The sequence below is a fragment of the Neomonachus schauinslandi genome, chromosome 12, assembly GCF_002201575.2.
Source record: "Neomonachus schauinslandi chromosome 12, ASM220157v2, whole genome shotgun sequence".
Lineage (NCBI taxonomy): Eukaryota > Metazoa > Chordata > Mammalia > Carnivora > Phocidae > Neomonachus > Neomonachus schauinslandi.
Genome location: NC_058414.1, coordinates 93,266,957 through 93,339,045, shown reverse-complemented (window position 1 = coordinate 93,339,045; position 72,089 = coordinate 93,266,957). Strand labels below are relative to the sequence as shown.

Below are 72,089 nucleotides of genomic sequence, written 5' to 3'. Positions count from 1 at the left end.
ACACATCAGCAAAATAGTAAAAATGTTTGACAATACCCAATGTGGGAAAATGCTTATAAATTGCTGGAAGATGTGCAAAAGTGAACATTTGCATCCTCTATTATCCAGCAATTCCACTCCTAATTATATACTCTAGAGTTATATACCAAGAGATATGGTTGCAGGTACACATCAATATGTATATAAACCAACACATGTATTTAGGGAGTCTTGGAGCCTTGGAACAGAGTGGACAGATCCCCATCACTTACGGTAAGAAGCAGTGTGCTGCCGTCAAGACCCACTGAGGGGCAATCAAAGTCCCCACACAGGACTGATAACTGGAATTCAGGTAAAATAAGTAGAAAAGATTATTTAACCCTTCCATGTCTTCACTAACATATGAAACAACACCTGGAACAAAGAGAGAAGAGAATCAAGGGATATAACCTAGCTGACTAAAGAGAACTCAGGTTGCTTATGGAGATTTCAGGATGCCAATATCAGATAACATCAATATTTACCACTCATTAATCACTTAGCCCCTAACTCCATGGTACTAGAGAACCATACTGTACAAACACTGTACTAAACACTTGAGGTGCTTTTTAAATTTTTTTATTCTTAAAAGAAAAAAAAACTATGGTGTGGAAAAATTTTATATTTTACAGATTAAGAATTTATTGGAGAGGGGCGCCTAGGTGGCTCAGTTATTAAACGTCTGCATTCGGCTCAGGTCATGGTCCCAGGGCCCTGGGATCAAGCCCCGCATTGGGCTCCCTGCTCCGTGGGAAGGCTGCTTCTCCCTCTCCCACTCCCTCTGCTTGTGTTCCCTCTCTCGCTATATCTCTCTCTGTCAAATAAGTAAAAAAAAAAATCTTTTTTTTAAAAAAAGAATTTATTGGAGAGACTGTCTTTTCCACATTGTATATTCTAGTCTCCCTTGTCATAGATGAATTGACCATATAATTGTGGGTTTATTTGTGGGTTCTCTATTCTGTTCCATCGATCTGTGTGTTTGTTTTTGTGCCAGTACCATACTGTTTTGATGACTACAGCTTTGTAGTGTATCTTGAAACCCAGAATTGTGATGCCTCCAGCTTTGTTTTTCTTTCTCAAGATAGACAATACAATGGAATATTATGCAGCCATAATAAAGATTTGATAGTGCCATTTGCAACAATATGGATGGACCTAGAGGATATTATACTAAGTGAAATAAGTCAGACTGAGAAAGACAAATACCATATGATTTCAATCATATGTAAAATCTAAAAAAAAAAAAAAATGAATAAACAAACAAAAAGCAAAAACAGACCAAAAATAGAGAGAACAACCTGATGGTTACCAGAAGGCAAGGGGATTAGGGAATGGACAAAATGGATGAAGGGGAGTGGGAGATACAGGCTTCCAGTCATGGAAGTCAGTAATATTCTAATAGCACTGTATGGTGACAGATGGTAGCTACACTTATAGCAAACATAGTATAATACATAAACTTAGCGAATCTCTACATTGTACACCTGATATTAATGTAACACTGTGTGTCAACTGTACTCAAATTTTTTTTTAAATTTTAAATAATTTAACATTAGGACACTTGAGGCCATACAACTAGTGAATGATGATTGGTTCAAGGATTCAGACTTCATGATCCCAGCGTCCTGGATTGAGCCCTACATTGGGCTCCCTGCTCAGCGGGAAGCCTGCTTCTCCCTCTCCCACTCCCCCTGCTTGTGTTCCTGCTCTCACTATCTCTCTCTCTCTCTGTCAAATAAATAAATAAAATATTTTTTTAAAAAAAGGATTCAGACTTCAGTCCATCTGATTCCAAATCCCATTTATGCACTTCTCTTCTACAGGACTCCCTGCTTCTCCTCACCCTTTTTGCTGCTTTCCAGAGTGGCTTAGCTCATTTCTAATCTTCCAAAGACCTAAGGATTCTTGGCTCTATCCACAGTCAAGCAATGCAGTCTTTCCTACCACTCCCTGACTTTTCCTACTAGTCAAATGCAGGTATGTTCTGAAAGTAGTCATTACGACTCCAGCAGAAAAAAAGTTAATTAATTAAAATTGAAACTTTAATTCTGGCCTAAGAATATAGGGAAAGATACTTTGTACAGATACTTAAATATAGTACACTACTTATCCTCTGGAAAAAGGTGTCTCAATTTGAATTCTGGCTGTATCCTTACTAGCAGTATGAACTTGAACAAATTATATAAATCTCTATATCTTAATTTCCTTACTTGTACACTGAGATCATAACAACTTCTTTCCTAGGGTTGTTGTGAGAATTACATGTGTTAATATATGTAAATTGCTTGGAAGAATGTTTGGTCTGTAATGGGTGTTCAGTAAATGTTATTTCTTACTAATGCAGTTTGAAGTACATTTTTATTTTGAGAAAGTGCAAAACAATGCTCAGAAAGAGACACAGAAAAGCCTTTTCATGACCCCCAAAAGGATCAACATCAGATATTAACTAATATCTCCTTTCTTTACATTATTGCTATTTCTTTACCTGTGACATCTCTATTTTAATCCTCCACCTCCTAAATAAAACTTTTGAGATACCCTGTTCTGAACTGATCCCATTTCTCTAACTCCATCTTCAGAATTATCCAGCACAAGCTCAAACCCTGTAAGACACCCTTCCCAACTCCCCCTTACTGGGGCACTTCCAAGGTTCTCTGGAGTATGTTCTCCCCACTGCATAAAGCAAAAAACCCTCACTGTTTTCATTATTGCTATGTTCTTGGTGGCAATTGGATGGTGGGTTCAACAAAGCAGATTAAATCCTGCTTTCTGGGGTGCCTGTGTGGCTCAGTCAGTTAAGCATCTGCCTTTGGCTCAGGTCATGATTCCAGGGTCCTAGGATCCAACCCCACATCAGGCTCACTGCTCAGCAGGGAGTCTGCTTCTCCCCCCCCCCTCCCCCCCCCCCCCCCCCGCTCTCACTCTCCCTTTCTCTGTCTCTCTCAAATAAATAAATAAAATCTTTTAAAAAATACAAATAGCAAAAATGAACTTTTGGGACTTCATCAAGATAAAAAGTTTCTGCACAGCAAAGGAGATAGTCAACAAAACTAAGAGGCAACCCATGGAATGGGAGAAGATATTTTCAAATGACATTACAGATAAAGGGCTGGCATCCGAGATCTATAAAGAACTTCTCAAACTCAACACCCAAAATACAAATAATCCAGTCAAGAAATGCGCAGAAGACATGAACAGACACTTCTCCAAAGAAGACATACAAATGGCTAACAGACACATGAGAAAATGTTCATCATCATTAGCCATCAGGGAAATTCAAATCAAAACCACAATGAGATACCAGTTAGAATGGCAAAAATTAAAAAGGTAGGAAACAACAAATGTTGGCAAGGATATGGAGAAAGGGGAACCCTCTTACACTGTTGGTGGGAATGCAAGATGGTACAGCCACTCTGGAAAACAGTATGGAGTTTCCTCAAAAAGTTAAATATAAAGCTACCCTATGACCCAGCAATTGCACTACTAGGTATTTACCCCAAAGATAGAGATGTAGTGAAAAGAAGGGGCACATGCACCCCAAAATGTTCACAGCAGCAATGTCCACAATAGCCAAACTGTGGAAGGAACTGAGATGCCCTTCAACAGATGAATGGATAAAGAAGATGTGGTACATAAATACAATGGAATACTACTCAGCCATCAGAAAGGATGAATACCCACCATTTGCATCGACATGGATGGAACTGGAGGGGATTATGCTAAGTGAAATAAGTCAAGCAGAGAAAGACAATTATCATATGGTTTCATCATATGTGGAATATAAGGAATAGCATGGAGGACCATAGGGGAAGGGAGGGAAAACTGAAGGGGAAGAAATCAGAGAAGGAGACAAACCATGAGAGACTCTGGACTCCGAGAAACAAACTGAGGGTTGCAGAAGGGAAGAGGATGGGGGATGTGGTGACTAGGGGATGGGTATTAAGGAGGGCACATGTTGTGATGAGCACTGGGTGTTTTACACAACTAATGAATCACTGAACACTACATCAAAAACTAATGATGTACTATGTGGTGGCTAACTAAACATAATACAAAAGAAAAGAAAATCTTAAAAAAATAAAAAGACAAAAATAAATAAAAATTAGGATTCACAAAAAATAAAATAAAATAAAAAATAAAACTGCAACCTACATATATATAAATGTATATGTATATATATATATATATATCCTACTTTCTCCAATTTAGGAAAGGAGGCAGGAAAATATAAAATTATTTTTTAAGTTTTTATTTTAATTCCAGTTAGTTAACATACAGTGTTCTATTAGTTTCAGGTGTACAATATAGTGATTCAACACTTCCATACATCACCTGGTGCTCATCACAAGAGCTCTCCTTAATCCCCATCACCTACTTCACCAATTCCCCCACCCATCTTCCCTCTGGTAACCATCAGTTTGTTCTCTTTAGTTAGGAGTCTGTTTCTTGGTTTTCCACTCTCTCTCTTTTTTTTCCCTTTGCTTATTTGTTTTGTTTCTTAAATTCCACATATGAGTGAAATATGGTCTTTGTCTTTCTCTGACTGACCTATTTCATTTGGCATAATACTGTCTAGCTCCATACAAGTCATTGCAAATGGCAAGATTTCATTCTTTTTGATGGCTGAGTCATATTCCATTGTGTATAAATATACCACCTCTTCTTTATCCATTCATCAGTCAATGGACACTTGGGCTGCTTCCATAGTTTGGCTATTACAGATAATGCTGCTATAAATATTGGGGTGCATGTATCCCTTTGAATTAGTATATTTGTATTCTTTGGGTAAATACCTAGTAGTACAATTGCTGGATCATAGGGTAGTTCTGTTTTTAACTTCTTGAGGAACTTCCATGATGTTTTCCACAGTGGCTGCACCAGTTTGCATTTCCACAAAAAGTGCAAGAGGGCTGCTTTTTCTCCACATCCTCACCAACACCCACATCCTCACCAACACTTGTTGTTTCTTATGTTTTTGATTTTGGCTATTCTGACAGGTATGAGATGATGTTATATTGTAATTTTGATATGCATTTCCCTGATAAGTGATGTTGAGCAGGTTCTCATGTGTCTATTGGCCATCTGTATGTCTTCTTTGGAAAAATGTTCATGTCTTCTACCCACTTTTAATTGGATTATTCATTTTTTGGGTGTTGAGTTTTATAAGTTCTTTATATATTTTGGATACTAACCCATTATCAGATATATCATCTGCAAATATCTTCTCCCATTCCATAGGTTGTCTTTTAGTTTTGTTGATTGTTTCCTTTGCTGTGCAGAAGCCTTTTATTTTGATGTACTCCCAATAGTTTTTGTTTCCTTTTTGTTTCCCTTGCCTCAGGAGACATATCTAGAAAGAAGTTGCTACGGCCGATGTAAAGAGGTTACTGCCTGTGTTCTCCTCTAGGATTTTTATGGTTTCAGGTCTCACATATAGGTCTTTAATCCATTTTGAATTTATTCTTGTGCATGGTGTAAGAAAGTGGTCCAGTTTCGTTCTTCTGCATGTGGCTGTCCAATTTTCCCAAACCATTTGTTAAAGAGACTTGTCTTTTTCCCATTAGACATTCTTTCCTGCTTTGTCAAAAATTAATTCACCATATAGGTGTGAGTTCATTTCTGGGTTGCTATTCTGTTCCATTGATCTATGTCTATTCTTGTGCCGGTACCATACTGTTTTGAATACTATAGCTTTGTAATACTACTCAAAGTCTGGAGTTGTGATGCCTTCAGCTTTGTTTTTTGTGTTTGTTTGTTTTTCCTTTTCTTTTCTTTTTTTTCCCCCCAAGGCTGCTTTGGCTATTTGGATTCTTTGATCTAGTTCTGTGAAAAATGCTGTTGGTATTTTGATAGAGATTGCATTAAAAGTGTAGATTGCCTTGGGTAGTACAGACATTTTAACAATATTTGTTCTTCCAAACCTTGAGCATGGAATATCTTTCCATTTCTTTGTGTCCTCTTCAATTTCTTTCATAAGTGTCCTATAGTTTTCAGAGTACAGGTCTTTCATCTCTTTGGTTAGTTTTATCCTAGGTATCTTATGGTTTTTGGTGCAATTGTAAATGGGATTGATTCCTTGATTTCTCTTTCTGCTGCTTCATTATTGGTGTATAGAAATGCAACAGATTTCTGTATGGTGATTTTATAGCCTGTGACTTTGCTGAATTCGTGTATCAGTTCTAGTAATTTTCTGGTGGAGTCTTTCAGGTTTTCTATATAGAGCATCATGTCATCTGCAAATAGTGAAAGTTTGACTTCTTCCTTGCCAGTTTGGATGCCTTTTATTTCTTTTTATTGTCTGATTGCTGTGGTTGGGACTTCCAGTACTATGTTAAATAACAGTGATGAGAGTGGACATCGCTGTCTTGCTCCTGACTATAGAGGCAAAGCTCTCAGTTTTTACTCATTGAGGATGATATTAGCTGTGGGTTTTTCATATATGGCCTTTATGATGTTGAGGAATGTTCCCTCCAACCATACTTTGTTGAGAGTTTTTATCACAAATGGATGTTGTACTTTGTCAAATGCTTTTTCTGCATCTATTGAAAGTCATATGATTTGCAGATATCGAGCCACCCTTGCAGCTCAGAAATAAATCTCACTTGATTGTTGTGAATGATTCTTTTAATAGATTCAATTTGCAAGTATTTTATTGAGAACTTTTGCATCCATGTTCATCAGGGATATTGGCCTATAGTTCTCTTTTTTAGTGGTGTCTTCATCTAGTTTTGATATCAGGGTAATGCTGGCTTCATATAATGAGTTTGGAAGTTTTCCTTCTATTTTTCGTTTTTGGAATAGTTTGAGAAGAACAGGTATTGACTCTTCTTTAAATGTTTGGTAGAATTGTCCCTGGACTTCTGTTTGTTGGGAGTTTTTTGATTACTGATTCAATTTCTTTGGTGGTTATCAGTATGTTCAAGTTTTCTATCTTCTTCTGTTTCACTTTTGATAGTTTATATGTTTCTAGGAATTTATCCGTTTCTTCTAGCTTATCCAATTTGTTCACATACAGTTTTTCATAATATTCTCTTATATTTATTTGTATTTCTGTGGTATTAGCTGTTATTTCTCCTCTCTCATTAGTGGTTTTATTAATTTGGGTCCTTTCTCTTTTCTTTTTGATAAGTCTGGCTAGAGGTTAATCAAGTTTACTAATTTTTTCAAAGAACCAGCTCCTGGTTTCATTGATCTGTTCTACTGTATTTTTTTTTAGTTTCTATATAATTTATTTCTGTTCTAATCTTTATTATTTTCTTCCTTCTGTTGGCTTTAGGCTTCATTTGTTCTTCTTTTGTAGTTCCTTTAGGTGTAAGGTTAGAGTGTTTGAGATTTTTTCTTACTGCTTGAGGTAGGCCTGTATTGCTATATACTTCCCTCTTTGGACTGCTTTTGCTGCATCCCATAGGTTTTGGACTGTTTTGTTTTCATTTTCATTTGTTTCCATGTATTTTTTTATTTCTTCTTTGATTTCCTCGTTGACCCATTTATTTTTAATAGCATGTTGTTTAACCTCTATGTATTTGTGGTCTTTCTAAATTTTTTCTTGTGGATAATTTCTAGTCTCATAGCATTGTGATCAGAAAAGGTGCATGGTATGATTTCAATCTTTTTGTATTTGTTGAAGCCTGTTTTGTGACCTAAAATGCAACCTATTCTGGAGAATGTTCCATGTGCACTTGAAAAGGATGTGTATTCTGCTGTTCTAGGATGGAATGTTCTGCATTTATCTGTTAAGTCCATCTGGTCCAGTGTGTCATTCAAAGCCATTGTTTCCATGTTTATTTTCTGTTTAGATGATCTGTTCATTAATGTAAGTGGGATATTAAAGTCCCCTACTATTATTGTGTTATTATCAATTAGTTCCTTTATGTTTAATAATTGTTTTATGTATCTGGATGCTCCCATGTTGGGTATATAAATATTTACAATTGTTATATCTTCTTGTTGGAGTGTCCCCTTTATTATTATATAATGCCCTTCTTCATCTCTTGCTATAATCTGGGATAAAATCTAGTTTGTTTAAGTATTGCTACTCTGGCTTTCTTTTGACATCCATTTGTGTGATAAATGTTTCTCCACCTCCTCACTTTCAATCTGTAGGTGTCTTTAGATCTAAAATGAGTCTCTTGTAGGCATATAGATGTGTCCTGTTTTTTTTAATCCATTCTGCCACCCTGTGTCTTTTGACTGGAGCATTTAGTCCATTCACTTTCAAAGTAGTTATTGATATGTATTTATTGCCATTTTATTACTTGTTTTGTTGTTGTTTCTAGAGATTTTCGATCCCTTCTTTTTGTTGTCACTTTTTTTCCAATTTGGGCTTCTCTTGCTTTGTCAATTTATGTTTCTGGGTCCATGGGGTTTTACCTGTAGACGATAAGTAATGAAGGAACAATAACTTACACAATATCCCCCACTAACTATGACAGTGTCTGGCAGGAACTCAATATGTATGTATTATACAAATGAATTAGTGGGTTGGAATAAAATTTACTTTGTGTGCAGGGGTCCACTGGGAGGCTCTGAAATTAATGAAATGGTTTTCTGAATCCATATGTGAAGCAAGTATCATCAGAAGACTAAGAGTTAATGTTATGTATATGTGTGTGTACTTTTTTTCCAAATTCATATATGCATACATTTATTTTAAAAAGTATTTCCTGAATACTTGCTATGTGCCAGGCAACATATTGGATGTTAAATATAAAAAGGTATCCAAGATAGAAGTAGATTTTGCCTCCATGAAATGAGGGAGATAGACAACAAGCAAATAAGTACATAAATGGATAGTTATAAATTGTGATGAGAAAGTAACAGTGTTCCATGAGAAAGCATAATAAGAAAGAGTAAATGAAGAATCTAATTTAGTTTGGGTGTGCAAAGAAGTACTTGCTAGGTAAATGACAGGTAATCTGAGACAGAAAGATGAGAAAAACCAGCCATGGGAAGAGCAGAAGAAAGAGATCTTCAGGAGAGGAACTGCACATACAAAGGCTCAAAGAGGAGTTAGGACTAGGAATGCTCAGGAATCTGAAGAGAGCCAAGGAGACCGAAGCATAGAGGCTGAGGAAAAGACTGGCCCACAATGAGCCTTGACAGGAGGCAGGGAGCTCATCAAGCAGGGCTTGAAAGCCATGCTCAGGAGTTTAGATTTTATTCTGAGTGTAATAAAAATCTATTAAAGAATTTGAATATACAAATGTTATGTGATCCAATTATTTTTTTAAAAAATCACTGGATTTTGATTAGAAATGGACTGGAGGGGCATCTGGGTGGCTCAGTCTGCCTTCGGTTCAGATCATGTTCTCAGGGTCCTGGGATCCAGCCCTGCGTTGGGCTCCCTGCTCGGCAGGGAGTCTGCTTCTCCATTTCCCTCTGCCCCTCCCCCTGCTCATGCTTGCTCTCACGTGCGCTCTCTCTCTCTCATAAATAAATAATCTTAAGAAAAAAAAGAAATGGATTGGAAAAGGGCAAGAGAAGAGACAGGCTTGCTATAGTAGTGATGTGACTTGCACTAGAGTGGCAGCGGTGGAGATGAAGAGCACGCAAGTGGGTGGATGGACACAAGATCTACTTCAAAGGTAAAGCTGACAGGAAATCCAGTTAAACAGTATTTTAATAAGATACATATTGCTTTAACAAAGATAGTGAATTCACCTTTTTGTCATTACATAAGTACTCGATCAATAATTATCATTCAAAGAGTCAAAATATTTTAAGACTAAAAGAGATTCTCATGCTCAAAAAGTTTGGAGAACGCAGATAATCTTCACATTCCTTCTTACTCCAAAATAATCCAGTGCATAAATTAAGTCTTATTTAACCCACGATCTATTCCTGACTCCAGACCATCTCTCATTAGCTTTAAGAAGTCTGCACTACTACTAGCTCCATCTTACCTGCAGCAACAAGACAGAGCTCCTTCAAGCCACTGGGACTTCCAAGGAAAGCTGAGGAACAGGTTTCTCCTAATCAAAACTGAGTTATATGCCAGGCTGAGGCCCCAACTAAATATTGGTCATTTACTCTAAAAATGCTCAGATTTCTTTCCACCAAAGCCCTGATGCCCTAACTCACTTTTGACCAAGCTTTACAGTCACTGATTCTAAGAACGCATTAGAAACTTACACGTTGCGTCCTTACCGCTGCGTTCCAGTCAGTCCCTGCCTGTTTTACCTTCTCTCTCTACCTGAGTTAGATTCCTTTATTCATCATTTTAATTATGTTCTTATTACTCCTCAGAGATCCCTTGTCCTAATGTCCTTGAGTTATATTTTAACTGGGCAAATTTTAACTCCATATTAATGCAACTACCTGCCTTCACTGTGTCTGCAGTTTTAACTTCCTTAATTTGTCACAGGCAGAGAACACATTAACAACTTCCTCCTCCTAGAAACAGACTCCTCTGACTGGTATAAATTACATTTTTAATTTCTCCTGCCTCATAAGGTACATTACCAGGCTCTCATCTTCTAGCAGTCCCTAAAGCATTAGAGCTCAATTTTACATTTGATCCAAGAAGGAGTAGCCACATTCCCCACCCCCAGCTCTTCACTTTTATAACTAAAAACCCCACACAACAAACACAACAAGCATAGGAAGACTCTGAATAATGGAAAGAAGAAAGTGGACTGCCTAAGGAACCTGGGGACTTAAGGAACAACATAATACTAACTTCCCTGGGTATCCTCCTTACATCTCATAGATCCAAGATAGGGCACTGGAGCAGAGTAGCCTATAATCCAGAACCACCAAAAAGCAAAGACAAAAAACAAAAAACAAACAAAAAAAAATTTTTAACTCCAAGAAAAACCTGCTCCCCTTAGCCAAAGGAAAGGGGAACGAGTGGTCTAACACAAAGGAACTCTTTTTGACAACACCCACCCTACTCTAACCAAACAACAGTGGAAAAATGCCCACCTGCCATGGTTTCACCAAGGCTGAGTAGGGGGCTAATATTCCACCCTCACTCTCAGTGGAAGCAGGCAATACTCCAGTTCCTCAACCAGGGTAATATGAAGGGGGCCCTGGGGAAAGCTAAGCCTCTGCACAGTGACCAGGAGGCTAATGGAGGCAGTCTGAGGCAAACGTAACAGTACTCTGCTTCCTTCCCTCCACCACACATGGCCCTATGTCCCCAGGACTCAGCAGGTTGCCAAGCTTTCACCATCATTTGACAACTAGATTGAACAAGACTATGTAAGGCAGAGCTACTCAGAACCTTGTTTCCTCCATCCCCTGGTAAATGGAGCACAGTAGGGAGGTGAGTTTCAATTCCCACCCTTCAACATGGAAATGTGCTGGTAAATACAAAACTTCAATTCACTTCACCCCTTCTTGGTGTGAGCAGAGCCCAACAGGGAGCTAAGCTTCCACCCCTATTTAGTGGCAATAAGTGATATGTGATAGAGCTCCACTTCCACCCAAAAGATGTCAAGTAGTTGAGGGGGAAGGCTAACTTCCAACCCACTCATATTCAATGAGGTAATGAGGCAGCACTCCACTTCTGCTGGCATGGTGTAAGCAGCTTCAGAAAGAGGCTAAACACTGACCTTCACCAAGACCTGCACACTACAACTGAATGGAGGTAACTGCCTGCTAAAAAAGAAGATTAAATAGGACCCGGAGTTTCATAGTGTAATATCCAAACTAGGAAAATCGAGGATCATCCATCATACCAAGAACCAAGAAAATCACAACTTGAATGAGAAAAATCTTATGACTAAGTTATATGACTTATATGACTAAGATGACAGAATTGCTGACAATGATTTCAAAGCACCAATCATAAGTATAGTTCAAAAACAAAACAAAACAAAAAAAACCTAATGCATCTGTTAGCCATTTGTATGTGTTCTTTGGAGAAATGTCTGTTCATGTCTTTTGCCCATTTCTTGACTGGATTTTTTGGTTTTTTGGGTGTTGAGTTTGATAAGTTCTTTATAGATTTTGGATACTAACCCTTTATCAGACAAGTCATTTACAAATATCTTCTCCCATTCCATAGATTGCTTTTAGTATTGTTGACTATTTCCTTTGCTGTGCAAAAGCTTTTTATCCTGATGAATTCCCAATAGTTCATTTTTGCTTTTGTCTCCCTTGCCTCGGGAGATGTGTCTAGCAAGAAGTTTCTGCAGCCAAGGTCAAAGAGGTTGCTGCCTGTGTTCTCCTCTAGGATTTTGATGGATCCCTGTCTCGCATTTAGGTCTTTCATCCATTTTGAGTTTATTTTTGTGTATGGTGTAAGAAAGTAGTCCAGTTTCATTCTTCTGCATATGGCTGTCCATAGAATGAAGAATGCCTTTGATGGGCTTACTAGTAGATTGGACATGGCTGACAAAAGAATCTTTGAGCTTACAAATATATCAATAGAAACCTCCAAAACTAAAAAGAAAGGAAAGAGAGAAAGATAGAGGGAGTGAGAACAAAGACTTAAAAAGACAGAATAGGATATCCAAGGACTGTGAACAACTTAAAAAAAAAAAATGTGTAACATATGCACAAAGGAAATGCCAGAAGGAGAAGAAAGAGAGAAAGAAATGGAAAAATATTTGAAACAGTAGGACTGAAAATTTCCTCCAAATAAATGACATATATCAAAACACAGATCCAGGAAGCTCAGAGAGCACTAAGTAGGATAAATGCAAAAAAACAAAACAAAACAAAACAAACAAACAAAAAAACACCACCACCAACAACAACAACAAGCAAAAAACTGGACCAAGGCATATTACTTAAGATAGAAAATCAAAGATAAAGAAAAAAGTCCTAAAAGAAACCCAAGAAGAAAACACCTTACCTGTGGAGGAACAAAGATAAGAATTACATCCAACTTCTCCTCAGAAACCATGCAAACAAGAAGAAAGTGCAGAAAAATACTTGAAGTATTGAGAGACAAAAAGCACCAACCTAGAATTCTGTACCCTGTGAAATTATCCTTCAAAAGTGAGGGAAAAATAAAAACTTTCTCAGATAAACAAAAATTGAGGGAATCTGTTGCCAGTAGACCTGCTTTGTAAGAAATATTAAATAAGACCTTTAAGAGACGGAAAATAATATAAGTCACAAATTCGGTTTTTCATAAGGAAGGGAAGAGCTTCAAAGAGAATAAGTGAAAGTAAAAAACTTATTTTTTATTCTTAATTGATATAATAACAACAGTTTGCTCAAAATAGTAATAGCAGCAATGTATTCAATGATGTATGCTTACACGTATACATGCTCATATACAAGTGAAATGAATGACAGCAATGATGTAAGGGAAAGGAGAGAGAAATCAGAATTATTTTGTTATCATAAGTTACTCATACTATCCATGCACTGGCATAGTGTTTTTGAAAGTGGACGAGGATTAATTGTAAATTTATATTACAAACTTTAGGCAACCATATAAAAAATTTTTTTCTCTGTTTTTTCTTTTTTTTTATTATGTTAATCACCATACATTACATCATTAGTTTTTGATGTAGCGTTCCGTGATTCATTGTTTGCATATAACACCCAGTGCTCCATGCAGAACGTGCCCTCTTTAATACCCATAAAAAAGAAGTATAATGGATATGCTAAGAAAGGAGAGAGAATAAAATAATATAAAACACTCCATTAAAATCACAAGTGGCAGACCAAAAAAAAAGTGAAAGACAAAAATAGGAACATAAAACAATAGCAAATATGGTGGATATTAATCCAACTATATCAATAATCACTATGAATGTCAGTAGTTTAAATACATCAATTAAAACACAGAGATTGTCAGAATGAATCAAAATATAAGATCTAACTGTACGTTGTCTACAATAAACCCAATTTAAATTTTTTTTAAGTTTTATTTATTTAAGTAATCTCTATAGCCAACATGGGGCTTCCCTAAGATCAAGTCGCATGCTCCTCTGACTGAGCCAGCCAGGCACCCCTAAACCCACTTTAAATATAAAGACATATAGACCAAAAGTAAATGGATGGAGAAAGATATACCCTACTAACACTAATCAAAAGAAAGCAGGAGTAGCTATATTAATTTCAAACAGAACAGACTTCAAAGAAAGTTATCAGAGATAGACAGGCATTACTACATTATAATAAAGGGATCAATGATCCAAGAAGACATAACAATCTTTAGTATGCGGGTGCATAATCACAGAGAATCAAATTATGTGAGGTAAAAGCTGATAGAACTACAGAGAAGAATAGATAAATCTATCCTCCTACTTGGAGACTTCAATACCCCTCTACCAGGAATGGACAGTTCCAGAAGGCAGAAGGCAGAAGTCAGGATATCATTTAAGTCCACAGCACCTTCAACCAACTGGATGTAATTGACAATTATAGACTGCTTTTGTAAAAACAACAGAATACACATTCTTCTCAGGCTCACATGGAACATTCACCAAGATAGACCACATTCTGGACCACACAACACACCTTAACAAACTTAAAAGAATAGGGAATCACACAATTTCTGATCTTAAGCCACAATGGAATTAAACTAGAAATGAATAACAGAAAGATAACTGGAAAATTCCAAAGTACATGGAGTTTAAACATACTTCTGAATAACCTATGGCTCAAATGATAAAGTGGACCTCATCAGAATTAAAAACAATTGCTTTATAAAAGACTCTCTTAATAGAGTTTAAAGACAAGTTATAGACTGGGAAAAGTATGTGCAAACCTCCTAGCTGACAAAGGACTTATATCTAGACTGGATACATACTCTCAGACTCAACAGTTAATAAAACAAATAATCTAATTAGAAAATAGGCAAAAGACAAGAACAAACACTTCACTAAAAAGAATATCCATATGGTAAACAGGCACATGAAAAGATATTTGACATCATTAGTCACTAGGAAAATGAACATTAAAATTTAAATAAGGTATTACTATATACCTAACAGAACAGCTAATATGAAAAATAGTGAACTTTGGTGACAACACTAAAGGCTGACAGAAATAGAGAAAATAGTTCACTCACACATTGTTGGTGGGAATCTAAAATGGTACAGCCAATCTGGAAAACAATTTGGCAGTATGGTATAAAACTAAACATGCAATTATAATACCACCAGAAATTGCATTCTTGGACATGTATCCCAGACAAACAAAAACTTACTATCACACAAAAGCGTAGCAGCTTTATTTGTAAAAGCCAAAACCTGAAAACCACCCAAATGTGCTTCAGGGGGTGAATGGTTAAACAAACCAGAGTGCATCCATATCCCAGAGTAACAGTATAAAAAGAATAAACTGTTGATATACACACAACTTGGACAAATCCCAAGGGAATTATGCTGAGTGAAAAAGCCAATCCTAAAATATAACATATTGTATATTCCATTTCTGTAACATTCTTGCAACAACAACATTACAGGAATGGAGAACACATTAGTAGTTGCCATGGCTTAGGGAAGGGGCAAAGTGTGGAGGAGGGAGAATGTAATGGTGTGTCCATAGAAGGGCAACAGGAGGGACTTTGCAGTGATGGACTGTTCTGTGTCTTCAAAGTAGTGATGGATGCATAGACCTACACGTGTGAAATTGCATAGATTTAAATACACACACATGTAAAAATGAGGAAAGCCAAATAAACCGGATCGTAACAATGTCAGTTTCATGGTTTGCTATCTTTTCGTGCCATAGTTATGCAAGACGTTACCACGGTGGAAACCAGATGAAGGGTACGTGGTACTCTACACATTTCTTGCAACTTCCTATATATGTATAATTATTTCAAAATAAGAATTTTAAACAAAAAAAGGCAGTTAGAATTCTTCATAGTTCTGTCTTTTACACATTTCCATAAACACTTTTCAAATAATCTTTTCTACTCATTCCCATGAATTCAAATCCTGTCAAAATTCCCAAAGTCCAAAATCTGCATCCCAGCTCAGACTCGGGTCATGAGTTCCTGACCTTTATATTCACGTGGACATCTCCATTTGATGTCTCAAAAGTACTTCCAACTCAGTAAGCCAAAAAAGTAACCTGTCTCCTTCCCCAAATACCTCCTTGTCCAGTGTCCCTGATTTCCGTAAATTGTACTACCATTCACCCAACCAGAAATCTGGGTAACAGCCTTTACTTTTTCCTACCCCTCATTCCTCACATTCAACTGATCTCACTATTACCTCTGGTATCCTTTTCCTTTATTTCAGACTCACTGCCACCATCCTAGTCCACTCTGTTGCCCGGAGAGTTGCAACAGTCTCTTAAATTTCTCTCCAGATCTTTCCCACCCATAACCCATATCTCTACCCAAAATCAGTCTCCCTACTAAAGTCATGTAAAGGTTTCTAAATCCAAAGTGTGGTAATATAACTCGGATATTTAAAACTCTTTAAAGGATTCCTATTACATCCAGGATCATTTCTAAAATTAAGGCTATTAGACCCTCTACTATGTGACTCTTAATCGACCTCCTTCCTCTGTGCTCCAGCCACACAGATGGTCTTTTAGTTAACATGTCACACCTCATGACCTTCACACTTACTGAAACAACCTGCACCTCTGTCTGAAACGACCTACCCACCCCCACCCCCCACCCCCACTTAACTTGGTTAACTCCACTCAGTCTAATATAGGTTTAGGAAGCATTGATGTCCTTAAAAGACAGACATTTTTCTCATGTTGCACATATGGATACTGAGGCTCAGAGAGGTTAGGGTATTTGTCCCAGGCCATATAACTGGGTAGAAGAGCATAATTGCCTAATTACAGAGCCATACCAACTTCATTATGGGCAAGTTACTTAATTACTCTGTCTTAGTTTCCTCACCAGAAAAAATGAGGACAATAATAATACTTATCTCACAAAGTTGTTATAAGAATCAAATGAGTTGGGGCGCCTGGGTGGCTCAGTTGGTTAAGCGACTGCCTTCGGCTCAGGTCATGATCCTGGAGTCCCTGGATCGAGTCCCGCATCAGGCTCCCTGCTCGGCAGGGAGTCTGCTTCTCCCTCTGACCCTCCCCCCTCTCATGTACTCGCTCTCTCTCATTCTCTCTCTCTCAAATAAATAAATAAAATCTTTATTTAAAAAAAAAGAATCAAATGAGTTAATATGAAGAGAGCAGTGTGTGTTATAAAAGCACTATATAGTTATGTGCTTTCATGGTGGCAGTGGTGATGGTGATTATTCTTATTATTGCACATTACATTTTAAAGCCCAAGAGCAAAATAAACCCTTTCCTTTTGACCCTTACAGCAGAACACCTGCTTTTTTGTTTTCTATGTCTTTAATACATTCCTATGCCCCCTTCCAGGCTCCTATCTCCATCCTCCCTTCTGGCACACCTCCACGTTTGAGTCCAAGAACTTTATAAGACATTGGGAGGAGGTTTGAGCCCACAATAGAAAGTTTTAGTTAGGTCCTACCAATGACTGAGCCTGTATAGAAAATGAGTAATGTATCACCCATTTCCCAAACTTTGACATCCTTCATCCACAGGCTCTCTCTCCCCAACACAGTGCCACAGCCTCACCCCCCAACAGAGTCCTAATAAACTTGACAAAGAGTTACCTTCAGTCACTCACCAGTCACCATCAGCAAGGTTAATAGAATACAATTCATGTTGATGCCTGAATCCTGTGCTGAGGATAAGGATGTAGTGGAAATTAACAGGCACAAAGAAAGCACAGAATTTATATCCTGCTTGGGGTTTCTGGACAGCAGACGGTACAGGTGGAAGAACTGAGGATAAGGATTCTACAAAAGTCTGTCATCTAGCGGTATCTCCTTCCACTCTCTATCCTCGGTGTGAAAGCGGTTCACCAGTCACAGCCGCCCACCTGTCAGTAGGCACGGAGATCTTCTCAGTCTAACTGAAGCCTGCCCTATGGGAAGATGAGGTCCATGGGTCTGAACTTTATCTACCTCCTCTAGGGAAAAGAATTCCAAAGCAGGAGTCAAGTAAACCTTCTGTGGAGTTAAAAGTCATCCCAAGTTCCTCCCCTAGCCTCTCAGTTCTTTTCACCAGTTCCTTCCCCACAATGTGTGACTAGCACCCCTCCCTCTACATGTCCCATTGACCCCCTTCCTTTCTGGGCTACTCTATGAAGCAGAGCTGTGTCCCACCCTCCTGTGTGACACTGCCCCCTCCCTTTTATGCAGGTAGTGCCTAGCCCACCCGTCCTCAGAACTGCTTCATGTACAGGTCCTGTCTCACAACTACAAATACCATTTGAACAAAAGTTCCCAACCAATACCAACATGAGTGGCTCTTGTCAGAGCTCCAAATCTGTTCTTACTACACTGCCCTCCTGTATGCAGTTCTCTCTCTCTCTCTCTCTCTCATTCTATCCTTTCTCTGTAGCTGCTTTTTTCAAAGTGATTTTTGGTGGCAGAATATAACAAGAATATTACCTAAATAGAAAAGCAGTTAGATGACAGAATGAACCAATAATAGAATTAGAGTCTCTATAAACCTGATGGTTTGTGGAATGAGGCTGGAAGCAGATGTGTCTCCGTGTGTACAAGGAATCTGAAATAATACTAATAAAGAACTTAATAACGAAAAAATTACAAACATGAGGAAATGTTGAGGATCAAACACACACACACACACACACTCACACACACACACTCACACACATCCATCCATAGAATTCTAAAGCTGTTTTTTCAAACAGAAAAGAACAGCTTTAAGAATGATGTCCATATCAGATATCAGTATCCTAAAAGGAAACAACTGGAGCACCTGGGTGGCTCAGTTGGTTAAAGCATCCGACTCTTGATTTCGGCTCAGGTCATGATCTCAGGGTCGTAGGATGGAGCCCTGAGATGGGCTCCGTGCTCAGCAGGGGAGTCTGCTTTGGGATTCTCTCTCTCCCTCTGCCCCTCCCCCTGCTCTCTCTCTCTCTGTCTTTCTCTCAAATAAATCTCTTTTTTTAAAAAAAAGATTTTATTTATTTATTTGAAAGAGAGAGAGCACAGAGGGAGAGGGAGAAGCAGACTCCCTGCTGAGCAGGGAGCCCGACATGGGGCTCAATCCCAGGAGCCTGAGATCATGACCTGAGCTGAAGGCAGCTGCTTAACTGACTGAGCCACCCAGGCACCCTTCAAATAAATAAATCTTTAAGAAAAAAAGGAAAAAATAAATGGGATTGGCAAACTACAGGAATCACTCAAAAGCTAAGGTAATATAAAAAGGTATTAGTATTAAAACAAGAAACCCCACACTTGAAAGTAGTTTGCTAGGCCTGAAAAAAAGTGTGTGGGGCAGGGTGGGGGGGGGGAAAGAAGCTGAGGAGAGAGGGTTATGAGGACAAGATGGGATGAGGATCAACGGAGGCCCCTAAAGCATGCTAGGGGTTTACTCTACAGGCAATTGGGAACTACTGAAGAGTTTTTAAAAGGACACTGACATGATTTCATAAGCATTTTAGAAGGAAAAATAACAATTCTAAATAAAAAGGAGAATGTCAAGTTGAGCAACACCAGATGGGCACATATATTAGTTCAAGCATGACAAGATTATGGCCTGGATTAGGATGACAGCAGTGAGAATGGAAAGATAAGGATGGATTTAAGACAGTTCTGGAAGTAGGATGGTTTGAGGTTGAGTGGTGAGAAAAAGAGAGAAATCAAACAAGTGGTAGGTAGAGTTATCTCCTAAAATAAGAAAAACAGGCAAAAGAATGCATTTGAAAAGCTGGAGGAAGAAAGAGTAAAATTCTGACATGCTAAATTTCAGGAACCTAAAGCAGATGCAAAAAAATGGTTTCTAGGAGGGGGCGCCTGGGTGGCTCAGGATCAAGCGTCTGCCTTCCACTCAGGCCTGGGATCGAGCCCCGCTTCGGGTTCCCTTCTCAGTAGGAAGCCTGCTTCTCCCTGTCCCACTTCCCCTGCCTGTGTTCTCTCTCTCTGTCAAATAAATAAATAAAATCTTTATTTAAAAAATGGTGTCTAGGAGGCAGTTGTATACGTGGGACAGGAGGTCTGGGCTGGAGATACTAATTTGAAACTCATAGACAGGTAGTAGTCCCCAGTACCAGCCTCCTCCAGAAAATCTGTTGTCTTTGGAAAGGCCTCAAACTCCCCTCCTGGTCCATAAGCTTTTCAAAGAAATCTAGGCCCAACAACCTCAGAGTAAAGAATATCTCTCTCTCAAGTTTCACCTCTGTTAACTAATCCTACCCTCACCACAGAAAACCTTCCACAGCTCCATCCTGTCTTTGAACCTCAAACACATTTCATAAGCCAGCCCTACTCCCCAGTGGACCTCTGTGTTGACTGCGAGGGACAGGAAAGTATGCACCATGTCTCTTTTTCTTTTCACACTTCAGGGAATATGTGTGAGGAAATGTATTTTTGCAAGATCTAGGAATGCCAGTTGATCAGCTGAAGCCTGGAGGACATGGTTGAAAAGCTATGTGTCTCCAATAATAAGACCTAGATTCTATTTCTAGTCTTCCCAATCATGTGTGATTTTGAAACAGTGATGTAAATTCTGTTTCAGTTCTGTTATCTACAGATCAATGAAAAAAATGATACCAGCCTTATCTCCTCTTTGTAGGCTTGTTGTGCCATTGGAATGAGATTATGGGCTTAAGAGACTTTGAAGGGCTAGAGTGATACAAAGTATAATTAATTTTACATTTCAACTGACCCGATATAAAATCACCACTGGCAGCATCTATAAAGAATTTAGCTCAGTGCCTGGGATTTGGTTAAGTGCTATTAGTAAAAGTGTTCTTGTTAGAGTGTGCTCTGAATTATCCAAGGATGACCCTAGCAGTTTATTACTGGCTGACAAATCTTTTCATTAGGTAAAAAGCCCTGACAGGTCCTGCCTTCTAAATTGTCACCAATACACAGTAGGTCCTAAATTTAATATAACCTAGAATATAGACCATTCTCCAACTGTCAAAATAACTGTTCTATGAGTGCTTTTCATTTCCATGTGTCCTTAGCTCAAAGCTGGTCATCAGGACAACAGAACAAGTTGGTGATGATGGCTCAGTGATGAAACAAACAGTGATCACAGGGAAAGATGAAGGAAGTGTAATAAAGATGGGAGGGGCTAAGGAAAAGGATAAGTATGAGGGGGTTCAGAGCAAACCCGGGGACCCCACTTGAGCTAAGGTGGCGAGTCTTATTCCCCACAGCCCTGGCCTCAGAAACTCTATATGGAAGATAAGTCCTGAGCCTAGAGCTCCCTTTCCCACAGATAGCTGATTGAGGCAGATGGGCTTTTAGGGACAGCAGGTAGAGGGACCTGGATCTGGAAGTCTAAGAAACTAGGCTTTTTTTCCTTCCCTGAAAGACCCAAGAGAGGCACAATCTATCTTTCCTGGAGCAGAAGGGCCTTCATCTGTCTGCCTGGAGCCCTCTTCCTCCCCCGTTTTTGCCCAGAGCTGTTTTCCAATCCCATTTCATGTCCCCATACCTAACCACATCCACTGATTCTACCAGGCGTTCCTGAGGAGAACACTGTCCTGAGAGTTTCATACTCTGCTGATCTTCTGCATCTCGCAGGGAAAAATCTGGACTGCTATGAAATTTATCTTCTATTTGGGTGTCCTTGCTGGTATGTATTCATGACCTTCTACTCTGTCCTATAAGGCACAGGTTAATGTAGGCTGGAGTAAGGCAGACTGGGGTGTGCAGAGGGTACAAAAGAAGAGCCTAAGAAAACCAGTCATGGACAGAACTAGGTATCTCCCCTCCTAGACCCCACACAAAGGCTCTCAGGAGGCTGAGCCCACTCTTCCAGTGCTAAGCTACTGAGCAGGTGATGGTGCTCATTTGCCTTGGAGAATGCTCGACAATGAGTGTTCCCTGTGGTGATTCCAAAATGTGGGCCTCACCCACAGAGCAGGTCCCAGTGGAGTCACAGGGACAGAGAACTCATTTTGAAGTCTGATATCCCCCCTGTTCCAAAAGTTAAGAGACTCCGAATGCAGGGAATGAGGAAGGTAGAAATAAGATCAAACACAAAGACCTCCCTCCCTCACTCCCTGACTTCCAGGAAGTCCTTCTGATGGCAGAATGTGCTGGTGAGGCATTTCCCACCACTTCCTGACTGCCTGCGTTGCATCACTATTAGCTGTGTGGGCTTGGACAAATTAATTAAGCCATCTGTGCTTCAGTTTCTTCTGTCAAAATGGGGATATTACTCCCTATATTATAGAGATGTTGTGAAAATGTTAAATAAACCCATGGAAAGCACTTAGAACAAGAGCTCAGTGCCTCTTGTCCTTACTAACAGGCCACTTTTTTCCCCTTGGGATTGCTGTGTGATCATAAAAGGTTGTGGGGAGGTATAGGCCAGGGCTTGGGAAGGATTAATGGAAGAACCAAAGACAGCCGAGGCAAGAACAGTACTTTATTTCTGACGCTACAAGCAGCCTTCCTCCCTATCTTCTCACGTGTTTTTTTTTAATAATTCACTACATGTTCATATTAAAAATTTGGAAATATTAAAAAGTAGAAAAAAAGAAACATTGTTCATAATCCCACCTCTCAGTCAACACATGCTAACACTTAAAATTTACTCCCAGGCTTTATTTTATTTACTTTTGCATTTAAATGGTTTATTTTTTCCTTTGCTTGTTTTTAGACAATTGGATTACTGGATTAATGTACATATTTATTATTATTATTAACTTAATGAATGTTTACCAGTATTTCCTTTGTTGTTTAATATTCTTTATAAATATAATTTTAATATATGTGATGTTCCATATGTTGATGTACTTTTTCATTTCAGTGCCCTACATTACTATACTGGACATTTATATTTTTAATGTTTAGCTATTATAAATAGTGCTAAAATGAGCACACATTCATAATTTTTGTCTACACTTAAATATTTCTTTAGAATGGATTCTTGGGGTTGAAATTATTAGGTCATAGGTGATGCACTATTTACACTCTTGATGCCTATTTCTAAATGTTTTTCAAACAGACAGAATTAATTCATGTCCCTACATGCAGTGAAAGAGAGTCTCTTCCATTGTACTTTCTTAGATTTTAATAGTATCAACATTAAACCAAAAAGTATTATTATAAATATTAGATAAAATGCTATGTCATTTTTATTAGAAAAAGAGGGTCACACATTTTCACATTTCCTGGCCAGTCGATTACTTCTTTAAAATTGCTCATATTCCTTTTCAACTAGGAAACTGCTGATTGTCTTATTTGTCTTAAGACATGTCTTACCTACTATTAAGAATGTTTTATATATTAAGAATACTGATTATTTTCCCAGGGACACTTTTCTCTGCTCACTCGTCTGTGCAGAAAGAAGACCATGCTCCCTATCTGGTATACCTCAAGTCTCACTTCAACCCCTGCGTGGGTGTCCTCATCAAAAACAACTGGGTGCTAGCCCCAGCTCACTGCTACTTACCGTGAGTGCTGGGAACCCTCCCCCCCACCCCTGGAAGCAGCTGTGATTCATTCTACATCAGTGGTTCTCAAATGGAGGCAACTTTCCCTTTCAGGGTACATGTGGCAAAGTCTGAAGATAGTTTCGGTTTGTCACAATGCACTGAGGGGGTGCTGTGCTCTTGGCATCTATCTAGCAAATAGAGGCCACAGCAAGGAGGCCACTGAACATCCTACAGTGCGCAGGCCAGCCCCCACAACAATCACCCAGCTCCAAATGTCAGTAGTGAGGAAACCCGCTCCACAGAGCATGCCTCCTCAGTTCTTTCAAGTTTTTTACTGACAGTATGAATGTGTCTTATCACTTAAGGGACCAGCAGGTAACTGAGGGTGCATTCGAATTGGACAAACTGAGAATAGTTCAGTGCCCCCAGGATTAGTATTGGAAAGGTACAGTTACTACCCCTAGGCCTAAGGGGGCAAGAGGAGAGAATGGTTACAAGAAGGGGGGTGTGGAAGGGTGGGGAGGAGAGAGAGAGAGGAAGGGAGGAAGCACTGTGTGGAGGGATGGCCTGATAGGAAGCCTGGTGTGGCAACCCTGTGGGAAGGTAACTGGGAGGATAAATACTCCAACCTCATTCTCCCTCCCATTACTGCCTGGGGCTTGCTATCAACAAAACCTAATCAGAGAACAGAGGACAGGAGAATCCATTGATTTAATCTACATATATCACCTCCCAAAGGTAGAGAGCAGGATGAAGTGGGGTTGTGAGTGGATCTGATGAAGTAAACAGAGCTCCAACACTCCAGTCATCCCAATCTTTTACAGCCACCAGAATGCAAATGCCCAGTTGGATAGGCTGGAGCTGGAGCGGAGGGAAAGTAATATTTCTCTGCCACGCACAATTGTCCTCTCTACTACATTAAGGATACTACATGAAAACACAGTGGTTAAAGGCTCCCCCTTCACCGTGTGACCGTGGGTGAATTACTACTATGCGCCTCTATTACTTCACCTGTAAAATGGATTAAAAATAGAATCCATTTCATAGTTTTGTGGTGAGTAGTGAATGAGGTAATCCAGACTCCAGATAAAGCAACTGGCACAGTACCTGACACATTGTAACATTCAATATCATCTTTGACGACACAATGATAATGATGACAATGATCATGATGATGACGGTGATGGTGACAGTGATTACTTCCAACCCCTTCTCCCTCCAGAAACCTGAAAGTGATGCTGGGAAATTTCAGGATCAGAGTCAGAGATGGCACAGAGCAGGCAATTAACCCCATCAAGATTATCCGCTACTGGAACTTCAGCCATAGCAACCCCCAGGATGACCTCATGCTCATTAAGCTGGAGAAACCTGCCAGACTCAATAACAAAGTCCAGCCCCTTCCCCTCGCCACCAGCAACGTCCGGCCAGGCACCGTCTGTCTACTCTCAGGTTTGGACTGGAGCCAAGACAACAACGGTGAGTGTACCCCCCACAGCAAATTAGTGGAGGAGCACCATGTCCACATAGCTGAGAAGAGAGGAGAGGAGAATGGGCAGAGACCACGAGTGGTCTAGCAAGAAGAGACCCACCCACAAGTCCAAAGCTCCTCCCTTCCCAGGAAGTTGACACACCACTACCTCCTTGAGGCTTCAGCTGCTGGAGTCACCAGGCCGTCTGACTCTGAACAGAGGCCACACTGTTCCTGTCAGAGGCAGGATTCCCACTGAAGAGGCTGTGCTCCTCCCTTGCATATGGCTCATTTTGCATGTAGAAGAACCTCAGAGACCTGAGTCAGGTCACCTCTTATTCCTCCAAGACTGGACACAGAGTAGAAAGGAAACTCTGTTTCCTAAAGAGACATAAAGGCTATTTTTAAATCCTCTAGATTAACTCTCATAGCGATGCACAAGATCATTCCCTTTTCTCATTCCTTTTCTCTTCAGACATACACCAGTGGAAATAGAGGGTAGTGGTTGGAGGGGCTACTTAACAATGGCGAACAGGAAGGCTTCTTCTATCCTGTCTTCCCTCAGGCAGACACCCTGATTTAAGGCAGAACCTGGAGGCCCCTGTGATGTCTGATAAAGAGTGTCAGAAAACCCAACAAGGAAAAAGCCACCGGAACGCCTTATGTGTTAAATTTGTGAAAGCCTTCAGCCGAATTTTTGGGGTAATCTTTTTCTCTATATTCAGTTTTCATTTGCTTGTATGTGTCTAGTTAACCAATCATGACAGTAAAAAAAAAAAAAAAAAAAAAAAATTAAAACACCCGCATCCTCTCACAGTTTTTTTGAGAATTTGATAAGTCTGCAGCAAAGCCCCCATTGTCCTTCAGTAATGGGCCCTCCTTACAGATGTCCTTATTCATTAAAGCGTGTCATGCAGCACCTGCACTTTGCTAGATTTATTATTTATTCTTATAGCTGCAGGTCAAAATGGGCTTAAAAAAATTCAAACTTCACAATGGAAACTGGCTTCACCAGTCCAGATAAAAATGGGGTTTGACTCATTTTACATGTGAGGTCTAGAGAGGTTTTTCTCTGACTTTCTCAAGATGAAACAAGGCTAGAACTCATCTAGATCCAAAGCTAGCCAGCTTCCTGTCTCCTGATCCGGTGCTCTTTTCATGACCCAGCATGCTACCCTTGGGCAGAGCTCATCCATGTTGGGGACAAGAGGGCTCCTATGACAAGATCTGATCATCTCTCTCTCTATGTCTCCCTCTCTCTGCATGATCTCTGGTAGGAAGTGGCCGTCGCTACCGTGATCTGCAAAAACAAGCTCCAGGGGATCGAGGTTGGACACTTCATGGGAGGAGATGTCGGAATCTACACCAATGTTCACAAATATATACCCTGGATTGAAAGCATCACTAAAGAAAAATGACACCTTACTACTCCCTCTGCATCCCACTGGCTTTGTCATTGACTCTACAAGCCACTACTTTCTCCAAACTCAAAATAAAATTTCCAAGTGGAAATGCATTACACCAGTAGCCTATGTTTTCTTGGTTGTGTCTCTGCCCATATCCCACCATGATGTGAAGAACCAAGAACAAAACATGAAATGAGCACTTATCACACTGTACTAGGATTACATCCATTATCTCATTTAATGCTCATAACAAATCCTTGAGGTTATCTTTCATTCCCACCTTACAAATGAGAAAGTTGAGAATAAAAAGAGCACTTAACATTATCTAAAGCTGATAGACATCACAGCCTGGAATGGAACCCCCAAATTCAGATTCTCAATCCCATGCTCTTAGCCTCAAAATTATAGGGCGGTCCATGGCATCACAACAGATTTTGGCTTCTATTTTCCTGCTACTTCTCTTATTCAAAGACTCCGAAGCTTTCACTTGTGGCTAAGATTGTTGGTACTGGAATAATCTCTCCTAAGAACAGCCACGCTTTCTCTCACTGCTGCGCTGACGGCAGCACGCTGCAGTGAGACAGCTAGTAAATGGGTAAGAAGTAAAAAGGAGAACTTCAGGACAGGGTCAACTGACATAAATCAAAGGAAGCCTGGCAGCTCCAGAACAAGGTGAAAAACTCATCTAGATCCAAAGAGAGTATAACCTCAGGGCAGTAGAAGATTCCAGAGGCAGATATGGCTGAGAGGAGGTGAAGGAAGGGCAAAAATTGGGCTTAGCCACAGACCATGGGATTAACAAAGTCAAGAAAGTGGGCACCAGTCCTCCGGTTGAGAACTTGGTATAGAACTTGAGAACTGAGAACTCCAGGTGTCTCAAATCTGGAAATGATAGAGAAATTCTGTATATCCAAGACATTGGGGAATACAGGACAAGGATGGGTAAAGTAATCTCCTAGCAGACGTAGACTGAGGAAAGAACCACACACTATCGTTGGACAATATTTTCTATTTCCTAAGTTTAAAATACAATCTATACTTTAGAGACTTTTGTGTTAGGGAGAATAATGGCTCCCTAAAAATGTCCACACCCTAGTCCCCAGAACCCATAAATATGTTATTTTACATGAAAAAGGCAGCTTTGCAGTTGTGATTATGTTTATGCATCTTGGGATGGGAAAATTATCCTGGATTATATGGGTGGGACCAATGTAATCACCTGGGCCCTTAAAAGTAGAAGAGGAAGACAATATTTGGCCAGAGAGACGTGACAACAGAAGAGGCAGTAGAGATTCAAAGAATGAGAAGGACCTGACCGGCTATTGCAGGTTTTGAAGATGGAAGAAGGGGATTACAGGGCAAGAAATATGAGTAGTCTCTAGAAACTGAGAATGAAACTCAGCTTCCGACTAGCAAAGAACTGGGAACTTTAGTGCTATAATTGCAAGGAACTGAATTCCAACAACAACCAAAATGGGCAAGGAAATGGATTTTCCCCAATAAGAAACACAACCTGGACAACACCTTGATTTTAGCCCATTGAAATTTGTCAAACTTCTGACCTATGGTACTGTTAACATAATAAATTTGCATCAGTTTAAGGCATTTGTGGTAATTTATTACAGCAGCCATAGAAAACTAACACAACTTTCAAAACACATTCCCTAAAAGAACTGCTTTCCATAATGTTTGTCAATTGACCTGAAAATAAACTCTAAACTCATCAAAATGGCATCCAAACCTCCTAGAGACCTCCCACCCTGAAAGTGATGCACCTCCCATCCCTGAAAGGGATGGGGTGGCTGGGTGATGGACACTGGGGAGGGTATGTGCTATGGTGAGCACTGTGAATTGTGTAAGACTGATGAATCACAGACCTGTACCTCTGAAACAAATAATACATTATATGTTTTAAAAAAAAGAAGATAGTAGGAAGGGTAAAATGAAGGGGGGGAAATTGGAGGGGGAGACGAACCATGAGAGACTATGGACTCTGAGAAACAAACTGAGGGTTTTAGAGGGGAGGGAGGTGGGGGGATGGGTTAGCCCATTGATGGGTATTAAGGAGGGCACGTATTGCATGGAGCACTGGGTGTTATACGCGAACAATGAGTCATGGAACACTACATCAAAAACTAATGATGTAATGTATGGTGACTAACATAACATAATAAAATAAAAAAAAACTTAAAAAAAAACTCAATACCCAAAAAACAAATAATCCAATTAAAAAATGGGCAGAAGACATGAACAGACATTTCTCCGAAGACATTCAGATGGCCAACAGATACATGAAAAGATGCTCAACATCACTCAACATCAGGGATATGCAAATCAAAATTACCATGAGATATCACCTCACACCTGACAGAATGGCTAAAATCGAAAACACGAGAAACAAAAAGTGTTGGCGAGGATGTAGAGAAAAAGGAACCCTCATGCACTGTTGGTGGGAATGCAAACTGGTGCAGCCACTATGGAAAACAGTATGGAGGTTCCTCAAAAAACTAAAGATTGAATTACCATATGACCCAATAATTCCACTACTAGGTATTAACCCCCCAAAAATACAAAAACACTAATTCAAGGGTACACATGCACCCCCATGTTTATTGCAGCATTATTTACAAGAGCCAAACTATGGAAGCAGCCCGAGTGTCCATCAATATATGAATGGATAAAGAAGATGTAGTATATATATACAACGGAATATTATTCAGCCATAAAAAATGAAATCTTGCCATTTGCAACAACATAGCCGGGTCTACAGAGTATAATGCTAAGTGAAATAAATCAGAGAAAGACAAATACCATACGATTTCATTCATATGTGGAATTTAAGAAACAAAACAGATGAGCAAAGGGAAAAAGAGAGAGACAAACCAAGACAAACCAATAGACTCTTAACTATAGAGAACAAACTGATGGTTACCAGAGGGGAAGTGGGTGGGGGGGATGGGTGAAATAGGTGATGGCGATTAAGGAGAACACTTACCATGATGAAAACATAAAATAATAAAAATTTAAAATTGATATACACACACACACACACACACACACATACATATACACACACATCTCACCTAAATTTCAGGGTTAAAAGCCCACTATCTATCTACATGATATAATGACATTTATTTCACCTAAGGAAACTAAGCACCTATAAGATTTTTATACCTCCACCCATAAAATATTATTATATTATACAACATTAATATTATTATATTATAAAATATTAATTATATATACATATACATAGGCACATGTACACACACACACACGTGTGTGTGTGTCTATATATGTATATATTAGCAGCCTGGGGTGGGTTTTTCAGGCTGGACATACAGTGCTTCGGACACCCTTTTGAATATTTTCTTCTTTTTTTTAGAAGATTTTATTTATTTATTTGAGAGAGAGAGAGCATGAGCACGGGAGTGTGTGAGGGAGAAGGAGAAGCAGACTTCCTGCTGAGCACGGAGCCAATGCAGGGCTTGATCCCAGGACCCAGAGGTCATGACCTGAGCCAAAGGCAGACGCTTAACTGACTGAGCCACCCAGGTGCCCCTTGAATATTTTCTTCTTGTCTTAGAAGATAAAGCTTTATAATTGGGCATGATCCTACACTGTCCCAGTCTTTCCACCCACCTTGTGATACAGTTAAAAAAAAAGACTGGATTTTAGAGTCAGAAGACAAATTGGAGCCTTGGATCCACCTTTTCCTAGTTTATGAGTCATTTATACCTGTTTGTGCCTCAATTTTTTCATCTGTATGATGGGTAATACCAACATTTTCTATGAAGTTGTGAGGAACCAATAAAACTGCATGTGAAAATGTAGCTCAGACAATATTGGGCTTTAGCAGGAAGGGAAGAATGAAGGGGGGGGAAATCGGAGGGGCAGAGGAACCAGGAGAGACTATGGACTCCGAGAAACAAACTGACAGTTTTAGAGGGGAGGGGGAGGGGGGATTGGTTAGCCCAGTGATGGGTATTAAGGAGGGCACATATTGCATGGAGCACCGGGTGCTATACGCAAACAATGAATCATGGATCACTACATCAAAAACTAACGATGTAATGGATGGTAACTAACATAATAATAAAATAAAATAAAATAAAATTTTTAAAAATTAAAAAATAAAGTTAAATGGCAATGTGCTCAAGCTATAGCTACCACACTGTGTGTTTCATACACAGACACTGCCCTGGCACCCACCCTTCATTTCAGAGAGTTCCTCTTCTTAACAAAGAGTTTTAAACATCCCTCCCTTTCGTGGATAGGCAGAGAATATAGGGAGGTGCAGGATATTGCTTATTAGAGAGCCTATAAGTAATCATATCTTGAAGAAATAAACTCTAAAAGTTTAAATTCTTGGTTAATAAGTATTTAGTGGCAGAGCATATTGGAAGCAGCAAAACTCCAAACCCACAACATTGCTAAAAACTCTGCCCAAAGAGGACTATGGGCAAGTGCCCAAACAAAGGAATATGGTATAGCATAAGTTTGTTGAGTAAGGCAATAGAGACACAAAACTACAGTGTCTGAAAGAATGGAGATGTTTATTTCCCATGAACAGTCCTGCAGTTAAGGTGTAAACAGTTCAGAGCTGGTGTGGCAGCTCCACGGTGTCAGGAACTGTGAAGCCAACTAGGATGGATGATTTCTCCACTATCCCCAGGCAGGCACTTCATCTGCTGGTCCAAGATGGCCAATCATTCATCACACCCGGCATTCCAGAGCACAGGAAGAAGAGGGAAAAGGGGAAGGGAGGGCACACCTGTTCTAGGGGCACTACCTAGAAATTATACACATCACTTCTCCTCATACTCCATTGGCAGAACTTGATCACGTGGGACACCTACTTATAAGAGAAAGCTGTAAAATGTAATTCACTGCCAAAATTCTAGGTAGCTAAAAATTCTATTACTATGGAAGAGAAAGGAAAGAGAACAGATCCAGAGGGACCATGAGGCTTTCTGCTACTTGTTTAGAGTTCTTATGTCATGGTGCACATTTAACCGTCCTCACTAATCCTTCTTTCTCATAATCTTAAGATCCTAACATGATAAAAAACTTTTTTTTTTAGCATAAAATATTGACTTGGGTAATCCTTACTGAATAATGAATGCAGTCAAGATTCTGGTGTCCAGAATGGGAAAAATCAGGTAATTTGTAAAATTTGGAGATTTCTCATTTTTTTCTATTTTAATAAAGAGATTGTTATTTTAATAAGATTATTTACTTTGAGATGTGTAAATGTTACATAAGTATTTTATAAATACAAAAACTGTATAAATATAAATTATTATCTCCAATTCCCATTCAAAAACTGATCAATATTCCATCTTCAGATTTCTGTTCCTGCTGTCTCACCTCCCCTTCCCTCAAAAAAAAGTGTTCCCCTGAAGAACTGTGCAGTGCCCATACAACTTAGTACATAAATTCATAAGCAGATGACACATATTCACCAAAAGTCTGATGCTCCCACTACCAAGCTACTGGACTGGTAAACTCTTGGCTTTCCCCTGAATTCCATATCACATGACAGGGTATAATCTTTTGTAAGGTTGTGTTCAGATTGTGTTAATTTCACTATTTGGCACTTGCCTTTTTTTTTTTTTAAGACTTTATTTATTTGAGAGAGAGCAAGACAGAGAGCATGCACAGAGGGAAAGGAAGAGGAAGAAGCAGACTCTGCTGAACACAGAGCCTGATGTGGGGCTCAATCCCAGGACCCTGAGATCATGTCCTGAGCTGAAGGCAGATGCTTAACCAACTGAGCTGCCCAGGTGCCCCACACACTTGCTTTTGACCTCAGGCTAGCTCCCTGGATTTTGAGATCCTTGGAACTCTCCTGGATTGGGCTTCTGTTAAACTAATCACTTCCTTCTACCCATTAACCCTGGCCCTTCCCTTCTTTCCAGAACAAACCTAGAAATTTAGTCCTAGAGTTTCTTGGTAATAATAGCTCAGTGACTGTGACCCAGCAAGGTGAGGGTTCTTTTTCTGTACATCTGCCACAATATATACCTGTTCCCTTTCATTCTTTCTCTTTCTTCCCTTTTCTAAAACTTTTTCTTTTCTTCCATTGCTCTTTGCATCCTCTTACTATGTTTTAAGCCAGTCGACTCCCTGCTGATGACAATTCACCCATTGCTAAGCCCTTACCCAGGGCTCCTCAGCTAAACCTCAAAAATTTAACTAATGATGTGAACTATAATGTATTGCTTAATTTGGGGGAACTCCCCCTTATACTTCAGTAGCCCATGGAACAACGTGGTGACTTCCACTAGCCAGGGATGCAACACCCATGCAAACTACATGATAAGTAATGTCTTAAACAAGTTCTTTAGGGAAAAAAATGCCTAATATTTTAAATTTTTTTAATTGCAGAATAAACTAAAATACAGACACTCAAAGGCCGAGGAGGTCAGATCAGCAATTACAAAAATGAATTCCATAGACCGCTAGGAAAACTGCTAACAGAGAAAACCCTGCTCCCAAACCATGAGATGACTCCAGCCACTATTTACTATTGAAATTCTACTACTTGTTGAAACAAAGAATCTCCTTTGCTTTTGTTTTCAGTTTAGGATGTGTGAGAATAATGAGAACAGAATGTCCTGGAGGGTAAATGGTGGAAATAACCATGCAGATGGATCTGGCTCCCAAATCCATCCCAACAAAAGGGAAATAATGTAGCAGAGTAGCAACTGAATAGGAATATACAGGATGAGGAAATAGATCAGGAGCTTCATAGCACCCACGTGAGCTTCAGTCTGGGGATTCCAAAAAATAGTGGCATTTTTCTGCATCTTCTGTATATGTGTCCTCAAGGAATGTATTAACAAGGAAGCAGAAGTCACATTAATGAAGAACTGGAGAAATGAGCACAAGACCAAAGAGATCACCAAAGACAAGACGCTCTTATTGATGTCACATCCTGTACCATTTCTCCCAGGCACAAATTCAGGAAAGCATGATGTCTGTCTGAGCACAACATACGGGAGAGTGGTGAAGGCAGAAATCAGCCCACAGGCTAGCAGCAGCCTGGGGATCTTTGGGGAAAGATTTCATTTCAGCAGGAGAAATACTGCGTGTTGGAAGTCCGTAATCTTGATGCAGTACAAGGCATTGAGCAAGGTGACAAGCCAGAGACTAATTTAGAGTCCAAAAACATCCAACACAACAGGAAAAAAGTAGATAAGTGCACTGACCTTTCCACATTTGGAGAGATGAAGAAGTAGATGATGTTGAGTAGAAACAGTCCCAGCATAAGAAACCTGGTGATGCCCAAGCTGAAGAGGATCCTATTAGAAGAGGAGATTCTGGGGCTTTTGAGCCAAGTCTGATAATTGGCCACTGCGATAAACAGATTCACAACGAGTCCTGCAAAATTCAAAACTGCTGAGACAATAATGGCAGAGAAAAAGAATATCTGAAGCATCTTTCCTCACTAAGAACTTTGCAGCCATGGTTCGGACACTGGTAACAGGAGAAATACTGAGATGCGCAAGTAGGTGCCAGGACCCAGCCAGGAAGGACATTCCTTTTCTAATTGTCTCCAGTGTGGCAAATGAGCCATTAATGGTCTAAAAGCCAGCTGCTTTTCCTGAGATGCGAATCTTCCCAGGATTGCATTACTATTTCTTCATTCATATCCTGTTTTCCTTAGAAATGCCTTATTAAAATGGCCCCAGTGAACCTGGGAGTCCCCTCTGCCAAGAGAAGGACAGCTGGAGGGAAGAGTTATAGAATGCTCCATAGGACTTCAAATCCAAGTGACAGAACTCCAGTCCAGCAATGTCTCTGTGCCTGTTTCACAGGGAATGAAGCTTTTCTTTTCACACCAGAAGATGGGGGAATTCCCAGGCTTCACTCCTACCCACCCACCCTCATCCACACATCCGTAGATTACTGAAATCCAGCTTCTCTCTCCCCTGTAACCTGTTGATATGTTGCAGCCCTATTTTCTTCATCTCTCATCTGGCCTTGCCAATGTTACTCTTTCATCCCTGAGCACACACAGTGATTCACAGTTGCAAACAGACCAAGTTCAAGGACTTCACACTTCCTCAAGAAAGCCTTTTCTCAATTAATTCCATCAGGATGATTCCTTTACTTTGCATTCCCTCACCAGTCACATACATTTGTGCTATAATCATTTGCTGTGATATGCTTTGCTTGGAAAAAATATCAGCCTCAGTGTCCTTGTCTCTTCAGGCTTCCAGGGAGAGGTCCTTGTTCCTTGGTTGCTGCTTGCCCCGCCTACATTCAGGACTGAGTCAGTGCCTGTGTTTTGCTCCCACTGACCACAACCTGGGAGCTTTTAAGCAGTCCTCAAAGAGAGGGGAAATCTGGACTCTCACCTGCCCTCCCTGTAATCCCTTTTCAGTCTCCCTCTTCCCCCTCCCACCATCCCCTGGGGACCAGAAGGAGCAGGCTTTCGCTTAGATCATGTCCTCTTACACCACCAGCAACACTGTCATAAGACTAGAACTCCATGAGGCACATTCTCCGGGCTCAACCCCGATAAGCTAAAATGCCAGTAGCTGATATTTATTGTGTAGTTACTAAGCTTTAGTTGCTAAAATACTTTACATACATTGTCTTACTTAATCCACACACCAATCCTATGAGGTATTTTATAAAATTACCTATTTTATAGTGAAGGGAACTGAAGTCCAAGGAGGTTTAGTAACTTGCCAAAGATCATGCCTCTATTAAGTGATGAGGTCAGGATTTGAATCCAATGTGTTAGGCTCCAGAAATAATGCTCTTAGTCCCTATACTATACATTTTTCTAGCCCAGCAAAATGTAGAAACACCAGAAAATAACATAAAATGTCATCAGCAGTTGTTGGGAGTTTTTGAGGTCATTTTTGCTTTCTTAAAACTTTTTTCAGAATATCAACAGAATATCAGACTTTGTCTTCCACCCATCCCAAGGCAAGAAAATCACAAACACAACTCTAAGATCTAGACAGCTCTGTTCAACTTGGTAAATTTCAGGGACATTATTTAAGGCAAAGGGCATTGGTAGACACTGAAACTGTTTAGAAATGTTGGAATGTATTTTGGGTTTGTTTTTTTTTTTTTTAGTTTTGTTGTTTATTTATTTTCATTTATGATCTTTCTACACCCAAACTGCAGCTCAATCTCATTAAGGATCAGGATCTGTGAACTCGGCCCAAGAGTTCAGAGAACACTAAAAATGAGAAGTAGGGGCCTCTGATGGAAAATTGGAAGGTCTCATGAGCTATTGTCATAAGTTGCTATTGATTCACGTGTTAATACACCAAAAGCAATATACCGCGATGCACTGAAGAAAACATATGTTTGAGAGAGGTGGCCTTGGGAACACAAGTGCTGGCATGCAATTGCACTCCAAATGCATGGACAATTCTCATGCCCATACTTTGACCTAAGGAACCTGCTCACAGTGTGGGAAAGCCATGCTCTGGCCCCTTGCTCATGAAACAACTAGATTTGAGAGTCTTAAGGGATTTTAGTAACTAAAACTAATCTACTGAAGTAAAACAAAACAAACAAGATGGCCTCTTAGGATTTCTCAAAACAGGGCCTGAGGTATTAGGTAATTCTTCCCCAGGTACTGGGGACTCATTGAAGAGCTGCCAGGGGGTGCCTGGGTGGCTCAGTCAGTTAAGCCTCTGTCTTCAGCCCAGGTCATGATTCTGGGGTCCTAGGATTGAGCCTCATGTTGTTGTAGGGCTCCCTGTTCAGCAGGGAGCCTGCTTCTCCCTCTCCCTCTGCCCCTCGCCCTGCTCGTACTTTCTTTTTCTCTTTCTCAAATAAATAAATAAAATCTTTAAAAAAAAAAAAAAGAGTTGGCAGATTAGGTATTCCTCCTCTATTTAGCAGACCAGATCCTCTCCAAAATAGCCAAAACTTCCCAGCATCATGCCTCTAGCAACAGATGAGACTCCTTTCCTCAGCAACTCACCCACTACCCAGACTCATGTCCCCACTCTCACCCCTAACTTTGATTAATGGCAGTCCACATGTGACTGATGTCATATACCAGAGTCCGATATTTTCCAGGAGCCACCTCCAAACTTCTCTGAAAGAAGAAACAGGAGCAGCTGGGGATACCACACAGATGAATCTGATTTCCTTTACTCTCAGCGAACGGAACTGTGCACTCAGCCAATTGGACTACCACAACACACTCCCACTCTCTGTTTCTATCCACACTCCAGTGAAGTGACTAACAGTCCTAACTTCAGCCTGTTCATTGCACCGTATCTGAATCTGTTAGGTTAGGGTAGGATTTAATGGAGCTACAGTGGGAACAGAAGGGAGGGATTCTTCAGAAGTTAGCCAAAGACACCAAGAACCAAAAAGCAGCTAAGCCAAAATCTCCAGTAAGATGTTACATTCAATTAAAAGAGAGAATTGAGGGGCGCCTGGGTGGCTCAGTTGGTTAAGCCACTGCCTTCGGCTCAGATCATGATCCTGGAGTCCCGGGATCGAGTCCCGCATCGGGCTCCCTGCTCAGCGGGGAGTCTGCTTCTCCCTCTGACCCTCCTCCCTCTCATGCTGCTGTCTCTCATTCTCTCTCTCTCAAATAAATAAATAAAAATAAATAAATAAATAAATAAATAAATAAATAAAAGAGAGAATTGAATGTTACATTCAGTTAAAAGAGAGAAAAACCCCCACACCTAAACTAGAAGGCAGAATCAGGAAGTCAGATTAAGAACTAAAGGACCAGAAGGTCAGAGCTAAGCAGAGAAGTCGTCCAAGTGACAGAAAGTAGGAGCAAGTGCTCAAGAGTGGGTGACAATGAATTCAAGAGTGGGGATCTGGGTTAACAAAGCAGGTGCCAATCAAGACAGCATGGATTTCCATAGTTACACTTCCCTGTGCTAGAAAGCAGCACAGATTTTTACTAATTACAAAAGTACCCTTTGCAGAATCCCTATATTGTAGTGAATTATGAATGAATATTAAACAATTATTTTAAGTTTCAACAGATACCTTTCTGAAAGAGAATTTTATGTCAGAATTAGGAATTTTCCTTTTTTTTATTATGTTCAATTAGCCAACATATAGCACATTAGTCTTTGATGCCACAGCTTCAAGAAGCAAGTATTAATTTGAAAACAAACAGTGCAGACCAAAAGACATTTATTCCTGTAACTTTAGAAATGAATACATAAATCCCAGAACAATCTCCAAATTAATTTCTGGTTACATATGACCAAATGCCAAGTAGTATGGGGATCCTTAATGCTATGTCAAAATATCACTCATTCCACAAAATAATAATAATAGCAATAATAGTTATTGTTTACTCCACCTGGGACTCTCAGCACTTTTCATCTGGTAACTCACTCGCTCCTTCCAGCAACCCTATCAACAACATACTATTACTATTCCCACTTTACAAATGAAGAAGGTGAAATAGAGAGAAGAGAAAAAACTTCCCCAAAGTCACCCAGTTCACAGGGGCCGGGGCTAGAACCCAGGTATCTGCCTTCAAGGCCCAGATTCATAGCCACAATGCTCTACACCTGACAGCCCATTAAGGACAGAAAGCTGGATTCAGATTTGCCACAGGACCTAACTGTATACATTCATGAGTCTGAGAATTCTTCGTGATCGTAAGTAATAACATTCTCACTGACTTCTGACACTGTTCAGTGATAGGATATAAATCAATGCCTGTGTAACTGTATTAAAAGAAAATATATTGAACTTATAAAAACTGCTTATATTATTCTTTCATAAAACTCTCAAGTTTTCAAAGCTCATATGCATCTTGGTTAGGTTAAAAAACAAAAAACTGCTTGGACTTCTGCCCGATCTAAAAAATAAAAAATTACTTGGCAATTTACTTCAGCCAAACGATAAAGGAATGCCAGGACTCCTGAAGTAAAATGACCACCACCAGACTGGACTGGAGCCTAACAGCCAAGGGTCTTGATTCTCATTCCCCTGCTTTTGTCCTCATACGGTGGATGTGTGGAAGCTCATCTCCTGTGTGAACTGCTCCGGCTACACAATTCACTGATAGTCAGATACCAGCTTCATGGAGCGAGGGCTCTATAGAGTATGCTGGGGCACGTTGCCTCCTGAATCTCTAGTACCTTGTGAAGTCAGTGTCACCATCCGCATTTTAAAATGAGGGAAGAGAGGGGCACCTGGGTGGCTCAGATGTTAAGCGTCTGCCTTCGGCTCAGGTCATGGTCCCAGGGTCCTGGGATCGATCCCCACATCGGGCTCCCTGCTCCTTGGGAGCCTGCTTCTCCGTCTGCCTCTCTCTCTCAAATAAATAAATAAAATCTTTTTTTTTTTTAAAGATGGCTTTATAAGTAGTAGTCCAGGGAGAAAGGATAATAGTTTAGAGTAATGACAGTAAACAAAATAACACACAAAATTATGATCTCATAAAACCATTACAATAGCCTTGTGAAGTATGAGCAGAATAAGATTTGGAATAAACATATCCAAGCTCATCTAGTAAATAGTGGTATAAGGAATTTAAACCATGGATGTTGACCATTTGGCTTTTGTCTCTAAAACAAAAGTCAGGGGTGCTGGGTGGCTTAGTTGTTAAGCGTCTGCCTTTGGCTCAGGTCATGGTCCCAGGGTCCTGGGATCGAGCCCCGCATCGGGCTCCCTGCTCCGCGGGAAGCCTGCTTCTCCCTCTCCCACTCCCCCTGCTTGTGTTCCCTCTCTCGCTGTGTCTTTCTCTGTCAAATAAATAAATAAAATCTTAAAAAAAAAAAATGCAACCTTTAAAAAAATAAAATAAAATGAGGGAAGAGAGGATCAGAGAGAAAATGAAAGTAACTCACCAAAGGCCAAAAGTCTTGGAAATGGACAGAACCAGAATTCAAACCCAAGTCTGTGGAACTGCAAAGCTTTTGCTCTTTCCCTCGGGCCCATTACACTGTTTTATTTACATCAGCTCATCACTGTCCCTACAAACTTGAAGTTAAAGCTAGGAATCAGCTCATTACATTGATAGCTATTAAAATACAACTCCACGTCTATACAGTGAGAGTGTTCTTACTCTATTGACATTTTCCAGAGACTGTTTCACTCTCTCCAAAACCACCATACAAAGAGAAGCCATGAGACGTGTCCCCAGTGGGCCAAGGCAATGCAGTCGTGTCTCTCTCCTCCTGATGTCACAGAATGGGTGCCACGGAAGGGTCAGGAAAAGCCCTTAGCCTTGAGCCAGACCGAAGGACTCCCAGGCTCCCACCTGTGCCCTCGGTCACTCTATGGGGCAAAAGGTCCCTTGAATCCAGGCTTCCGATGGCCAGGCTCACACCACAGCATCTCCACAAACGTCTGCTTCAGCTTGTTGTTTCCCAGAATGAGAATGAATGAGTGGCTAGCAGGATAAAACACTGTAACTACTTTTCCGATTATATTAACCATCTCAGATCCTGGTATGAAATAACTGGATGATGTAATCAAAAAGGCCAGAAAGTAAAGCAGGAAGAGAAAGAAGAAAGAGATGATGATTTTGATGGCTCTCTGGTGGGCCTCAGTGCTTGGATCTCTGGAGCTGACGCCACCTTGCTGCAGCTGCTGCATGTGTCTCCCCAGAGACAGGATGAGCAGAAAGTAGGTGGCCAGAGACACAATTAGAGGAGGGAGGTTCCACAGAGTCACAAGAACATGGATCACTTTGTATTCATTTCTCTTCTTTCTAAAGTGCTCGGTCACATTCCCTGTGCCTTCGATCCCACTGAGAACAGAATAGATCTTAAGTTCCTGGATCAGAGATATGGCACGGACACACGGTAAGAACAGGGCACCCAAAATCATGTGTACGACCACCCTGGAAACTCTCCACTTGAGCCAGAGGCATGTAGGATGGGAGACACTGGCAATTTTCAGGCAGTAGAGGACACTGAGACAGGTGGCAAGCCAAATGCTCAGGTGCTTTGTAGATGTCCAGAAAATATCAATAATCTGCATCACTATCCCTTCATCATGTATTTTGGACGAGAACACCATTAAAACACCATCAACCAAGAGAATCCACAGCAGAACGATCCTAGAGAGAGCCAGGTTAGTGACGATGAAGTCAGACAAAGAGACCGTCTTGTTCTTGAACCAGCTGCTGCCATTGCCCAGTACTATGAAACAATTCCCCAGCATCCCCAGAATGAACTCAGTGGCAAACAGAACCAGGAACATCCATTTCTCCAGCCCTGACATATCAGCTACCAGGTAGACCTGACCTTGTTCTTTCTGTTGATGGACAATCTCCTTGCTGACTTGAAATTTCTCTCTGTGAATCTGTCACTTCTACCTGTTGCTTCGCTGTACCTGTCTCTTATCTCTGCCCAATTTAGTCTGTTGTAGAGCACAGTTTAGGGAACCCTCTCTGGATCTTTCCGATTAGTCTGTCCTCTTCACAGATGGCATGGACTGTCACATTCCATTTATGATCTAAACTCAGTAGCTCTTTGCCAAAATGCAAATGGAGTAGTATTCAATGTCACACAAAGAAGGAAGAGATCTGACTCACAAAGAAGGTGAGGATTTTCACCCAATTCCAAAGGGAGGGGGGTTCCGAGCCACCCAGGACAGAAAGGTGCATGACCAGAAGAGTCATACAGAATCACTCTGAAGAGTAAGAAGTCTTCTTCCTGGGAGGAGAATCAGGGACACACACAGAAAGGGGGAGATCAGAATTCCACAAGAAGGCACTATCAAAGTCACTCTGGAGGGAGGTTTAAGTGCATGAAACAGAGAAAGTTCAATGCCACTGGTGCTGGGTTAGAATTAAAAGGTGTGCCTCTTAGAGTATGCCTTACATGAGGGGGCTCCAAGTTCTACCCTAGTGAGCCACATCATGAGAAATTCTTAACTATTTGAGTATTTAAATGATAACAATAATGAATTATAGCCTATAAGCTCTTGTAGATTTTCAGAGTGCATGACCACTGTATCAATACGTCAACAGTAGTTCAGGCTGATAGAAATCACACACAGACAATCTCTTCAACCAAAGAAGCCTTATTTATGTAAAACAGTGCCTTACAAATTTTGACCATGGCCAACAGTAATACTTTTTATATGGTTTTATATATATCACCTATATATACATGTTATGCTGGGAACACAAAGCATTCACAAAACAATTATTTCCCTTTTCTAGATGTGTGGCAGTCTGATATTTTCTATCCTGTTCTATTTCTTCCAATGCTGCTTGTATATTACAAACTTCATTTTACAACTTACGAATGAGTTGTGATAAATACTGTTTGAAAACACTGATCTGAAGGATGGTGAGAGAAATCAATGCCATCAAGATACAAAGCAGAGAGTTTAGCAACACTATCCAAATAATGGAGGGATATATTTTCAGGTCCCCTCAAAAGGACCTCACACAGTAGCGGATGACAAATCTCCACAAACAATACATAGTCTCTGCTGGATACACGCCAAGAAGCCAGGTGAACCTCATCAGTCTTGGCATTATGTGGTATACAATATGATTACAGAGCACTACCAAGAATACTTGGACATAAACACAGTCCTCCTTAATAATCACCCTCAGCTTTCTTGGGCTAACTTTACAACCTGGCCAAATGCTCCTGAACTCTGTGCTACAGAATTAGAATAAGGCAGTTCCCAACTGTCTCTGGCATTCTTTTAACAGGACCTTAGCCCAGGTGTAGGGCTGATCCCACAACCTACCACCGCCGCTGTTCAGTTTTTTTTTCACGGCCTCGGTTCTATAGATGTACATTTTTGTTCTTCTGATACCTTTTACATCCCCTCATAAGAAGAAATACACTAAAAAGATTCCTCTACCCAAGTATAGAATTATCCAATGAGAAGAAACTTTAGAATACATAACATATGAGAATTCATTTCATGTACCACTTATTTCTGATCATACAGTTTTACAAGTCCTATTATTTTTACCCCTTCCAAAATTAGAATGTTTACCTTTTTATAAGTCATTACTGAGCAATTTAGGGTTAACAATAATTTTTCTTTCTCAGTTTTTATTCTTTCCCAGGACAGTGTTTCCATGCATACCACATTAGCTGGTGACCAGAGTTCAATTTCAGAGTTTAAAAGACATCGTTGGAAGAAAAAGAAAAGAAAAGACATTGTTGGATATCAGCATTATCACTGCTATTACACTGATATGAATTATGAGCCCATAGTTATACCATTCCCCCTTCTTAATAAACACTACAACTATCATACTATGACTAATATCATAGCATTAGTAATGGCTGCTTCCAAAATGTACATTCACCATCCTCCACTGAAACAGCCACATATATTCAAGTCCAACTCTACAAAATGTGCATCTTTAAACATGGTTTGTTAGGGATCAATGCCAGAGCCATGGTACCTGATCCTTGGATCTTTCATCCCAGGCTGCAGACATCTAGAAAGACTACTGCTCTCAACCATTCTTCTGAGTAAAAGAACAAAGGAAGTGTATCAGTCAGGGCATCCACAGGAAGCAACTGGCACAAACTGGGTAATTCCAGAAGGGTGTTAAAGCGGAATTATTTACAAAAGTGTGGACAGAGGATGGGAAAACCATAAACAGCTAGCACAGTGCCCCAGGGCTCAGAACAGTGGGGCACCACATCACTATACCACTCTGAGAAACAGAGGGCTATGTGGAGGGGACCTCCTGACAGTCGCTGAGATTTTTCAGTTGGGAGACCCCAAAGAGAGTGTGCTGAGAGAATAAACCTCAAAACACAGGCCAGCAGACCAACAAGACACTGCACTATCATCTTCCTCCCCTTCATTATTCTGGCACTTTCTCCACAGGCATCACATTCCAGGGCTTGGCATCATTCCTGCTCTAATACTAGCATGATAACTGTGTTGAAAAGCATCAGCCGGACACTCAGACTGACAGCAAGACAAGTCACAAATAATATCCCTTTCTATCAACTGAGGTTCACTGATCTGCAGAATACAGAAGGAAATCAGCATAGCCGGATATATACAGCAGAGAGATTGACCTACAATGATAAGTGGAGTGCAGGCTTCTGGGTCCCTTAAAATCCTCACCTGGAGAGTGCACAATGGCAAGTTGTAAGTCTAAGTAGGCATTTCATCAGAGTCCTGAGGGCCCACCCTCAAGCCATATATGCATGTATACATTCTCTATGGCTAATTTGGATGTGTGCATCTTACCAACCTTAGTCTTACACCACATACAACCCCACTACAGGACACCGTAGCATATGGCCCACTCCAAATGAATATAGGCCTCATTTATCACCTTCAGCTCCATCCCCCAAACTGATAAAACTGTTTTATAAAAAGAGAACAAGAGTCTATTATCCAGATGCTTTCAATACCAAGCTACCATGCTAACACACCAGCTTCAGGCCCTATCCTGTCATAATGTTACCCAAAAATGTTCATCCAGTCTTTTCCTACCAAACACTGGGGACAGGGACATTCCTCCAGGATTTCTCTATCCTGCACACACCTTGCTGAGTGTGCTAAGTATCCAAGGCCCTGACCACCCTTGACCGGGGCCATTTCGTGACGCGAGCAACCAGAAAGGAGGAGGTAATGTGCCCCTCCAGGACAAGAAGCAGGCTTGTTTACTGCTAGCTATAAAAGCTGCATGTTCTCCAGGCTCAGTGTATCTCTCCATGATGAAATCCATCTGGGCCCTGTGCATTGCCCCTAGGGACTCTCAGGACAAAGGGAACTGATGCAAACATGCTGGTGTTCATGCTGCTTGCTGTGCGGCCAAGAATATGATCACTTTTCTCTGATCCAGAGGTTTCATGTCTTCTGCCAGCTTCCACGAAACAGTAACAGGCTAACTCACTAGCTTGTCAACAGGGTAAAATCAAAACCCAAATCCACCGCCAACCTCAATTTGATCACCACGGCTCTCAATAGCCTATTCTAGTTATTATTTTCTCCCTCAAACCCATAACCCCCGCCTATACTCTGCTCTATACTGTGGGGTCTGGAACTCTAGAAACCATTTCCCAGACACCCTCTCCAGATGCTTTGCTGTTGGTAGCTGCCAATATGAAAACTGGCAGATGAGCAGGAAGGAGAAAGAAAAATCCTGCTTCTCACTCCAACAGGGTGTCACTTGGTGGCAGTTCCTTTGACTAGGGAAAGATTGATGATTGCAGACTCCGGGAACCTGGATAAAACCATCTATACCGTGTTTCCACCCTGGCCAGGTAAAGCCTCTTTAGCACACCAGAAACACCTAAAATCACTTCCCTAGTAATCCAGCAACAGGTGCACACTCAGAGGCTCCAGCCCAGGGATGTTATCAGTTTCTGTTCTCTGGGTATAACCCATTCCTTTTTTGCTCTGGCAGTACCCTTCTCTCTCTTCCCACACTTTTGTAAACAATCCCTTCCATTAAATTCCCTCTGTCTGAAATAGCTATTCTGGATCCCGCTTTCCTGACTGGACTCTGAACGACACACAGTCCTTCCACCTACTTTTGGTTTGAAGTTTTAGTTGTTTCCTAATTTCAAAAAAGATATAAGACACATCTCTGTTTCGCATTCTCCTTGGGGTTCTGGGGTTATTTTCAAGAGGAAAAAGAAACTCATTTAACTTATAATGCCATTTTCATATTGCAACTCCTGCCAGTAAGTTTTTTTTTTTTTATTTTTATTTATTTATTTGACAGAGAGAGACACAGCGAAAGAGGGAACACAAGCAGGGGGAGAGGGAGAGGGAGAAGCAGACTCCCAGCTGAGCAGGGAGCCCGATGTGGGGCTCGATCCCAGGACCCTGGGATCATGACCCGAGCCGAAGGCAGACGCTTAATGACTGAGCCACCCAGGTGCCCCCAGTAAGTTTTTAATACATATTATTTTCATTATTTTAAATCATCCTGTGTTGATAAGTCCAAAATGCACACCTTCATGCCATACCACTCTTCTGAGCTCTATACTCCCATATCCACCTACCTACCTAACTTCTTTACTTGGCTCTATCACAGACATCCCAAATTTAACATGTCCAAAATAAAACTCTCAATTTATTCTCATTTTAAAAGAACTCTCTCTTACCCCCAATCTTCCCTATTTCAGCAAATGGCAACATCACCCATCCAGTTGCTCAAATCAAGCACCACCTAAGAATTAACTTGATTCTTTCCTATAACCCCACATCAACTTATCAATGACTTCTCCATTTTAATCACAAAACATATCCTGAACTTTCCATTTTCACTGCCTTCATCCTGGTCCAAGTTACCATGATCTCTCATCTGAACTACTCAGTGGCCCCCTAACTCATTCTCTACTTCTAATCTTTTTTTGCCTGTAACAGATTCTCCATAGAGCCACAAGAATGACCTTAAAATGTATATTAGATCATATCACTCCAGTACTTAAAACACTTCAATGGCCTTGCAGTGCAACTACAAAATGTAAACTCTTTATACTATATACTAAGAATCTCTTCTGCATGTCCTCTTGCATGCACCAGGATTCAAGATAAATTTTATCTCACATGATCTGAGTTAAGAACAGGCTTTATTGGAGTAAGAGAAAACTCACATCAACAACAGAAATAAAAGCATGGCTCCCCTTCATCCTCCTTCATCCACACACAGGTTAACCAGAGCACTGTTGGGTGAGCAGTGCACTTCTGTATGCCAGTGGAAGTGCCTCACCCTCCCTAGTGCTCTCACTTGTGAAAGCAACTTCGTCAGTACTAAAACAGTCTTAGGTGCCAGAAAATCTGAATTATTATAGGAGTTATCTGAGAAGACCAGATGACCAATACCTGGGGACCTTGGAACCCACAGGATGTTATATAGTTCACACTGGTATTAGAGTCAACAGTTCTGTGGTAACTGAGCTTATGTAAGCACTTACTGGTGGGAGAAGTGAAAGAAACCCTCTTTTCCCAGCTAGTTTATTCTCCGGACAACCTAGTTTGAACTGGGGTTATTTTCAGACTTTTCTCATTGCAATATAAATTTCCTACTAAAAGAATGATCAGGGGCACCTGGGTGGCTCAGTCAGTTAAGCGTCTGCCTTCGGCTCAGGTCATGATCTCAGGGTCCTGGGATCGAGCCCCACATCGAGCCCCGCATCGGGCTCCCTGCTCAGCCTGTCATGCCAAGTAATTATTAATAATGCCCCTTTTCGGCGTTTTACTCACTAAACACTCAGGCCCTAGGCTCAGACCTTAGCACGTAACAGAACCTCAATAAATACATACTGAATAAACAAATTTCCTTTTTTAAAAAAGATTTATTTGAGAGAATACGCACATGGGGGGGGGAAGGGCAGAGGGAGAGAGAATCTCAAGCAGACTCCCAGCTGAGCGTGGAGCCCAAGACAAGGTGGGGCTCCATCTCACAACCCAGAGATCAAGACCTGAGCCAAAATCAAGAGACACTTAGTGGACTGAGCTACCCAGATGCCCCGAATAAACAAATTTTCTAAAGGAAGCTTGATTTTTGTTTTTAGCTCAAGTTTCAGATTCATTTTTTAACTGATACTGACTCAATATTATGTTTCTAAGAATTATTGTTTCTGGAATAGTTGTAATCCATTTACACATCTGTATGCCACGGTGTGAACATTTATTTACCCATTCTGTTGATGAACCTTTGGGTAGTTTCCTTTGGGTTCTTGGTTGTACTATTATTACATCATTGCTAAGAACACTCTTGGACCTGTTTCTTAGGCCATATGGGCAAGAGCTTCCTATTGGCTGTACCTTAAAAATGGAATAACTAGGGCGCCTGGGTGGCTCAGTTGGTTAAGCGACTGCCTTTGGCTCAGGTCATGATCCTGGAGTCCCGGGATCGAGTCCCGCATCGGACTCCCTGCTCGGCAGGGAGTCTGCTTCTCCCTCTGACCCTCCTCCCTCTCATGCTGTCTCTCATTCTCTCTGTCTCAAATAAATAAATAAAATCTTTAAAAAAAAAAAAAAGATGGAATAACTAGATGAAATTTCAACATCACTGGTTAATGCCAAAACATTTTCTCAAAAGGAGGTGCCAATTTACACTCTCCCCACCAGTGCGTAAGTTTCCACTGGTATACAACATCCTCCTTCACACTTTGTTCATCAAATGTGTTGAAATTTGCTAGTGTGGAGGGCTTAAAATGAAATCTCATTGCAGTTTCTGGTTTGCATTTCCTTATTATTTATGAAGTCAACCACTTTTTCATAGATCAATGGATTATTTGTATTTCACAGCCTCTATGTCTTTGCCCATTTTTCTACTAAGCTGTTGTTTGCTTTTTGCTTTGTAGGCCTTCAGATATTCTAGATGGTATTTTTATTGCTTTGTAATCCTTTATATATTCTAGACTGTATTTCAGTTATACTATTGCAAATATCTTCTCTCCCAGTTTGTGACTTGTCATTTTGCTTTTTTTATGGTGACTTTCGATAAACAAAGGTTATTTTTAAGTTAAATGTATCCCTCCTTTCTATCTTTACATTTGTTTTAAAAAGAAACTTCCATGCCACCAGATCATACAGACACTCATATTTTCTTCCAAAATTTTTAACGTTTTGCCTTTCACAAGTCTTTAAATAACCAAGAACTGATCTTGGCATAAGTTGTAAGGTAGAGATCTGATCTCATTTTTTTTTCTGTATGAATAACAAATCTCCCTAGCATACTTCATTGAAAAAATCTATACCCACTGATCTATGCCACTTTCATCGTTTATCATATCCACCTACACATGGTTTGCTTCTGGGTTCTCTATTCTATACCATTGTTCTGTTTATTCCTGCATCCATAGTACAGTTCTGTTATCACTATAGCTTTAATAAAAAGTCTTGCCAACTGGCAAAGTCAGTCCCCCATCTCCTCTTTAGGAGTTGTCATCAGATCTTAGACCTTTGCTTACCAACGCATTTTTAGAATCAACTTGTCCAGTTGCCCAAAAAAACTTCTGGGAATTTTTATTTGATCTGTAATACCAATTTGGGGAGATGGTTTACCAATACATTCAGTCTTTTAATGTATTTCAATAAGGTTTTATGTTCTCCATAGAGACCATGCACTTGGAAGACTCCTTTCATTTTCTGACACTCTTGTATACGGCATCTTTGCTGTTGTTTGCAATTGACTTTTGTATACTGACCTTATTTCCAGCAACTTTTAATTATTCATCTACAGATTCTTTTCTGGTTTCTATGTAATCACAGCATGTGTAACTTTCTTCCTTTCCATCTTAATAATTCTTTTTCTTTCCTTCCCAACTATGCTTGCTAAAGCCTCAGTGCAAGCAAGTAAGTTGTCAAAGAGAAGTAGTGATAAGACATCCTTTCCTGTTGAAGAGAAATGCTCTTCTAATTCCAAGACTGTTTGAGCCACATCTTTGACACATACCCTTTGTTTTTATGTGCAAACCACAATGTCAAGATTAGCATGTCATCAGGGAACTCCCTTTCTTCAGTGTGTTTTTCCTACTTACTGCTCTGGTTTCAGCTTAGTTTAGAACTTATCACTTGGGGAAGTTCCTTTCTTCCTACAAGCCCAATGCTACAGATTGAACTGTGTCCACTCAAAATTCACATATAGAAACCCTAAATCCCCATTGTGACTGTATTTTGAGATAGGACCTTTAGGACAATTAAGTGAAATGAGGTCATAAGGGTGGGGCCCTGACACAACAGGATTAGAGTCCTTATAAGAGACACCAAGAGCTCACTCGCTCTCTGCCAGCAAAAATAGGTCATGTGAACACACAGCGAGATGGTGGCCGCTTACAAGCCAGGAACACAGACCTCACAAGAGACCAACCATGCTGGCACCCTGATCTTGGACTTCTAGCCTCCAGAATTGCAACAAAATGTCTGCTGTTTAAATCACCCAGTCTCTGGTGTTTTGTTAAGCCCAAACTAAGATACCCAAGGATATGATAAAAACTATGTCATACTTAGCATCTGGTTATTTTGCAGTGGGACACCTCGTCACTCCAGATTATGTAGTCCGCTATACTACCAGGAGAAGCATAAGGGTGCTACTTCTGTTCTTAAGCACTACTTTATTTAACAAGGGACTGCTAATTAAGGGTCCTCATTAGAGGCTTCAAGGAAAATTAAGTAATATTTATTTAATGAAAAATTATTATTTATATACTTATATTTACTCTTTTTAAGGCTAACTGCTAAGGTTTTATGCACATTGTATGTGCCAGTCACTCCCCAAATTTAGAATGAGACATAGGTTACAATTCTGAAGGACTGTGACAATAGAGGTAAGATTTTACTTCTGCTAGCAGTGGAAGGTCTTAGAAGAGAAAGAATTAGAGTAATGAATTCACTGTGTATATGGAGATAAAGAATGTGTGAATTAGTAAGAATGAGGTTTAACTGCAAAGCACAAATAAGTGGTTTAAACAAGGTAGAGATTTATTTGTGTCTCCCAAAGAAATCCAGAGATACACCGTCCAGGACTGGTATGGTGGTTCCACATGGTCATCGCAGATCCCAGCTTCTTCTGTCTTCCATCCTGAAGATCGTCTCATGGTCCAAGATGGCTGCTGGAGATTCAGCCATCATGTCCACATTTCAGACAAGAAAAAGCCAGGTGAGGGTCTGGAGAAGCACAAAGGATGAGCCTCCCAACAGAGTTAATCATTTAAGGAGCTTTCCTGGAAGCACCACCAAATGACTTCTGCTTACACCCCCTTAGCCACTGTTAACTGCAAAGGAGAATAGAAATGCAGTATTTCAGCTGTGCACACTGTCACCCCTAATTAAATATGGACTCTGTAAATTAATGGGTTCAGTGGAAAGGAAAATGGATATTGGGTAGTGAATTAATCATGTTTCCGTATTTTTTGATGCTTGACATCTTGGGGCCTGGCAGACCCTGGGAAGAACTAAACCCCTTCCCAACATTACCTAATTCCTAGAAATAGTAAATACTTGCCCATGAACATGTCTTTAATACACAAACCAACCAATCCTGATTCCACACCCACCATTAGCCTCCTTTTATCAGGCTCCTGCAGTCCAGAACACTATTCCTCTGCCCAAAATCCCCAGGTACCTGACAACTAGGGACCACCCCTATTGCCCAAAGCCTGGTAAAAATTATTCTGTCCCACAAAAACCACAATAAAAGCTCTGTTGAACATTTTCCCCTCATTCCTTCTGCCTTCTGGCCTACCCTGGTGCTCCTCCATGTGGTGGCATAAGAACTCCTCTTGAGAACTATAATAATAAAGTCTTCTTTCAAGACAGTTGTCTTCATGTCTATCATCTTGCCACACCTGATTAATACAAATCCCTGCTACCTTGTAAAACAGGTAAGCAACTGGAAATCTTTCCCGTAATATGGTTTTCCACAACAGAAAGCCGGAATCCTGACAACATTTGTTATGTTCTCTCACAAAATGTGCTTCCAAAGTGTTTGGCAGAAGAAAAAAAAAAAAAAGCCACTCTTATCTTGACTTCTCTTCTGAGCTCCACTCATTAATATCAAATATAAGCTAGAAAATCTATGATTAAACTATGTTCAAAATTCTCCTGATCTATCCTCTTCTCAAATCGGCTCCCACATTCACGTTCCTTAGTCTCAGAAACAAAATATCCACACAGCTGCCCAAGCAGCTTCAGAATTCTCTCGTAATGGCCTTTTCTCTTACCACCAGCACCTACTCGGTCCCCAGCGCACCCTGGGCAGGAGTTACGTGTTCTTCTTCTACTCTGTATTCCTTACCCAGAGCCCATAACGGGATCTGGCACATAACTGTTGCACAGTGAACAAAACAGGAAGACCACATTCTCTCGTGTTACCTACAATCCCCACTCTGCTAACCTTTCTAGGCTCCTTCAGCTGCTTCCTAACGGCCTGCAGGCTTCCCCCCTTCTAGCCCTTCACAGGTCTTTCCATTCTTTCTAAAGCACAGTTCTGATACATCTATTTTAAAACATGCGGCTCCCCACTGCCGAAGTCCTCTGTAAGCTTTCAAGGCCTTTTATGATCCAGCCCCAACTCCTTTTTTCATGTTTTATCTTTCACTGATCCATATACTTTCATGTTTCTGGACCTTCGTTCATGCTGTTGTCCCTGCTGAAAACTAACCTAACTATTCTCATCTGTGCCCACAGGACTTTATTTCTACCATTACTAGAGTGCTCCTCACACGGTAGCACACTTTGTACATGGGCTCCTGCTTCTGTCCTCCCCACCCAGCCCCCATCATCCTAGATTGTGAGCTCCTTCAATGCAGGAGCGCTGTTCTGTTTATCCCTATTTTAGGCCTGCATGCACGCATGGTACAAAGTAGGTGCCCAACTGACTTTTGAGTTTAAAAAGATGCCCAGATTAACCTTAAATAGCCATGGAAGATTAAAAGCAAAAAAAAAAAAAAAAAAAACACAAAAAAACACAACACGGACTATGTTCTCAGTAACCCATGGACACTAACAACAACAACAAAGGCCAAGTACAACCACCTAATCTAAAGTTAGTAAGTATCCTATGAGACTTGGGGAGATGGGCATGGGGACCAAAAGAGATATGCCTTGTTTAAAATAACTACAGGAGTAACAACGGCCAGTGTGTATGAGCACTTGATTCAGTTAATATGTGCTAAGTAAATTATATGCATTATTTATTCCTCACAGCAGGCCTATAACGTAGGACTACTATTTTCCCTGTTTTATTCACAGAAAAACAAAACGACAAAAAAAAACCCACAGCAGGGAAAGTTAAGAAACGGAGCAGAGGCCCCTCAGCCGGTAAGTGCAGATCCAAGCTGTCTGACTACACAGCCTTAACTGAACTATCACGATAGGCCACCCTTCTTCCAAACAGCAGGTGCAGCAGGAAAGCTAAAAAATGTTGCAGTGTACATGTGTACGGTAAACAACACCCCAAGGTCCCAAAGCATGGCAGAGGCAAACGGATGAAGAATAGAGAGACAAAAGGCGAAATGTCATTACTCTGCCTGCATGATTTGGACAGCCTAAAAAGCTACACACCATCCTAGCACAGACTGTGGGAAGAGCACAGAAGCAAATACAGTAGTGAGAAGACTGCAGCCCCGCTGACACCTGCCAGAAGCCTCATCCTCTGAGAAGTGAGCCTGTCAAACTTCTGAGCAATCTTGCTGACAATTTCAACCCTCAGTAGGAAGGAAACAATTGGAGGAAACAACGAGAGGAGCAGACACTGTGAACCTATTCTAATCAGTAAAGAAACACTGCTTGGTAACAAGGAAGCAAGAGGAATATGTAAAGATAACTTGGTACAGAGATTAACTGCGACTTATTTTCCTGGAGGGTCATCAGACTGAGGATGAGAAATAATAAAGAGGTAGAGGTATTTCCCCCTCACTCCTAATTCTGTCCCAACCAAAACCTACTATGTACTGCAACTCCCAGTGTAACTTTGATGCACCCCAGATGGTCAGAAGTTAGCCATGGAGGGTTCGGGACAGCAGGACCAACGGAAGTGCGAGGCAGCAGGAAGCAGAGAATAGGCAGAAAGCAAAATGCGAACTTCACATACCTAAACTCCCACTCTAGGTGTGCCTCATAGGCTGCATGACTCTGACATGTTACTTAACCTCTCAGTTTCACATTTCCTCACCTGTAAAATCAGGATAATACCACTTTCTTAGGGTAACAGTTAAATGAGACAACGATAAAAAGCACTGAGCTCAGGGCCTGGCACCTGGTAAGTACACAATAAATGTCAGGCATTAATATGGTAATTACTACCCTGTAAGAGATTTCTCTATAACTCATTAACTTTTCTACAATGATTTGCTTGCTGCTACTCCCACCACGCTTCACAGCATATAATGCAAACCCTGACAAAAAAATAAGGAAAGTGATTCTGCCCTCATTTTCATGTCAGTGTTTCAGTGCAATCCAACTAAACGACATTTAGAAAGCCCTATAACACCACTGTGCTAGGCTAAGCTGGATGGGGACAAACGGGTAGTCTGAGTAAAAGACAACCCTGCCTTCAAAAACTGCATGAGTCTCTTCTGGGAACAGAGAAACTACCAGTAATTTTTTCTGAGTTGTAGAGGTTGGGCTGTAACCCAGTTGGCAATGACAATCCCCAAAACAGCCACAAAAACGCGTCTTTGGTGTTTTGGGATATCTTTGGATTCACTGCCCAGTAATTTTTAAGAAATGAATGACTCCTTGACAATTGTACTGGCAGCAAAGAGTGGATCTCATATGTGTTGCTCTTTAAGGTCAGTCATTCTGGGTTACATACATGTATTAAGAGAAAAACAAAAGAAAAAAAAAGGAAAAAAAGGTGAATGAAGTATCTAAGCATATAATACTAAGATGCAGAAGATGGGGGTAAATACATGAGAGATTATCTTGTTCACCTCTAGTACAAGAAGCAGTACCAGCGGATGGTCAATCAGAAGTGCAAGCCTGGCTTGGAAATAATGGAAAGACCTTTTCCCCAAAGTGAAAAGTTTCATTTCTTTTTTCTTATTATAAAAATAATATATGTTCAATGCTAAAAAAAAAAAAAATAGAATATATAAAAGTGCAAAAAATAAGGAAAATCACACATAATCCCCCCACCCAGCCAGAGATCATCACAACCTTTTGATGTTTCTCCTCCCAGACTTTTCTAAACCTATACTTTTTATCAATTACTTCTTTTTCAAAAATGGGGTAATACCACACATGCTTGAAGTTTGAAACTTTTTCTCCCATGCTTCTATCATACTCATCTTTCCACCTAACACAGAATCCCAAAATCAAAGTCAAAGGACAGTTTTCCATAGGTATATTCCCTGACACCGTAACAACATGAAAAAGGGAATGCAAGACACAAAAAGTGGCCTAGGAGACCCCTACTGACTATTCCCACTACCAAATTCCACACATGTACTCCAAGACCAGCTTGGGTGAGGTACATAGTTTCTCAGCACAGGGGGATTCCCAGGTGGGAGAGTTTGGGCTCAGGCAGCCTGCCCGGTTGTGGACCTCGGGTCTGCAGCATCACGCACATGCTGAGGCCTCTGCACTGAAGAGGTGACTCTGAAAGCTCTGCTGCCCAACCTCAGAGCCCTTCAAGTAAGCTCCAGCGGGAGTGTGCAGAAGCCTTCGGCTCGCACGGATCCTGCAGGGCCCACCTTCCTGCCCCTGTGCCCTAGACTCACAGCTGCTTTGGGCTGGTCATTAAACTGTTTTGTTCACCGTATTACCTTCCCAAAGCACACTATTTAAACAGGAATACTAATCTGCATCACTTCTCACAACCTTTAAGGAGTACATAAGTAGCTGTGCCAAGAAAGAGTGGCCCAAAGATCAATTTTATCTACATTATATTTTGCTTAAGGAATGTGGCACGAAGGAGTGAAGACTACGCCACAGACGGTTAGAAGCATAGTTAACGTACTGATTAATGGTCCCAGCAGCAGGAAAAAAAGATGGCCGATAGAAGGGACTGGCAATCACTCTTCTACAATTCTGGGCAGGAAGAGAGTAAAGCTAAGGAGCTCCATCTTTCCTTGAGCAAACTGTATGTAAGTACAAAATGCTGCTCCAGTGTGGGGTCCGTAGTGCAGCACGTGAACTGCGAACCCAAGACCGGCCATCCAGCTCTCAGGCGGAGAGGACAAGACATGCGGTCTGGCGCACGCATCGACAGGCTGGGCCGGAGGCAAAGCTGGAGCCCAGGTGGCCTAGACAGAATGAGGGACTTCTATCATCGGATCCAAACACCGCGCTCAGCAGCAGCCAACTCTGAACAACCGCAGCCAACTAGCAGGCAGACCCATGCAAGTCTGATGCAGACTTAAACAGTACAAGACGCGGGGCGCCTGGGTGGCTCAGTTGGTTGAGCAACTGCCTTCGGCTCAGGTCATGATCCTAGAGTCCCAGGATCGAGTCCCGCATCGGGCTCCCCCTGCTCGGCGGGGAGTCTGCTTCTCCCTCTGACCCTCCTCCCTCTCATGCTCTCTGTCTCTCATTCTCTCTGTCTCAAATAAATAAATAAAATCTTTAAAAAAAACAAAACAAAACAAAAAACAGTACAAGACGCACTGAAAACCTGAGTTTATTTTATGTAATATTTATTAGGAAATTACTAGAACTCTGTAATTTCCAGAATCTTATCATGAAAGTAACTGTATACACAATGATCTGTCTATGTGCATCAAGGGACCATGTGGAAAATTAAAGGAAAATGTCACACCTGAGGCTCTAACCTAGGGAGGCAATATCAAAGGTTGTTTAGGGGACTCCCCCAAGTTCTGGATGAGACAAAAAGGATAGCGAATTGGGCTTAGAAAGATAGAAAATAGTGGAACCAGAGTTCCTGTGGCATCACCTGGAGATGAACTATTTCATCCCTCCTTATTATTTTAGATTTTTACTGCTGAAAAAATCTATTTCATAAATGCTGCTAGTGAAATTTGTCCAAAAACAGAAGAGGTGAAGAAGGTAGGTTAGTCTTGAAGCTGTTTAGGTTAGATACCAACCACTGTTCAGCAACCCCTTCCAGTTTGGGCTAAAGCTTAATATCCCATTGGGATCATTCATCTGTCACCATTTATTGAGTATCTATTCTGGGCCAAGCACTGGTTAAGGTGCAGGTAAACAGAGAAGATACAGTCCTTGCCATCTAGTTTATAGAGCAAACGGTAAGAAAATCATTTTTCACAACCACGGGATAAATATGCCTGGCACAGGGCGCCTGGGTGGCTGTTGGTTAAGCCACTGCCTTCGGCTCAGGTCATGATCCTGGAGTCCCGGGATCGAGTCCCGCATCGGGCTCCCTGCTCAGCGGGGAGTCTGCTTCTCTCTCTGACCCTCCCCCTTCTCATGCTCTCTCTCTCTATCTCATTCTCTCTCTCAAATAAATAAATAAAATCTTAAAAAAAAAAAAATATGCCTGGCACATAGTGAAGCTCAACAAACTCAGTGGCTGAATCAATACTATAAAAGTGTGCACAGAAAACAAGGGGGCATCCCAAAGGACACTTGTCCCTTTGCCCTAACACAGACAAACCTGACAGTTCACTACTTTGCACACTTGTACACAGAAACCATCCTTAAAAGAATAAACAATTAGCTACAAAGGTCTATGAGACAAAAAGGGGAGGGGGAGTAAGAGTCAGGAGAAGTCTTATCACTCATTTTATATAAAAGAATATTTTAATTCTTGTCCTTAGGAACTATAAAGACTATACATGATTTGGAAATGAGACTGTACCAAACAATGGCCAAAGGAGAATCGTCCATTCTACGCCTTCTCTTTGGTCTGGTCACTCAGAAATATAATGTTATCTGTAAAGAAACCAAATCGTAAATATTATTTTCAGAACTCTTTCTCATTTAAGTGTTCCCCTATAATACATACTTTAGTGCTTTATCTAACAGGATTTTAGAAAAATTCCCAAAATGTGAAATAACTCCTGCTATGTTCATGAGAGGCACAGAACAGGCACCAAAGGAGCTAGAAGTTGGGCTTCAGCTACGTGACAATTCAGACCTTGTGAGAAGAAGTGTGGTATTTCTTGTCTTTCCTGAAGACAATTATAACTGCTCAGCAGTAACTTCCTACAAAAGAACTAGTCACAAATTGCAATGCCGGCAATGCTCAGATGCCATGAAACCAGGCAGCATGTCCTCACACAGAAGAGGGTCCAGGCATAACATTTCACACACTGGAGGTGTGGAGAAAGGATGGGGTACAACATATGGCCCTGTGAGCACAGATAGACTGATGTCTTTAAGTAGGCTGTCACACTCACACAGAGGACATTCTATTTTTACATTTTAAAACAGATTGACTTTTATATACTCATTCCTGGGAAAATTTTTACTAATCAATATTACAGAGAGAGCACTTTCACACAAGAACATCAGATACTGCACTTAAAATGTTGTCCCAGGTGGAGTTAGCTTAGGACGAGCAAAGGAAAAGAAGTAGTATTTCCTGTATAGCTTGAAAAAAATCCAGATTCTTGTAACTTTAGAATTATTCAAGAAGTGGTTATTACAGTATTTATGACTACAGTCTTCTAAAAACAGAATATTCTGATACAGAATGGTTATTGCAGAAGAGATTATTACAACTTGACACCACAGTGTAAAAAGGCAAGAGTGCCATCCACTGGTGGTTACTTTTATGTTAAAGACATGGATCCCTAGGAGAAAAAAAACCCCCAAGCAACCAAATTTAAATTCTATTTCTGAGCATTGGGTGTTATACGCAACTAATGAATCATTGAACACTACATCAAAAACTAATGATGTACTATATGTTGGTTAATTGAAGAAAAAAAAAGAAACTATTTCTTTCAATTCAAATGTCACTAAAGATCTATTCATTTTTACTACTGGCCATAAATCTATTAATTGTTCAATTAACTCACCCATGCTGTGAATACTAGTGACAAGAAGAAAAGAAAGTGACAGATGATCTGAACTATTTCTATTTAGTGGTTGGCTTGGTTCAGAACAATTCATACAATCCAAAGTTTGCCCACACTTTTGGTTTATAGTGGAATAGGAAAGTGTTAAATGCTTTATAAATAGATAATTGATAGAGATTTAGAAATGCTAAATTTTTATTAGAAAATTTGACTTTCCACTGATGAAATCATAGGTGTAGTTCTACGCCCTGTAGAGGTCTACAAAAAAATTTTTAAACAGGTAGATATCTCTGGAGAGATGGCCTAAGGAAGAAGAGCTCGCAGAAATGAAATACTATCAAGACACCCAAGAATTATGAAATCAAAATGGTCAGACAGGACCTCATCTAAGGCCTGATAATGAGGGTAGAAAGATAACTATGTTGGTTTTCAAGGTCAATATACCTCAAAGAAACCAGTAAGAAAATATATTATTTATTATTTATAACAAATTATAATTTATCAATATGGTACAGTGGTTAAGACATGGACTCTGGAGCAAGGTAAAAAAGAAAGGTAAAAGGAAAATCTGTCAATTAAGAGACTTAAGTTCTCAGAGGTCTAGCCTCCAAAATTGTGAGAATATAAATTTCTGTTATTTAAAAGAAATTAAGAAAGAGACTTAAGATACATATAAACCACGTAAGATAACCTATGGACTTGTATTTATGAAGCAATCAAAGAAATTTAAACATTGTGATGTATGGTAAAAAAAAAATTAATAATTTCTTAATACTATGTATGATAATAGCACTATAGTTATGCTTTAAATAGGAATCCTTATCTTTCAGAAATACCTACTGAAAATATTTATGGATGAAATAATATAATGTCTGGAATTCACTAGAAAATAATCCAAGCGGAGGAAAAGTGGGCTGGAGAAATAGGAGAAATAATATTGGCCATCAGTTGATAACTGTCGAAGCTAAATGACAAAATATTTTTTTTCCACTTTCCTATGTTTGTGTATGTTTGACATTTTCGATAATTAAAAAAATTAATTTTTAAAGGATATCCAATTTTGGCATATCTCAGAAGTGCATAAACACTGAGACATTACTTTCTTTCATTTCTATGTACTTACTTATACAAAAGGTTTCTCAGTGTTTATATCCATAAAAACTAATAAAAGAATAGAATTAATGTTTAACAATGGGTCTTATTTCAACAATTTATTGAAGAGATAAAAAATGGCCATCTCTCTCATTAAAAGATGCATTTCCAATAAAATTTCAGTTTTCAAATTTATATATTAAAATTGCTTTGGTACTTTATGTTCTTGTTTTTTTTTTTTTAAACATTTTATTTATTTATTTGAGAGAGAGAATGAGATAGAGCATGAGACGGGGGAGGGTCAGAGGGAGAAGCAGACCCCCCGCTGAGCAGGGAGCCTGATGCGGGACTCGATCCCGGGACTCCAGGATCATGACCCGAGCCGAAGGCAGTCGCTTAACCGACTGAGCCACCCAGGTGCCCCTGGTACTTTATGTTCTAAAAACAACACAATGATAACCCAATCAAGAAGAAATGTAATATTAATAGTCGTAATATCACAGAATTTTTATTTTTATTTTTTTTTTTTTAAAGATTTTATTTATTTATTTGAGAGAGAGAATGAGAGACAGAGAGCATGAGAGGAGGAGGGTCAGAGGGAGAAGCAGGCTCCCTGCCAAGCAGGGAGCCCGATGCGGGACTCGATCCCAGGACTCCAGGATCATGACCTGAGCCGAAGGCAGTTGCTTAACCAACTGAGCCACCCAGGCGCCCCAATATCACAGAATTTTTAAAAATATTTTTAAATTTCCATTTATGTATGTGTTTTTCTTATGAACATAATAGGATGAATAATAAAACATTCTTAACTATACAATATTTATTAAGATACATTTCTTAGGAGAAAATGGAAAAACAAGCTCAGAAAAAAAGAAATAACATAAAATTTCCAAATGTTGAAGAGCTTGTTCATGTGTTTTTTTCAAGGACGATGGGTATCAAATTGCTATGGCATTTACATCCATTAATACAATTCAGAGTAACAATTTCATATTGAAAAATATTTTCATGTCAACTTAAACATGTCCAAAGGGCTACATTTGTTTCAAAATTCTTGTAGAATTTTCAAAAAAGTTTGAAAACTCTGCTCTGGGAGGTATCTTCTTGACCTTTAAGCTTTCGTGTCCATGTTTCCTACGTTGTTTCACATTTTGTCTAAGGAAAACAACAGGAACTTAAAATCATCATGTTAAGGACCAGGCAGGCTGTGAATAAACCTGCACAAATGTCTAATGCCACTCACAGTAGGGCAACTCTATCTTGGCACAGCCTTCTCCCTGTTTAGACCATGTCCTCAAAGACATTAAAGTTTTTCTCGCTTCAAACAGTTAAGTACTGACACAGATGCTCTACTCAAAAGTTACTGAAATGAAACAGAGGCAACTTCTGAAGGATCAGAAGTACACACTCATAGCAAACCCACAAACAGACTCACAATTCTCAGGGTGAGCTGCCTGACAATCTCAGGCATCAGTCCTCAAAGCCCCTGTTCAAGTTACTTACAACAAGCCAAGCCTTTAAAGAGGGGAAGGGGGTGGGGGGAATAGATATTATCACAAGCTTCTTACCAGCTATGATTGTTGTTGCTTGCCGCCTCACGTTATTTTTATCTGTGTATTCACCATAGTCTACTTTCCCTTCTACATAAATTCGGGACCTGATAAATGTAAAATTTACAGTTTTCAGTCTGGAGAGTCTCATCTGTTTTACAAGAGAGAGTCAGGTGAGAGGCAGTAACAAGTACATACTAAGGATGAAACACAGAATCATCGCATAACCTCGTTTTTGCTACCGCATCTCAAAGTTCAACATCAGGAATATTAAGGGTACTGAAACAGAATGTCCACACAGACTTGACACACCCAGGGAAAAAGGACAATATTCTCAGCCTTGAGCTGACAGCAGTCCTCATGAAAGTTTAAAAAAAAAAAAAAAAAAGGCGACTTTAAGACCATGAAATGGAAGAGCAACACAGTGGCATCCTTCCAATCTCTAGGACTGATTTCCAAAGTGTCATTTTCCCCCACCTTTGATTCTGGACTCCCTAACAGATTTGCTGATTTTCACTTATTGTTCAAATTCCTTCCCATAGTCAGGTTCATGAACTTATTCTCAAGGGATTTAAATTATTAAAATTCAAAATGGAGGTTTTCAGCTTAGTATTTCACTTAGAGTTAATTACTACGACCACTTCTGCACTATTTAGAAGGCTGAACCACAAGACAACCATAGCTGATTTTAAAGGGTAGAAAATACATGCTGGCATCAATTTTTAGAGTCTACCATCACCAAAATAGCATAATACAGAAAGTAGACAAAACTGGTAAAATGATTGTAGGCCAAAGGGAATACACACAAATTCATCAATCAGTGGGTAACATTGCATACAGATATTTTTCTTGAAATTTCCTGTATTTATAGATGTATGTAAATGCACAAATTCATACATACATACAGGACTATGGAAGTATATATAAAAAAAGGCATGAAGTTATTAAAAAGAAACAAATTTTAGTTATTCCTGAAATTACTTTTCAGGAAATATACTTCATTTCTATAAAACAAGTACATTTCTAAATATATTAACTATGAATACAAATGCTGTTCAACACACCCTTTTGTCCTTCTATGGGTTTGGAAAAGACAAATTTTATTTATAATCAATCCAAGCATCCCAAAAGGGAACTACTAAGCCGACATAAAATTATCAAACGTAACATAACTGCTGTGAACACTGCCATACCTCCCTGTGTCAGGCTTCAGACACTCTAGGTCCTGTACTAAGGACTCTAAGTAGATGCCAAGAGGCCACATGGAAACTCCTAAAAGCACGTGCTGCACATGCTCACACGGAACTCAGTACACTCTGCCTCTCTCTTGCCTCATCTGCTTCTATTTATGTACACCCCTTACTTGCCCTAAACTGTAAGTTCTTAGAAAGCTAAACCATGTTTTACAAACCTCTGAATTACTCACACGTGGCAACACGCCATGCATAAGTACTAAGCTCTGAATAAATATCTCCAGTTAACAGAGTAATTAGGGTAAAGGAGTTAGGCATTCCCTGAAAACACCTTTGACCAGTTCTTTAAACCAATCTATAAGATCCTTCCTTCCTCAACTTACCCCTTTTTCACATACTGATATGCCACATCTCTGAGGCCTGGGCGGAATACTGATATTCTGTGCCATGTTGTCTTTTGACTGACATCACCTAAATCACAAGAATAGGAAACATGGTTATAAATGCCAGCACACAAAACAAACGCCAAAAGACAACATGCCCAGCAAAACCAATGTCACAATTTCTAAAAGAAAGGAACAGAATTAGAGAAGAAAGATTCTTTCTAAAAGTAGCTCATCTCTAATCAACTAACTGAGAATAAATATTGTCTCTTTATTGCTGATACAATGAAAACCCTAGTCTTTTATACTCACCCATCTGGTAGGCTTCACTCTCCCCAGACCGCCACATCTCATTCGTCGCTAGAGAAAATATCGTGACTGGGTTTTTCCCTTCCACCTGTCTCATGACGGGGTCCTGACCCACTCGCCCAAGCAGCTGCACACGGTTCAGAGCTGAAACACAGTGTGGAAATAAAATGAAATTCAGATAAAGGTCCAGAAGGGGAACAGCTACAAATACTACTTTAACCTCGATCTCAGCATTAAACAAAACCCAAGTTCTAAAAGATCCAAGCTAAGTTGGGGCAAATAAAGGGAGGCTGGGAGGGAAAAGAAGGGTTGGCAAGAAGGGAGAAAATATTCTTAGGGAAAGTATCCCACAAAACAAACATTAAGCTCTTTATTTTATCTTAAATTCTTTATTAAAATACCTTTTTTGGAAAAAACTGTATGATTAAAAGAACAAATCTGAGATCTGAAAATCTTTATGAGTGAATATTTCTGTGAAAGAACAGCTTGCACAAACTTTCACTCCCTCAGCCAAATGGCATGTGACCTTGGAAGACTGAGATAACCAAACAGGACTCAAGGAAATCCTACAAGGCCCCTGCAGCCTGACGGGGCGAGGCCAAGAGCAGAGACACAAACATGAGCCAAGGGCCTGAGGATTAACAGATTATACCCCAACTAGTGCACCTCTTCCTCAACACGTTTAAAAATTTCTGTACGTTGCTATAAATAACATACTTTAAAATAGGGAATTAACTACTACTTACATCTTTCAAGAACCAAGCTGCTAGCTATTTCAGACTCACGTCTTACAAACTGGTGAAATACCTAAAGTGGAACAAATGAGTAAAACGGCTTTAATTTGGGAGGAAAGGTAAACGCAAACAGAAGACCTGCTCACACTCGGTCACCATCGGGTCAGCAGCTCCTGTAGCACACATCCCCAGAGGACAAGCAATGCATGTCACGTGTTCCCCCCTCACAGCACCAGGAAGACCACGCAAACGCTTGAGGGCCTTGAGGGCCGACTCTTCCAGAAGCCCAAGGGTACCAAATCCTAGACGGCAAGCCCAGGAAAGTTGATTTAGAATCCCCTCCTGTTTCTTTTCCGTGGCAACCTTCCTGATTGTGGTGCTTCCGTGGCTGCACACAAAGGGTAAAGTCAAATGTATGTTGGAAAAATTCATGCTTTAGATAGACCAAAGGAAAAAGTCTAGACAGACAAATGGGAGTCTCTGATAAAATACAAAAATAGGACTATTCAAGTCAGTCTGTCAGAGGAAGATAGTAACTGACACAAAATAGCAGCAATGATGTAACAGCCATCACTACTGAATACCAGCTAAGTGCTTTACCTCTTACAAATTAGTCCTTGCAATAAATCGATCAACTATGTAAAATTATCCCTAGAGACCAAAAAAAAAACAGTTTAGAGAGATTAAGTACCCTGCCCAAAATCCTACAAGAAATACCTGGCAAGTCGTGCCTAGAACCCAGGGCCATCTGACACCAACGCTGCCACTCTTCCCACTGCCCTCTGCTGTCTCCTTGAAGACATTCTGTTCAAGGGCTCCTGCCATGAGAGGAGCACACAGCCCCGGGCATGTCGCTGGTTTCAGTGTTCAGAGAGCTACTCACTACATCAGAGAAGCATGTGTCGAGTGGTAGCACTGTTTCTCTGAAAAGCAGATGTACACCAACCAAATGAATACCCGTTCCTGGGCTAGTGCTGACTATGGAATCCTATCACTACGTTTTGGGACACAGAGTGGTTAAGAAACAAAGATGGAGTAACCACACAGTAAAGACTCAGACAAACTAGTACTGGTATCACGCTTCTAGAAAGGTACTAACTGAAGTACTCAGAAGAGCCAGAGCTCACAAGTCTCAGAATAATAGGTCTCATTTGGGAAACACAAAAATTAAGACCCACTAGAAAAGCAGAAATAGGGAAAGATTTTAACTGGGATAACTTTTAAAATTAAACTTCTCTTTTACATATCTTAACACTGTAGTATTAAGACAGCAGTAACTCTTCTACGTTCCACATTTCAACACACATACACTAAGACAGGCTAAAACTGTGTATAGGTTAAAGTGGGGATCCAAGAATACAGGGTCAATTCTACAGCAGACTGGGGGAGATGAGAACAGGTTTCAGAGAGGAACTGATTCTTTATCAGTCTTAAAAGGATGAAGAGTGAGAGAGGTGTTAGGAAGAAGAACCTACAAACTTCGTGCCCAAATTTAAGTGAGGAAAATGGGTAGTCTAGGCTGGCTGAAGGCTGGCTAGTGTCTGGAGAAATAAGGAGTTAGACTGGTGGGAGCGAGAAGGAATTCAGGACATAGTACATTTGTGGTGACATGAGGACTTCAGCTGCACTCTTCAGTACAGGGAGATGGGGGATGGAAGGTTGACCGCAGAGGAGGGGGCTGGTCAAAATGGAACCACGTGTCTCATAGAAAACTGCTGGAAATGATTCTCACAGTCTTTAGATCACTAAAGACATTAAATGCTAACTGATCTAAATGCAAGTAACATGTTTTAAAAAATTATGACCCCCATTATACACGCAAGCTAGAAAATTTTTGTTTTGTTTTAGTGAACATCATTTACACAAGTAAAATCTGTCGTAAATCCTCCCTACCAAATGAGTACACATAAAAGTAGGTGGGCTCAAAGGTCTTTTGCCTCTGCAGTCAAAGCCTGAAGAAATCTGATCACTACGGTTGATAATAACACATCTCAACACTAATATGGAAAAGTGATTACCTGTAATACAGGTCTTCGAAACATGGCTTCTATTTGGTTTTCCTACAAACTAGTCTCTGGTCTTCCCCTGAAAAAAGAGAGAGAGAGAGAAATACTACATCTCAGAGCAAGAGCACAAATTCACTAACCCTAAATTCCTAACTGCATTCCTAATTTTTATGCGGTCCACCTTGCGACCATAAACATCAACATCCCTGCACATTTTACGAGGACTCCCCCCTCCAAAAAAATAGTTTGTCTTTTTTATTCCCCTTGGCTTCTTCTAACACATACAAAAAATACTTTCTGATTTATACCCATTTGCATTCCAGTCTTCTCAAATTTCATTAAAATGCAAGCCCCCTTAGAGCTGGGATTTTCGTCTGATTTATTCACTGCCACATCCAATACTCCTGAGTTAGTTCCTAGCACATAGTGAGGATTCAAAGTATCACAATATCACCAAGGGGCTTAAATCTGAAACTTGCTGCTGCAAAAATTACTGCCTCCAATCCCGTTAGCAAAGACCACGGAGATCCCTGGACTCCCCGGCCTCACCGCCGGGATGAACGGGCGCCCTTTCTGAAAGGTGGCGCTCCTAACCAGCAATGTAAAGGGACTGGGGAAGTGGCCGAAAACCCTGAAGTCCTCCGCACCGGTGAGAAGAGAACGGCCAAGACAGACACAGAACCGCACCGGTGAGAAGAGAACGGCCAAGACAGACACAGAACAACCTCCCGAGCCACAGAGAGCCGCACGCACACCTAGCGAAGAACTCCTGGCTCCCTCCCTCCCGCCCCGGACGCTCTAGCCGGTTCAGCTTCTCGCTAGGCGAGCACTTCCGGATACAGAGAGGACGCAAGCCTCGCGAGAGGAATAAGAAAACGGAAAGTCTGCAGCGTGCGTCGTAGAAATGATCCGGCCAGCGCCGCGGGAAACAAGCATCCTTGATGAGGTAGTTCCGCGAGCTTTTTTCCGGGCGGGAGCGGATGAGGCAACGCCGCCGAGTGGTGAGTGGAGCTGATTTCAAGTTTCTAACGAAATGAAATTATTTGACAAGCTTCCCAGCCTGGACCAGGAGGGGCCGAGGTAGACGAAACAAAGGATAGGTAGGCCTCAGGGAAAGACTGGCCAGGTCTGCTAAAGTAGGAAGGAAACCAGAAAAAGTAGTAGGGCTGGGAGAGAAAAATTCAAGGGGTGCCAAAAAATTTGGCAATCAAAATAATATTTTAAGAAGAATCAGGATAATATTTTAAGAATGTATTAATTAAATATATATAATTAAATCTGTGATGAACAAAAAAAATCAAAATTTTGACTAAGTATAAGTTCTGAGCCATATTGAATCCTGAGGCACAAGAAAAAAACGAACGTTTTTACATATACCAAAAAAAATTCCAGAACATTAAAGTACTTGAATATCGAAAATTTGAAGAGAAGGTATTTAAAAACTCACATTAAGTTTAAGTATTTTATTTATACCAAAACCAGAAGTCATTGTAGTTTTACTTTCCTGGCTTTAATAGAAGTAAGTTGATCAATAATGTTTACAAAAATCTACTTCTTTGCTTATCTTATTTCCAATTACGGGAATTGCCATGTCTGACAATTTTTCTTGCCCAAGTTGCAATCTTAAACAGTTTTAAATAACATCAGCTTATTGATCTTGTTTTATTTAAAATTCTGATATGTTCTTCATTGTGGATCTTTTCATTAATTTTAATATTTTTAAAATATTGCATTAAAGTGACCTTGATCGTGATTTCCGTGTTTCTTGGCACCCCTTAAATTTTGCCTCATTCATCCTAATCTTGGCCCTGCTTAGCAAGAGGGTGTTGGGGTCCCACGGATTGCAGGATGCAGGCCTCCCCAGGTCTCTGCTCTGCTGGTCCTTGTCCTGTCCCAGTTCTAGAAAAGGAGGGTACCTTCCAGATCATTCTAACAAGTAAATCTCCTTCTCGGGACCCTACTTAAAGGCCTTCATTGGCCCATTTTTGCCCTTAAAGGAGAAAATACGAACTACTTAACATGGTTTCCAGTGCACACTTTTTTTTTATTGTTATGTTAATCACCATACATTACATCATTCGTTTTTGATGTATTGTTCCATGATTCATTGTTTGTGCTTAACACCCAGTTCCAATGCACACTTTAACCTGTTCCTAAATGTCTCCCTCCCCCTTCTGCTCCCCCCATCTAAAATAAATAAAATCTTTTAAAAAATTCCTTTAAATAAAAATCTTCCTTCTACTTGAGCTGTTGAGTCAAATGAAAAGCAAAATTCATCTGTTCCTCCAAAACCAATTTCCCCCTTCTAAGCTACTTGTTTATTTTAATGGTACCAACATTATCCCAGACTTGAACTTTGGAATCATCTTTAAAACTTCTCCCCCCATCACCTACATCCATTTGTCCATATCCACTCGGCCCTAAAAGTTATTTCATTATGCCACTGACCTCTCCCTCTTTCTATTTGCACATACTTCTGAGTGAGGAGTGTGGAAAGGGTTGTTTAAATTAAAAAAGCAGAAAGCACGCCAATTGAAAACAGACAGCCTTGGGCAAACTTATAACTTTATAAATAATATCTTAATCTAAATAAATAGCATCTTACGCTAATCTCAGCTTTCAGACAGGAATTACCAATACACATGCTCCTTAGGTTGTTGAAACAAATTGCAAGTGCTACTTTCCTTTTTCTTCTTGACCAAAAAAAAAAAAAAACCATTAAAATGTACAAAATATATAAATGTATGATGTCATGGAAGACATTTAACTCATGATGTCATGAGTTAAAGCATTTTCTTAATATCAACTAGATCCTCCTTCCCCACAACAAATGCTCCAGCATTGCTTTGCTCTCACTGTTCTCAGCATCTGAAATGCCCTTCTCCATACGTTCAAAATTCTCTACTCAAAGTCCTTACTTTGTTCTCCCATCTCACTTTCTTTACACATTCTGTTTATCTTGTACTATAATTTGGATGACCATGAAGGTGCTACATCTTCCCCATTGACTGTGAGCTCTTAGAGGACAGGGACCTTGTGAATATCCAATCAAAAATTATGGTTTAAAGCAAGGAGACGCTTTAGAAGGGTTCAGGTCACAGGCTAGAATGAAGAAATAGAAAGAAAAAATAGGAAGAACCCAGAGGGATACTCAAATTAAGCCTGAAATTAGAAGACTAAAAACAAACAACAGAAGAATCAGGGACCTGGAATAGTGACTGAAATGTATTTTTGTAATAGAGATGCCACTCTTTCAAGAATCTCCAATTTGCATAGTTATAGACTGTCTATAGTTCATCCCTGAACCCAGAAAGGTCCTTCTTGATGCTGAGAAGTAGTGACAGATAGCAATGTGAATTTAATCAGTTACCATTTACCCCTGGCAGTAGTGGAATAATTCAGGGCTTTCATCCTATGCAAAGCTAGCTGAGAAAGAGAAGTGTCTATCATAGATGACCAGGGCCACAAAGTTATCTCTGGCCTTGCCTTTTTTCCCCTCTAAATTAGAAAAAGTCTCAGCTAGAGGCATCAAGTGGTAGAGACCAGGGCTGGCAGTGCTTTATCACAGATAGGAAGCTCTGGACAATTTTGTTGCAGTAGAAAAACATTTTTTGGAAATTTTCACTTTGCTTCTAAATCAGTTTTTCTTGGGCGCCGGGTGGCTCAGTTGGTTAAGCGTCTGCCTTCGGCTCAGGTCATGATCCCAAGGTCCTGGGATCAAGTCCCACGTCGGGCTCCCTGTCCAGCGGGGAGTCTGCTTCTCCCTCTCCCTCTGCCCCTCCCCCCTGCTTGTGTGTGTGTGCTCTCTGTCTAATAAATAAAATCTTTTACAAAAATAAATCAGTTTTCCTCAAAACTCATAATAACAGTTGGAAGATTATAGACTTACTATCTAAATGGATTACAGCATCTATTTTAAAGTGGCTCAAAAGCAATTTTAGCAGCACTTCATAGTTATTAGTTATTATGACTACTTTTTGTTGTTATTTAAAAAATCCACAGTTTTTATTGTTCAAAATAAAAAAATCTGACAATTTTTATGTAATTCAGGATTGAAATTATGGTTCATACAGAGATTAAAAAAACAAGCTTAACCATTCAGGCTGAAATGGTGACTTTTATCTTTTAATGTTCATCTTTATACAGTTTTGGATAATAGCATCTATAAACTGACACATAGGTTAGAGCTTAGTTAAGCACAACAGTATTCCTTTAAGTCTCAAGATTATCTGTTGGCAACATAACGTCTGTGTGTGTTTAAGATATAGCTATAGAAAGCAGCATATTTTTATCCTAAAATATTTAAGTTCAACTTGTTTAATATTGTCAGTCCAGTGATGTTAATATTTGATAGTTTGACATTTGATAACTAGTTCCTGGGTTATCTTGTGATCTCTGTGCAGAAACGGAACTTCAGACTGAGGATGGAGCTTCTTACTGAGGCAAGGGATCAACTTCAACTTCCAGCTGAACTGGAAGGGATTAAATCCCCAGCCCAGTGAAGACCCAGTCCCTCTTACACTCAACAGTGTCTGTGCAGCTACATGCTGATTTAGTAACTTGGTGCTACTGTGGAGCCCCCACCTCCAGAGAGAGAGGGAGAGAAAGCAGTAGTCTGGCACTCAGGTGCCGACATGGGCTCTGAGGAGCAGGGTAGAGAAGAGGTCGTAGACCTTAATAGTACTAGTTGTAAATGCCTGAGAAGACAAGTATAATCAAAGAATTCTGGTCTATACATTGCATATGCTTAATAATATAACCTGTTTCTAAATCACAAACTGTGGTTGACCTTGCACTTTACTGCAAGGGATATGGCTGGGGTTGGGGAGGCAAGAGATAAACCAACTCCATTTTAAGACCTTGAATAAAGACTAGATTTTTTAAAATGGCAATGGACAATCCAGAGCACTTTACCCTGCTTAACTGCATGGGAAGAATTGCTACTCCAAGACAGAACAAAGAATGATATGATGGCTTATTCGATTTAAAAACACTTCTTAATTTGTTTTTTTTAAATGGAGGATAAAGAAGAATATAAGGCAGCAAATAAGCCTACAAACCATTAACAGGCTACCTTCATTAACATGACACACTAGAAAGTATGAAATGCCTTTATGACCAATATTATTTTATGTATAAGAGCCTGACCATTATGGGGCGCCTGGGTGGCTCAGTTGGTTAAGCGACTGCCTTCGGCTCAGGTCATGATCCTGGAGTCCCAGGATCGAGTCCCGCATTGGGCTCCCTGCTCGGCAGGGAGTCTGCTTCTCCCTCTGACCCTCCTCCCTCTCATGCTCTCTGTCTCTCATTCTCTCTGTCTCAAATAAATAAATAAAATCTTTAAAAAAAAAAAAAAAAAGAATACAAGAACACTAATTCAAAGGGATACATGCACCCCCAATGTTTATAGCAGCATTATCTGCAGTAGCCAAATTATGGAAGCAGCCCAAGTGTCCATCAATACATGAATTGGTAAAGAAGATGTGGTATATATATTTAATGGAATATTATTCAGCCATAAAAAAGAATGAAGTCTTGCCATTTGCAAGGATATGGATAGAACTAGAGAGTATAGTCAGAGAAAGACAAATACCATATGATTTCACTCATATGTGGAATTTAAGAAACAAACAAGCAAAGGGAAAAAATACAAAGACAAATCAAGAAACAGACTCTTAACTATAAAGAACAACTTCATGGTTACCAGAAGGGAGGTGGGTAGAGGGATGGGTTAAATAAGTGGCTTGATCTTGGGGTTGTGAGTTCAAGCTCTACTTTAAAAAGCAGGAAACAAAACAAAAAACTACCTTTCCAGTGTGGCTGTCTTGAACTTTTCCAAGTTAAGCTGCTGCTGAAGCTCTTCTGCTTTCCCAAGGGAGGGCCGGAGAACTCGACTTCTGGCCAGAGCTGCTGCAGAAGATCTCTCCCTTGGGTCAGGGTGGATCATGTTCTGTTGATGTTGGACCAAAACAAAAGATACAGAAACTTCACTCCTGGGAAGATCTCCCCACCCAAGCCAACTCTAACCCAGCTACTGCTGGTGAGTTTTGTGAAACTCTTCTTTTAACTTTGTAGGGGAAGAAATAAATGAAAACTTAGCTCCACCAGGGACGGAGCATCATCCCTACACAGTGGCATCCATCATCCGTACCTTTGACTTGTCTTTATCATATGTTAGAGCTAGTTGCGTGATTAACTAATCTAATGCCTTAATTTTATTTATTTTTTTATTTTTTTAATGCCTTAATTTTAAATGGGAAGAAACTGAGGTCCTGAAGTTGAAAGTGACTCGTCCAACTTATCGACAGGACCAAGACTAAAACCCAAGTCACCCAAGTCCCAGTTCCATTTGCTTTCTACTACCACATGCTCCTTCTCACTTAAAACTAAGGACACCCCACCATGACAGTATTCCTACAGCGCTCATCTTCAGGTAGAAAGTACCTTAACCTAAAAAAACTTAAATACAGTAGAAAATAGCTAATTATTTACAGCAATTAGCAACGTTGTATTCCATTTGGAGATGCATGTTCAGAGCCAGTTCCACCATTCACTAAGTAGCTTGAGAAAGTGACTTAACCATGCGGAAATTCACTTTTCCTTTCCTGATACTTGGGATAACAAAATTCACCTTCTGGAGCATTGCAAGAATTAAATAAATTAACATATATGTATAACTAGTGCACTGGGCCAGCACTGAAGTACTCAGTATGTATCAACTAAATCTAAGAGTAATTTACACATAGAAATAAGTGATTAGGATATGCACGAAAGTTCACTGTGAGCAAGGGTTTACCTTGTTCTTTCAGGAAAGCGGAAGCACGGAAAGACAAGTTTGTAACGAAATTTGAAGTTTTCAGGTAAACTATGAAACTCAAATTTAATCCCCAAGAGTAAATGTTTCTAAGGCTATTGTAGGGATCCTAACCAATCCTGTTCCTAAAACCATGAAATCTTACGTAGACTTTTTTTATTCTTAGTATAATTCTAAGCTTCTCAACAGTGTCATTTTCTTGTACCTCAATTTCAACAGAAAGCTTCCTTTCCTTGTCCCTACACATACTTAGATATCACAGAGTACAAGTAACACATAGGTTCCTGAACTAACATGGCTTTTTCCAATAGTGCAGATGATTGGTGGTTTTGCCAGTTATTCCTCAGTAAAGTAGCTTATACTTTCTTCTATACACTCAGAATTCAAATTTTTTTTGTAATACCACCGTTACCAATGACCATAGTTAAAACCCTGAAACGAGCA

At 40.2% G+C, this 72,089-nt stretch overlaps 5 protein-coding genes across 9 annotated transcripts in view; 1 reads left to right on the top strand and 4 right to left on the bottom strand.

The window, feature by feature from the left end:
- Window positions 1-21,512: 21,512 nt before the first annotated feature.
- PRSS37 (serine protease 37) lies at window positions 21,513-26,338 on the top strand. Its single transcript, XM_021692971.1, has 5 exons — window positions 21,513-21,546; window positions 23,233-23,374; window positions 24,579-24,832; window positions 25,390-25,526; window positions 26,102-26,338. The coding sequence occupies exons 1-5, from the start codon at window positions 21,513-21,515 to the stop codon at window positions 26,240-26,242; spliced, it is 708 nt and encodes a 235-aa protein (XP_021548646.1). The 3' UTR covers window positions 26,243-26,338.
- Window positions 26,339-32,776: 6,438 nt separating this feature from the next.
- On the bottom strand, window positions 32,777-33,677 carry TAS2R4 (taste 2 receptor member 4). The gene is given in 3 exon segments (XM_021692976.1): window positions 32,777-32,952; window positions 32,955-33,390; window positions 33,393-33,677. Coding segments are annotated over 3 exon segments (897 nt in total).
- A 5,807-nt stretch (window positions 33,678-39,484) lies between these two features.
- Window positions 39,485-40,435, bottom strand: TAS2R3 (taste 2 receptor member 3). Its single transcript, XM_021692993.1, has one exon. It carries the CDS (start codon window positions 40,433-40,435, stop codon window positions 39,485-39,487), a length of 951 nt encoding a protein of 316 aa, XP_021548668.1.
- A 9,164-nt stretch (window positions 40,436-49,599) lies between these two features.
- SSBP1 (single stranded DNA binding protein 1) lies at window positions 49,600-65,611 on the bottom strand. 5 transcript variants are annotated; one of them, XM_021692920.2, is made up of 8 exons: window positions 65,519-65,600; window positions 64,844-64,910; window positions 62,838-62,898; window positions 62,095-62,235; window positions 61,783-61,870; window positions 60,225-60,313; window positions 56,400-56,473; window positions 49,600-49,731 (listed from the first exon to the last, which is right to left on the bottom strand). In XM_021692920.2, exons 2-7 carry the CDS (start codon window positions 64,865-64,867, stop codon window positions 56,430-56,432), a joined length of 447 nt encoding a protein of 148 aa, XP_021548595.1. In that variant the 5' UTR covers window positions 64,868-64,910; window positions 65,519-65,600; the 3' UTR covers window positions 49,600-49,731; window positions 56,400-56,429. The 5 variants fall into 5 exon arrangements, with proteins under 5 accessions (XP_021548595.1, XP_021548591.1, XP_021548592.1 ...); XM_021692916.1 differs by lacking the exons at window positions 64,844-64,910; window positions 65,519-65,600 and adding an exon at window positions 63,543-63,683; XM_021692917.1 differs by lacking the exons at window positions 64,844-64,910; window positions 65,519-65,600 and adding an exon at window positions 63,543-63,683 and having other exon boundaries at window positions 49,600-49,728.
- Window positions 65,612-70,634: 5,023 nt separating this feature from the next.
- The window catches only part of WEE2 (WEE2 oocyte meiosis inhibiting kinase), a 27,301-nt gene continuing 25,846 nt past the window's right edge, over window positions 70,635-72,089 (bottom strand). The window contains exon 10 of the mRNA XM_044920152.1: window positions 70,635-70,781. Within this exon, the coding sequence (XP_044776087.1) occupies window positions 70,635-70,781 (147 nt within the window). The remainder of the gene's footprint in view (window positions 70,782-72,089) is intronic.

Coding starts and splice junctions, on each gene's coding strand:
- SSBP1 (XM_021692916.1), bottom strand. CDS start 63,650: ATGGCAGGAGCCCTTGAACAGAATGTCTTCAAGGAGACAGCAGAGGGC. Junction 62,899..63,542: donor TTCTAGGCACGACTTGCCAG/GTATTTCTTGTA, acceptor GTTCCACTTTAG/GTATTTCACCAGTTTGTAAG. Junction 61,871..62,094: donor GAGTGAAGCCTACCAGATGG/GTGAGTATAAAA, acceptor CTTGTGATTTAG/GTGATGTCAGTCAAAAGACA.
- PRSS37 (XM_021692971.1), top strand. CDS start 21,513: ATGAAATTTATCTTCTATTTGGGTGTCCTTGCTG. Junction 23,375..24,578: donor CCAGCTCACTGCTACTTACC/GTGAGTGCTGGG, acceptor TTCTCCCTCCAG/AAACCTGAAAGTGATGCTGG. Junction 25,527..26,101: donor CCTTCAGCCGAATTTTTGGG/GTAATCTTTTTC, acceptor GATCTCTGGTAG/GAAGTGGCCGTCGCTACCGT.
- TAS2R3 (XM_021692993.1), bottom strand. CDS start 40,435: ATGTCAGGGCTGGAGAAATGGATGTTCCTGGTTCTGTTTGCCACTGAG.